This window comes from Hyla sarda, chromosome 3 (assembly GCF_029499605.1).
Source record: "Hyla sarda isolate aHylSar1 chromosome 3, aHylSar1.hap1, whole genome shotgun sequence".
NCBI lineage: Eukaryota > Metazoa > Chordata > Amphibia > Anura > Hylidae > Hyla > Hyla sarda.
Genome location: NC_079191.1, coordinates 445619646 through 445691734, shown reverse-complemented (window position 1 = coordinate 445691734; position 72089 = coordinate 445619646). Strand labels below are relative to the sequence as shown.

At 48.4% G+C, this 72089-nt stretch overlaps 1 pseudogene; it reads right to left on the bottom strand.

Moving 5' to 3' along the window:
• Nucleotides 1-25600: 25600 nt before the first annotated feature.
• On the bottom strand, nt 25601-69161 carry LOC130361093 (golgin subfamily A member 6-like protein 22; annotated as a pseudogene).
• Between the last annotated feature and the right edge of the window lie 2928 nt (nt 69162-72089).

The following is a 72089-nucleotide window of genomic DNA, read 5'->3' as shown; positions in this document are numbered from 1 at the left end:
GAAGCAGGGATGCCAGGGTGGTAATGTCCTTGTTATGGGAACATAATGACTACATTGGGGGCAATAGGGCTTCCACTGTGATGGGGGCACTGTGAGTACAAATATAGAATGTGTACAAAACTATATAAAATGAATCTGTACATTAATATACTAGTGGTCTAAGGAATTAAAGAAGTTAATATCCCTGGTGGTCTAGGGTATTTCAGGGGTAACATCCCTGGTTTTGTATTGTGTTTCAGGGAAAAATATTGGTTTTGTGTCACAATAAAAGAAATACTTTGCACTCTCGCAGTTCCCTGCAGGTTGTATTCATTGCATGGGAAAAAGTCAAAGGGAGTAAATACATATCAAAACAATGTTTGTACACTGCACAGTACTAGTTCTCCAGTCCTGTATATATATACACGGCACAATACCACTTCTCCTGTCCTATATACTGGGTGTAACCCTCAGGTGGATCGGGTGTGGTTCGTCTGTAGAGTCAGTGCTGCTGCTGGGAGGCGATCTGAGTGGGTCCTGGTTCCTGTTCCCTTCTGCCTGAAGGGGAGTAGGTTCAGGGCTGGACTGGGGCTAAAAACCAGCCCTGGAAAAATTGTCATACCAGCCCCACAGCATTGTGTCATTATGGCGGCCGCTGGCTGCAGGGAAGGGACAGGGAAGCCTGGCCTCTATAAGAGAACTATGCTGTGGGTGCAGCCTCAACATACAAGACAGTAATGTGGTATTAACGCTATGTAAAATCCACTTGGGGAAAACAGTAAAAAAATAAAAAAAAATAAAAGCAACCCTCTCTTTTTTGCACTTTTGCCACCGCCAGAGTCACGGAACTCAGTTTCCAGTGTCCAGCACTTCTGGGTTAGGTTACCTGATCTCACACAGCTGCTCATTCAATTACGGGCAGAAGAAATGTCCAGCCTCAGGCAATGATTGGATGGCTGGCCATGTGACGTCACCTAACCAAAAGTGCCAGATACCAGCAACAGAATTCCGCCATTTCAGTGGCAGTGTAAAAGCGAGGAATTTTAGAGAGGGTTTTTGTTTTTTTTACTGTCCCCCTCCCGTAGTAGATATTGCATAGGGTTAAAATACCGTGGGAAGCATAACACTGGTGCAGGCATTGTGACATTGAGACATGTCAATAGTCAAAGGGGCGGATCCTGGCGGCTGCTCCCTGCCCAGCCGGCTTGATTGACAGGTCTCTCTTGTCTCTAGCAGTGTATACGGAGACAGTGCTCAGCACTACAAAGTCCAACACTACACCTTTTCCCGACTTTGCAGGTTCCTGCACACAGATGGGTGGTCAATCCCAATAGTTTATAGCAGTGAGCATAACAGTCTCACAGTAGAACATTATTGGAAGCACTCACCAATCAACTGGGCAACATTTACTTTGCACAGGCTTTGATAAATCTCCCCTAGGCCTCCAAACTGTGGACTGTTAGCTGTTCCAACAACGCTCTGTGCATGCTGGGAGTTGTCATTCTGCTGGGAGTTTTGGTTTAGCAACAGTTGGAGATCCACAGTTTGGAGACCAGTGATACAGGGAGAGATGCGTCACCTGCCCTGCTGAGACCCCCCCCCCAGGACTAATCACCCGCTGTCTGGGCAACATAAAACTGATAACAGGTTCCCCTCAACTGTAGTTAAATATAAAAAATATAGTTATTTACAAATAATGAATAACAGCAGGTCCCCTCTTCCCAGAACCTACCCCCTTACCCCACATTACAGGTCCCCCCTCATTAAAGGTCCCCCCCTCATCACAGGTCCCCACGTCTCCAGCCCCCTACATCACAGGTCCCCCCATCTCCAGCCCCCTACATCACAGGTCCCCCCATCTCCAGCCCCCTACATCACAGGTCCCCCCATCTCCAGCCCCCTACATCACAGGTCCCCCCGTCTCCAGCCCCCTACATCAAAGACATAACCTCTTCAGCCCCCAACATCACAGGTATCCCGTTTCCAGCCCCTCATATCACAGATCTCCCCCTCTGCAGCCCCTAACATCACCGGTCTCCCCCTCTGCAGCCCCTAACATCACCGGTCTCCCCTCTGTAGACCCTAACATCACAGGTCTCCCCCTCTGTAGACCCTAACATCACAGATCTCCCCCTCTGCAGCCCCTAACATCACCGGTCTCCCCCTCTGCAGACCCTAACATCACAGGTCTCACCTCTGCAGGAGGAGGAGCCAGGAGCAGTGAGGAGCAGAGAGCAGAGAGTAGAGGGGAGTGGACTGTCTGTACAGCTCCCATTACAGACTCTGTACCCCAGACCTCCGGAGCTCCGCTCACTGTGTCAGCTGTCAGGAGCCTCAGGATCTGTGTGTGATGCTGCAGCTGCGGAGCTCACAGGTCCAGACACTGCTGACAGACTGACACAGTGACTTGTCGGGATTCAGGCAGCCTGCGCTCCAGCCACTGCCGGCCCACAGGGCAGCGGCCTACCGGGAATATTCCCAGTATCCCGCTAAGCCAGTCCGGCCCTGAGTAGGTTTCTTGGGATGCAGGAGGAGAGTGAGTTCCAGGCCTCTGGTTCCCGGAGTAGGCCGGCCTGTTCGGAGGGGGTGAGAAGACCTGGTGGGGGAAGCAGCAATGTATCTCCTCCTCCCCCTCTAGTTTCTGGCCTAAGCCGAGAGGTTTCAGGTGAAGATGTGAAGGACTGGGGCATGGGGGGGGGGGGGGGAGACTCATGGCGGTCATCAGGGAGATGGAGTCTCTGGTACATTTGGAGAGTTTTACATTTGGAGATGACCCTGTTCCGGATGAGGAGGAGAGGAGGAGAAAGAGGAGAGGTGAAAAGAAAAGGGGTGAGTCGGTGTCATTCTCTTATGTCCCCCTTTCCCCAGCTCCACCTTGTCAGGGCCCTGCGGTGGGTCCTGTGCAGGGGAAGAGCAGTGGGCAGAGTATGGCGGTTCCTACAGGAGAGTCATGTGACACTGTTTCAGCTTGTAGTAGCGGTAAGAGTGTCGGGGCGATTTCAGCTGTGAAGCCGGACATGTTTGGCGAGTTCATCAGCCCAGCGGGAGGCTGCTTTTCTTCGGCGTCGGGCCAGGGCAAGGCGGGCAGGGGGAAATCTTTGGTCCCGGTGCCGGAGAGTAGGAGAGAGGGCGGAGATAAGCGGTGCCATGGGGTGACTAGTGGCATAGCGGGCTCCGCAGTGGGGTCTGCGGCTGGTGTGTTGTCTGCTGACAGGGTGTCGCCTGCAGAGGCTTCCCGTGGGGGAAACTCATCTGCGATTGGGGCAGGCGGCACCTCAGCAGGGGTAATAAAACTGGCCAAGGCTTAACTGGCTATGGCAGCTGCTAAAGCCATTGAAAAAATGAAAGGGACTGTCCTCAAACCATGGGGGCAGAAGGTTCTCTGGACAAAATCCCAAAGACTGTTCCTGTATCTGGATGGCCTCCTGCCCCAAAGGACTTTCCTGTGGCCAGTGAAGCAGAAGGGGATCCTGACCAATCAGAGTCTGTTATTGTGGAGGAGCAAGACTGGTCAGGATCACCCGAGGACGCCGAGGTCACATCTGTATATACTGTAAATGCTGTAAATACGTGGTATCTGTCTGTGGGGTCTGGTCCGGGACTAAATGGAGGTGCGAATGGGGGAGAGGGAGTGAGGGAGGAGGGGAAGGATGATGAGAGGATGGATGGAGGGGATGTGAGCGTGAGAGGGGGAGAGTATGGATTCTATGGGGAGTGAAAGGGATGAGGGAGTGATTGGTCAATCAGAGGTAACCAACAGGAGTTAGGCTAGTGTTGCTGCTGGATCACGTAGGCCACATGAGAATTCTGCACCCTCTGATCCTGGGAATAGTGACCTTCAGAGAAGTTTTCTGGAGGACTTGCGGAGGGGGGATAAATATATCACTGTAGAGGGTAGAGAGGTAGAACTGTCCTTTTGGATAAAGAGGCACAGCCTCGGGCCTTACAAGAGCAAAGGAGAGGAGAGGAATCATGGTCACTCCCCACAGCCGGGTCTGGGGTCACCAGGAGGAATGTGGTCCATCTTAGGTGGAGGGGCAATGATACTTTGTCCAAACAGGACAAAGGTAGTAGAGCTCCTCCTCAAGATGGATTTCAGGGCAGGTGACATCTTTGCCCTGATAGATCCTCATGGTACCCCATTTTTCGATGTCAGTTTCATCCGGACCGAAGGGCTCGAGTTCTTTTGGTCTCGGTACAATATGGCAAAGATAGAACCCGAGTGGCGAGATTTTGCTGTCCAGGCAATCTCTCGCCAGAATAACATCAAGAAAGTGACGGTATTAACGTGTAACAAATCTCTTTCTTGCATAGATATCATGACCTGGATTGGGCGTTATAGAGAGATGGTCAGCATTCCCCAGAAGAACAGGGATGAATTCGGTATCTGGTCGGGGGCATGGACCTTCATGGTCAAGTTGAAGGTTTCAGGTAATTCTGTCACCCACATTCCCTCCTCGACTTTTCTGGGGAGGGACAGGATCCTGGTCTTCTGCCAGGGACAGCCGAAGGTCTGCCATAGGTGTGGTGACCCGACACACTTTAGCGCACAATGTAGGGTCCAGAAATGTGCTTTGTGTGGAGGGATAAGACATCTAGCCGCAACCTGTGGGGACATTTGTTGTCATCTGTGTAGTGACCTCGGTCACCCCTTCAGCCGCTGTCCAATGTGGTCAAATCTCCAGCTGGGGTTAGCCGAGATGCTGACTCCACTGGAGAGGGTACCAGCGGAGGCGGGAGACTACTGGTCCAAGGAAGAAAAGAATGACACCTTCTTGGCTGATGCGTTTGGAGGCACGCCAAAGAAAAAGGGAGGGGGCTCCTCAGGTGGCAGCTGAGGCAGCTTTACCTGACCCTGAGATAGTGGATTCTGCTGAGGACCTGAGGGATAGTGAGCTGGAGGAGGAGAAAAGGGCCATCACTGCTACTTCCTCTTCAGGAGAGAGTACGGATGAGGAGAGCAAAGAGTGGCTAAAGAATAAGAGAAAATCGTGTGCTAGAAAAAAGAGGGTGAAGAAGAGGAAGGAGGTTTCCCCTTCTTTGGAGTGGGATCATTCAGTCCCACTCACCCTTGTCCAGGTACCAGTGGAAGGATCTACCGGCTCCCCTCTGGTAGATAGCCCTAACCGGTACCAAGTCCTCAGGGATGACATCTCCTCCTCAGATGAGGAGTCCAGGGACAAGGTGCCGGTGTCCGGAATGAGGCCTTCGGGAAGCGTCAAGCCTTCTTCTCTGGAAACGGGGGGAGGGCTGTCCCAGGACCAAGTGAGGTGCAGGAGGTGACCTCTGGGAAAGAGGGAAACTCTGAAGAAATTATGGATATGTCTGTTTGTTTAAAAAGGGGGAATGTGGGGAAATCTGATGATGACACTCAGGGTAAGGGAGAAGGAGGGAAGAAGAGGGCTGTCTAGCTTGATCACACATGATGGTGGCACCCTCCCCGTTGATGCTGGCGAGTATTAATGTTACCAGCATAAAGTCAGATGCGACAAGATTTGCGGCCTTTGATTTTCTCGGCCGAATTGAGGTCGACATTTTATTTTTGCAGGAGACCAGGTTAACAGATCTAACCGCTATCCATAAGGCGAAGCGTGAGTGGCGCCATGGGCCCTCTCACTGGTCTCTTGCGGCCGAGCCGTATAGCAGGGTGGCGGTTCTTCTTAAAACCGCTCAGGTAGAATGCAGACGTGTAATCGAGCTAGAAATGGGGAGATGTCTGGTACTAGACGTCCTTATGAAGGGACAAGAGCTCCGCCTTATAAACATCTATGGTCCACAGACTATGTGGGACCAGAAAATTCTCTTTATGAGGATTAAGCCCCTACTTTTTCCTAGCCGGCAGGTCATCTTTGGAGGAGACTTTAATACTGTCACAAGGTCTCGTGATAGGGGAGGCTCCAGAGATCGGCTAGATTACGATAGCGTCGCCTTGAATAGAATAGCTAGTGAGTCTCGCTTGGTGGATGTCCACATACGGCACACCCCAGGTCACAGTGGGTTCACTTAATTTAGAGGTAGAGAGATTAGGTCTAGGATAGATTGTTTTTTTTTTTTTGAAGGAGGAGACTGTCTCTTCACCTTTACAGGTTGTGGAGGTAGAGTTCTCCGACCACTGTTTGATTGTGTTTTCTTTGAATGTTTCAGAGACCCCTAGGATGGGAAGGGGATTGTGGAAGCTGAATTTGTCTCTTCTGGAAGCAAAGGAGATAAGACGGTCCTTTGTGGGGTTCCTGCAGAGCCAGGTACCATTACTAGACTTATGCAGCACTAAGTCAGAGTGGTGGGAGATGTTCAAAAAACGGTCGTCGACATTCTTCCGCCAGACTGCGAACCTTAGGAGTCTGAATAGGGATCGTCTCTATCAGGAACTAAGGAGGAAACTCGAGGTTCTGGTCTTGACTGGAGGTGACCGAGAGGAAATCTCTAGAGTGAAATCTTTGCTAAAGAAGTGCCAGTATGATAGACACGCATCTTTGCTTTTCGAGAGGGATTTCGGGAAGTACCGCTCGCCTGACCCTTGCCGGAGCTGTAAGATGTCAGTGGATTGTAAGATCGTGACCGGCCTGGTCGATAGTACAGGATCTCTGAACAAGTCCAGATCGGGGATCCTGGAGGTCGTCAGAGCCTTTTACTTGCACCTCTTGGGGAAGAGGGATCTAGATCGAGGCAAGATGGCGGCTTTCCTGGCTGATGCCATTCCTCAGTCAGGAGTAGACCCCTCTCTTAGTGTTTTGACAGAGAAAATCAGGGAAGAGGACGTTAAGCTGGCGATTGAGAGGTTTGCCCTCAAAAAGTCGCCAGGGCCGGATGGCTTAACATCCGAGTTTTATAAGACCTTTAAGGACATCTTGGTTCCCCTCTTGACTGAAGTAATAAATGAGTGTCTATCCTCAGGCACTCTGCCGAAGTCAATGAGGAGGTTGGCTCTGATCATCCTGTCAAAGGGTAAAGACTCGTCCCGCATTGAGAATTGGCGTCCCATAGCGCTTCTCAATGTGGACAGAAAGTGCTCTTCAACAGGTTGGTGAAATTTGCACCCCAGCTCCTTTCGGGGTCCCAGCACTGCTCTGTTCCCGGTCGTAGCACTTTTAGTGCGGTGCTGGGTGTCCGCAAGGCCGTGGAGCAGGGTCGGGCTGGTCACTGGAAGGGGTTTCTGCTGTCCTTGTACCAGGCAAAGGCTTTTGATCTAGTTGATCATGAGAATCTCTAGTCCACTCTTTCGAAATATGGTCTGCCAGGGGGGTTTGTGGATTGGCTGAGAACATTGTATGCAGGGGCTGAGACTTGTCCATTGGTAAATGGTTGGGTGGCGGGTTGGGTATGGTCAACCCGGTGGCATTCCTAGTGAATACCTTTTTAAAGACCAATATATCAAACCTCTGGACAGAGAGGGCTCCTCCGTTGGTAGTCTCTTGCAGGAGATGGTTTCAGCATTTCTTCCAGGAATGGGAGAGAGGTGGTCAAGTGAAGGATCTTCGCACGCCACATGGGCATCTCCCGACTTATGCTGCACTGGTTCTGAAGGTCATCAGGAAGTGGGGGCTGGGGATGTGGGAGGTAAGAACTCTGCCGAGGAAAATCCTCGGTAACAGGGTCTTGCCGACTCATTTCCAGAAACCACTGGCCCTCAAGGATTGCCCAGGTCGGGATCAAGGGAATGGGTTGTCGCTTTTAAATTCTCCTAGGATCCCCTTAAAGTTTTGGGACTTGGCCTGGAGAGGCTTCCATGGTAAGCTATATGTAAGGGGCAATCTGAAGTACAGGAACTCCGATGAAAAGGGTTGTCCCTGGGAGGAGTGTGGGGGTGTGCTGGAAGACATGGACCACTTCCTGCTTCAGTGCCCTTTTAATATAGCGGTATATCAAAGGGTGGAAGCTTCCATCGGCTGGCTGCGGCTGGCTGCCCTTTCCTATGCTGGGTGGCTTCATGGGGCTTTCAAAGATCTAGGTGTCCAGGACCGGTGCACTTCATTTTTAGTCAGTGTAGTGGTCGGGTATCACAAGTGGCAAGCGAGGTGTTTAGTGTCAATGAGACAGAAAATCCTCCCCGTGGTCGAGATTTGTAGGAACACTCTTGGTGACCTGGGGAAGGTTCGCTCTTTGGAGTATGAAAAGTTGGGGGCATTTGCAGCCTCTTCCCTGTGGAGGGGGTTCTCCTTTAAGGTGCCCTAACCGAGTAATCTCCTCCCTGGTTATGGGCTGAAGCTGTCACCAGACATTTTTGTTTTGTTTAGATAAAGATGAAAAGATGTAGGCGGCTACAGACATCGAACCGGAGCCCTGAGGGGTTGGTATAGGGGTTGTATATATGTATAGGGGTTGTATATGTATAAGGACCTTATATTGTATATGGGTTGTATATATGTATAAGGGTATTATGAATAAGCTTATACAGTGGGGATCAAAAGTTTGGGCATCCCAGGTAAAAATTTGTATTAATGGGCATAAAGAAGCCAAGGAAAGATGGAAAAATCTCCAAAAGGCATCAAATTACAGATTAGACATTCTTATAATATGTCAACAAAAGTTCGATTTTATTTCCATCATTTACACTTTCAAAATAACAGAAAACAAAAAAATGGCATTTGCAAAAGTTTGGGCACCCTGCAGAGTTAAAGGGGTTGTGCGCTGCCCTGCCTTTCGGAGCTTTGCTCGTAGCGTCCGGAAGTTCATTACTCCGAATGCTGTGTGCGGGCTTCCGTGTTTGCGGCCGCCGGGAGTGACGTCACGCCTGGCCCCCTCGTGACATCATGCCCGCCCCCTCTACCAAAGTAGTAGTGTGTATATAGGTTGTGGTGTGTATATATAGGTATGTGGTGTATATAGGTATGTAGTGTGTGTTGACCTGGACAAGAAGGGATTTTGTTTGTGTTTGTGATATTATGATTTGTTATGTATGAGGTTTATTTGATTATCATTGTTATGGTTGTTATGTTGGTTTATGTTTTGTATTTCTTTTTATATAAAATAAGAGTTCCTCAGTATATGTTCTTATTCTGTATATATACACTGCACAGTACCACTTCTCCTGTCCTGTATACTGGGTGTAACCCTCAGGTGGATCGGGTGTGTCTCGTTAGAGTCAGTGCTGCTGCTGCTGGGAGCGATCCAGGTGGTTCCAGGCTCCTGCTCCCTTCTGCCCTGGGAGGGAGCGGGTTTCTGGGATGCAGAGGGAAAGCAAGTCCCAGGCCTCTGGTTCCCGGAGTAGGCCGGCCTGTTCGGAGGGGGTAAGGAGACCTGGTGGGGGAAGCAGCAATGTTTCTCCTGCCCCCCCCCCCCTCTGGACCCTGACCTAAGCTGCGAGGCTTCAGGAGGATATATGGAGGTGAAGGGCTGGGGCGTGCGGAGTCCCCGGGAGCCTGTCAGTGACTACAGCTCCAGGATTGCCTATTATACACAGGCCTACAAGCAGAAAGGCAAAGAACTGTTCATGCTGCGTGAGGAGCTGAGATGCGCCCGAGTGCGGGCAAACACCTCGTCCGGGAGCAAGCGGGCAGAGGCTAATAAGGACATTACAAAGCTTAAGTCCGAAATAAACATGTTGTAGAGAAAAAGGATGGACATTCAGACACACAGCGGCCCCTTCCTGGAGAAGCTGCTGAACCAGGAGAGGTGTGAGGGGCAGAAGGGGCCAAGCCAGAGTGACCCCCCTGCTGAGGAGGATAGTGACCCCACTAACATCCAGGATCCATCGCAGGGGTCTCAGAGTGGGATCTGTCCTGGACAAGGACCACCGGCCTCAACATCAGGATCCAGGAGGAGCTCGGAGGAGGAGAGCAGTGACCCCGGGGGGAGACTCATGGCCATCATCAGGCAGATGGAGTCTCCAGTACACATGGAGCGCTTCACATTTGGAGAAGACCCTGTACCAGATGAGGGAGAGAGGAGGAGGAGGAGAAGGAATGACCAGAAGGGGGGTGAGTCGGTATCATTTTCCTATGTCCCCCTTTCCCCAGCTCCACCTAGTCAGGGCCCTGCGGTGGGTTCTGTGCAAGGGAAGAGCAGTGGGCAGAGTATGGAGGTCCCTACGGGAAAGTCATGTGACACTGTTTCAGCTTGTAGTAGCGGTAAGAGTGTCGGGGCGATTTCGGCTGTGAAGCCGGACATGTCTGGTGAGGTCAGCAGCCCAGCGGGAGGCTGCTTTTCTTCGGCTCCGGGACAGGGCAAGGCGGGCAGTGGTAAAGCTTTGTTCCCGGTGCCGGAGATGAGGAGCGAGGGTGGAGATAAGCAGCGCCACCAGGCGCTTGGTGGTAAAGTAGGCTCCGCGGTGGAGTCTGCGGCTGGTGTGTTGTCTGCTGTCGGGGTGTCACCTGCAGAGGCTTCTCGAGGGGGAACCTCATCTGCGGTTGGGGCAGGTGGCACCTCGGCAGGGATAATAAAACCGGCCAAGGCTGGACTGGCAATGGCGGCTGCTAAAGCAGTGGAGAACATTAAAGGGACTGTCCTCAAACCCATGGGGACTGGAGGGTCTATGGACAAAATAGGAACTGTTCCTGCAGCTAGACTGCCTCCTGTCCCAAAGGACTTTCCTGTGACCAGTGAGGCAGAGGGGGTTCCTGACCAGTCAGAGTCTATTATTGGGGCGGGGCAAGACTGGTCAGGAGCACCCGATGAAGCTGAGGTCACATGTGTACATAATGTAAATACTGTAAATAATGTACATATGGGGGGTCTGTCTGTGGGGTCTGGTCCAGGACTGAGTGGAGGTGTGAATGGGGTAGAGGGAGTGAGGGAGGATGGGAATGATGATGAGAGGATGGATGGAGGGGATGTGAGTGCGAGAGGGGGGGTGAGTATGGCTTCTGTGGAGAGTGAGGTTGGTCCATCTGAACCCCCGGCAGCGGCGCCCGCTAGGAGTTATGCCGGTGTTGCTGCCGGGGCAAGTGGGCCTCATGGGAATCCTGCACCTTCTGGTCCTGGGCATAGTGACCTTCAGAGGCGCTTTCTAGAGGCCTTGTGGAGGGGGGATAAATCTATCACTGTAGAGGGTAGAGAGGTAGAACTGTCCTTTTGGAAAGAGAGGCACGGCCTCGGGGCCTTCCGAGAGCAAAGGAGAGGAGAGGAGTCATGGTCACTCCCCACAGCCGGGTCTGGGGTCCCCAGGAGGAATGTGGTCCGTCTTAGGTGGAGGGGCAGTGATACCTGTCCAAACAGGACAAAAGTAGTTGAGCTCCTCCTCAAGATGGATTTCAGGGCAGGTGACATCTTTGCCCTGATACATCCTCATGGTACCCCATTTTTCGATGTCAGCTTCGTCCGGGCTGAAGGGCTCAAGCTCTTTTGGTCTCGGTACGAGCTGGCAAAGATAGCACCCGAGTGGCGAGACTTTGCTGTCCAGGCAATTTCTCGCCAGAATAACATCAAGAAAGTGACGGTATTAACGTGTAACGAATCTCTTTCTTGCATAGACATCATGACCTGGATTGGGCGTTATGGAGAGGTGGTCAGTATTCCCCAGAAGAACAGGGATGAATTTGGTATCTGGTCAGGGGCCTGGACCTTCATGGTCAAGTTGAAGGTTTCGGGTAATTCTGTCACCCACATTCCCTTCTCCACTTTTCTGGGGAGGGACAGGATCCTGGTTTTCTACCAGGGACAGCCGAAGGTCTGCCATAGGTGCGGTGACCCGACACACTTCAGCGCACAATGTAAGGTCCAGAAGTGCGCGTTGTGTGGAGGGTTAGGACATCTCGCCGCAACCTGTGGGGACATTCGTTGTCACCTGTGTGGGGACCTCGGTCACCCCTTCAGCCGCTGTCCGGTCTCTTTTGCCAATGCGGTGGAATCTCCAGCTGGGGTTAGCAGAGATGCTGACTCCACTGGGGAGGGTACCGGCGGAGGCGGGGAGACTACGGGTCCAAGGAAGAAAAGAATGACACCTTCTAGGCTGAGGCGTTTGGAGGCACGCCAAAGGGAAAGGGAAGGGGCTTCTCAGGTGACAGCTGAGGTAGCTTTACCTGACCCTGAGATGGTGGATTCTGCTGAGGATCTGAGCGATGGTGGGCTGGAGGAGGAGGCCAGGAGACAGGATAGAGAGGAGGAGGAGGATAAGAGGGCCATCACTGCTACCTCCTCTCCAGGAGAGAGTATGGATGAGGAGAGCAAAGAGTGGCTAAAGAATAAGAGAAAATCGGGTGCCAGGAAAAAGAGGAGGAAGAGGAGCAAGGAGAAGGAGTCCCCTTCTTTGGAGTGGGATCATTCAGTCCCCCTCACCCTTGTCCAGGTACCAGCGGAAGGATCTACCGCCTCCCCTCTGGTAGATAGCCCTAACCGGTACCTCAGGGATAACATCTCTTCCTCTGATGAGGAGGCCGGGGACGAGGTGCCGGTGTCTGAAGTGAGGCCTTCTGGGAGCGTCAAGTCCTCCTCTCTGGTAACGGGGAGGGAGGCTGTCCCAGGACCAGGTGGGGTGCAGGAGGTGACCTTTGGAAAAGAGGGGAACTCTGTAAATTCTGTAAATATGGATATGTCTCTGTGCTTAAAAAGGGGTAAATTGGGTAATTCTGATGATGACACTAAGGAAAAGGGAGGGGGAGGGAAGAAGAGGGCTGTCTAGCTTGATCACACATGATGGCGGCACCCTCCCCATTGACGCTGGCGAGTATTAATGTCGCCAGCATAAAGTCAGATGCGGCAAGATTTGCGGCCTTTGATTTTCTCGGCCGAATTGAGGCCGACATTTTATTTTTGCAGGAGACCAGGTTGACAGATCTAACCGCTATCCATAAGGTGAAGCGTGAGTGGCGCCATGGGCCCTCTCACTGGTCTCTTGCGGCCCAGCCGTATAGCGGGGTGGCGGTTCTTTTTAAAACCGCTCAGGTAGAATGCAGACGTGTAATCGAGCTAGAAATGGGGAGATGTCTGGTATTAGACGTCCTCATGAAGGGACAAGAATTACGTCTTATAAACATCTACGGTCCACAGACTAGGTGGGACCGGAAAAGTCTCTTTATGAGGATTAAGCCTCTATTTTTTACTAGCCGGCAGGTCATCTTTGGAGGAGACTTTAATACTGTTACAAGGTCTCTTGATAGGGGAGGCTCCAGGGATCGGCTAGATTATGATAGCGTCGCCTTGAATAGAATAGCTAGTGAGTCTCGCCTGGTGGATGTCCACATCCGGCACACCCCAGGTCACAGCGGGTTCACTTACTTTAGAGGTAGAGAGATCAGGTCTAGGATAGATAGGTTTTTTTTGAAGGAGGATTCTGTCTCTTCACCTTTACAGGTTGTTGAGGTGGAGTTCTCCGACCACTGTTTGATTATGTTCTCTTTGAATGTTTCAGAGACCCCCAGGAAGGGAAGGGGATTGTGGAAGCTGAATTCGTCCCTCCTGGAAGTCAAGGAGATAAGACGGTCCTTTGAGGAGTTTCTGCAGAGCCAGGTACCATTACTGGACTTATGCAACACTAAGTCAGAGTGGTGGGAGATGTTCAAAAAACGGGCTGCGAGATTCTTCCGCCAGACCGCGAACCTTAGGAGTCTGAATAGGGATCGCCTCTATCAGGAACTAAGGAGGAAACTCGAGGTTCTTGTCTCGACTGGAGGTGACCGAGAGGAAATCTCCAGAGTGAAATCTTTGCTAAAGAAGTGCCAGTATGATAGACACGCATCTTTAGTTTTTGAAAGGGATTTCGGGAAGTACCGCTCGCCCGACCCTTTCCGGAGCTGTAAAATGTCAGTGGATTGTAAGATCGTGACCGGCCTGGTCGATAGTACAGGATCTCTGAACAAGTCCAGATCGGGGATCCTGGAGGTCGTCAGAGCCTTTTACTCGCACCTCTTGGGGAAGAGGGATCTAGATCGAGGCAAGATGGCGGCTTTCCTGGCTGATGCCATTCCTCAGTCAGGAGTAGACCCCTCTCTTAGTGTTTTGACAGAGAAGATCAGAGAAGAGGAAGTTAAGCTGGCGATTGAGAGGCTTGCCCTCAAAAAGTCGCCAGGTCCGGATGGCTTAACATCCGAGTTTTATAAGACCTTTAAGGACATCTTGGTTGCCCTCTTGACTGAGGTAATAAATGAGTGTCTATCCTCGGGCACTCTGCCGAGGTCAATGAGGAGGTCGGCTCTGATCATCCTGTCAAAGGGTAAAGACTCGTCCCACATTGAGAATTGGCGTCCCATAGCGCTTCTCAATGTGGACAGAAAGATTCTGACAAAAGTGCTCTTCAACAGGTTGGTGAAATTTGCGCCCCAGCTCCTTTCGGGGTCCCAGCACTGCTCTGTTCCCGGTCGTAGCACTTTTAGTGCGGTGCTGGGTGTCCGCGAGGCCATGGAGCAGGGTCGGGCTGGTCACTGGAAGGGGTTTCTGCTGTCCCTGGACCAGGCAAAGGCTTTTGATCGAGTTGATCACGAGTATCTCTGGTCCACTCTTTTGAAATACGGTTTGCCAGGGGGGTTTGTGGATTGGCTGAGAACATTGTACGCAGGGGCTGAGACTTTTCCATTGATAAACGGTTGGGTGGGCCGCCCTTTTGGGGTAGAGTCTGGTGTGCATCAAGGCTGTCCGTTAAGCCCTTTGCTTTATGTGTTTGCGATCGACCCCTTCCTTCGAAGGCTAGATCGCGAACCATTGGCGGGGGTGAGGATGGACCCGGCGGTGCCGGATTCGGCCTTAAGGGTAGTGGCATACGCTGATGACGTCTCCATTTTTGTCTCTTCGCAAGGGGAGGCGGAATGGGTGATGTCGGAGGTGGATTGCTACTCGGAGGCATCCGGGTCTAAGATCAACCGGGAAAAGTGCAAAAGTCTTTGGTTGGGAGGTGGAGACCCTGAGTTCTGTCTCCCGGACACCCTCCCTGTGCCCCAGGAATCTGCAAAAATTCTGGGCATCGAATTTGGTTCCGGGGATTACCCCACACGAAATTGGGAAAGCAGACTGGAAGATGTCTCCAAAAGAGTGGAACAGTGGAAAGGTTGGTCTTTGACCTTTAGGGAAATGGTCTTCTTGATCAGGTCCTACTTGCTCCCGTTGTTAATCTATCTGGGCAGTGTCAGCCTTTTGCCAGAACCCCTCTGGAGCCGGGTCTACAGTCTGTTCTTCCTAATGTTGTGGGGGAATAGACTGAACCTAATTAAGAGGGAGGTGACTTACCGCACGAGGAGACTAGGCGGGTTGGGTATGGTCAACCCGGTGGTATTCCTAGTGAATTCCTTTTTAAAGACCAATATATCAAACCTCAGGACAGAGAGGGCTCCTCCGTGGGTAGTCTCTTGCAGGAGATGGTTTCAGCCTTTCTTCCAGGAATGGGAGAGAGGCGGTCAAGTGAAGGATCTTCGCACGTCACACGGGCATCTCCCGACTTATGTTGCACTGATTCTGAAGGTCATCAGGAGGTGGGGGCTGGGGATGTGGGAGGTAAGAACTCTGCCGAGGAAAATCCTCGATAACAGGGTCTTGCTGAGCCATTTCCAGAAACCACTGGCCCTCAAGGATTGCCCAGGTCGGGATCAAGGGATTGGGTTGGCTCTTTTAAATTCACCTAGGATCCCCTTGAAGTATTGGGACTTGACCCGGCGAGGCTTCCATGGTAAGCTATATGTAAGGGGCAATCTGAAGTACAGGAACTCCGATGAAAAGGGTTGTCCCCGGGAGGAGTGTGGGGGTGTGCTGGAGGACATGGACCACTTCCTGCTTCAGTGCCCTTTTAATATAGAGGTATATCAAAGGGTGGGAGCTTCCATCGGCTGGCCGCGGCTGGCTGCCCTTTCCTATGCTGAGTGGGTTTATGCGGCCTTCAAAGATCTGGGTGTCCGGGACCGGTGCACTTCATTTATAGTCAGCGCAGTGGTCAGGTATCACACGTGGCAAGCGAGGTGTTTAGTGTCGACGAGACAGAAAATCCTCCCCGTGGACGAGGTTTGTAGGAACACGCTCGGTGACCTGGTGAAGGTTCGTTCTTTGGAGTATGGAAAGTTTGGTGCATTTAGTGCCTCTACCCTGTGGAGGGGGTTCTCCTTTAAGGTGCCCTAACCTAGTAATCTCCTCCCTGGTGATGGGCTGAAGCTGTCACCAGACATTTTTGTTTTGATAAAGACGAAAAGATGTAGGCGGCTACAGACATCGAACCGGAGCCCTGAGGGGTTGGTGTTATGGTGTAGGGATTGTATATTGTATAAAGGTTGTATATATGTGTAGGAGTTGTGTATATATGTATAGGGACTGTACATATATAATGAATAACGTTATATTATTTGATGTATATTTTTGTGTATAATTTTGTGTAGGTTATAGGAAAGGTGGTGGATGTTTAAAAGTAAATTCTTATGTATTGTTTTTTTTGTGTGTGTTTATTATTTAGTGTATGGATATGTGTAGGTGTATATGTGTGTATATATACTTATATATGTATATTATTGATTAGATTTTTGTGCATATATTATATAAAAAATAAAAAAAAAATTATTTTGTATAGGTACGTGTGGTGTATAAAGTTATATAGAATGTGGTGTATATAGTTATATAGGTATGTCATGTATATAGTTATATAGGTTGGCGGTGTGTGTGTATATAGGTATGGAGTGTGTGTTGTCCTGGACCAGAAGGGATTTTTGTTTGTGATATTATTTGTTATGCATTAGGTTTATCTTATGTTTGATTATCATTGTTATGGTTGTTATGTTTGGTTTATGTTTTGTATTTCTTTTATATAAAATAAAAGAGTCCCTCAGGTGGACACAATCAGTGGGTGTCTCGTTAGAGTGAGTGCTGCTGCTGCTGGGAGCGATCCAGGTGGTTCCAGGCTCCTGCTCCCTTCTGCCCTGGGAGGGAGCGGGTTTCTGGGATGCAGAGGGAAAGCAAGTCCCAGGCTTTTGGTTCCCAGAGTAGGCCGGCCTGTTCGGAGGGGGTAAGGAGACCTGGTGGGGGAAGCAGCAATGTTTCTCCTGGCCCCCCTCTGGACCCTGACCTAAGCCGAAAGGCTTCAGGAGGATATATGGAGGTGAAGGGCTGGGGCGTGCGGAGTCCCCGGGAGCCTGTCAGCGACTACAGCTCCAGGATTGCCTATTATACACAGGCCTACAAGCAAAAAGGCAAAGAACTGTTCAGGCTGCTTGAGGAGCTGAGATGCTTGAGCTTGAGCTGAGATGCTTGAGGAGCTGAGAGAAAAAGGATGGACATTCAGACACACAGCGGCCCCTTCCTGGAGAAGCTGCTGAACCAGGAGAGGTTTGAGGGGCAGAAGGGGCCAAGCCAGAGTAACCCCCCCTGCTGGGGAAGATAGTGACCCCATTAATATCCAGGATCCATCGCAGGGGTCTCAGAGTGGGATCTGTCCTGGACAAGGACCACCGGCCTCAACATCAGGATCCAGGAGGAGGAGAAGAGCAGTGACCCCGGGGGGAGACTCATGACCATCATCAGGCAGATGGAGTCTCCAGTGCACATGGAGCGCTTCACATTCGGAGAAGACCCTGTACCGGATGAGGGGGAGAGGAGGAGGCGGAGGAGGAGAAGGAATGACCAGAAGGGGGGTGAGTCGGTATCATTTTCCTATGTCCCCCTTTCCCTAGCTCCACCTAGTCAGGGCCCTGCGGTGGGTTCTGTGCAGGGGAAGAGCAGTGGGCAGAGTATGGAGGTCCCTACGGGAAAGTCATGTGACATTGTTTCAGCTTGTAGTAGCGGTAAGAGTGTCGAGGCGATTTCAGCTGTGAAGCCGGATATGTCTGGTAAGGTCAGCAGCCCAGCGGGAGGCTGCTTTTCTTCGGCACCGGGACAGGGCAAGGCGGGCAGTGGTAAAGCTTTTGTCCTGGTGCCGGAGATGAGGAGCGAGGGTGGAGATAAGCGGCACCACCAGGCGCTTGGTGGTAAAGTAGGCTCCGCAGTGGAGTCTGCGGCTCGAGTGGTGTCTGCTGTAGGGGTGTCACCTGCAGCGGCTTCTCGTGGGGGAACCTCATCTGCGGTTGGGGCATGTGGCATCTCGGCAGGGATAATAAAACCGGCCAAGGCTGGACTGGCAATGGCGGCTGCTAAAGCAGTGGAGAACATTAAAGGGACTGTCCTCAAACCCATGGGGACTGGAGGGTCTATGGACAAAATAGGAACTGTTCCTGCAGCTAGACGGCCTCCTGTCCCAAAGGACTTTCCTATGACCAGTGAGGCGGAGGGGGTTCCTGACCAGTCAGAGTCTATTATTGGGGCTGGGCAAGACTGGTCAGGAGCACCCGATGAAGCTGAGGTCACATGTGTACATAATGTAAATACTGTAAATAATGTACATATGGGGGGGTCTGTCTGTGGGGTCTGGTACAGGACTGAATGGAGGTGTGAATGGGGTAGAGGGAGTGAGGGAGGATGGATGGAGGGGATGTGAGTGCGAGAGGGGGGATAGAATGGTTTCTGTAGAGAGTGATGTTGTTCCACCTGAACCCCCAGCAGCGGTGCCCACTAGGAGTTATGCCAGCGTTGCTGCCGGGGCAAGTAGGCCTCATGGGAATCCTGCACCTTTTGGTCCTGGGCATAGTGACCTTCAGAGACGCTTTCTGGAGGCCTTGCGGAGGGGGGATAAATCTATCACTGTAGAGGGTAGAGAGGTAGAACTGTACTTTTGGATAGAGAGGCACCGCCTTGGGGCCTTCCGAGAGCAGAGGAGAGGAGAGGAGTCATGGTCACTCCCCACAGCTGGGTCTGGGGTCCCCAGGAGGAATGTGGTCCATCTTAGGTGGAGGGGCAGTGATACCTGTCCAAACAGGACAAAAGTAGTTGAGCTCCTCCTCAAGATGGAAATCATGGCAGGTGACATCTTTGCCCTGATACATCCTCATGGTACCCCATTTTTCGATGTCAGCTTTGTCCGGGCTGAAGGGCTCGAACTCTTTTGGTCTCGGTACGAGCTGGCAAAGATAGCACCCGAGTGGCGAGACTTTGCTGTCCAGGCAATTTCTCGCCAGAATAACATCAAGAAAGTGACGGTATTAACGTGTAACGAATCTCTTTCTTGCATAGACATCATGACCTGGATTGGGCGTTATGGAGAGGTGGTCAGCATTCCCCAAAAGAACAGGGATGAATTCGGTATCTGGTCAGGGGCCTGGACCTTCATGGTCAAGGTTTCAGGTAATTCTGTCCTGAAATGGTGGATTCTGCTGAGGATCTGAGCGATGGTGGGCAGGAGGAGGAGGATAAGAGGGCCATCACTGCTACCTCCTCTCCAGGAGAGAGTATGGATGAGGAGAGCAAAGAGTGGCTAAAGAATAAGAGAAAATCGGGTGCCAGAAAAAAGAGGAGGAAGAGGAGCAAGGAGAAGGAGTCCCCTTCTTTGGAGTGGGATCATTCAGTCCCCCTCACCCTTGTCCAGGTACCAGCGGAAGGATCTACTGCCTCCCCTCTGGTAGATAGCCCTAACCGGTACCAAGTCCTCAGGGATAACATCTCTTCCTCTGATGAGGAGGCCAGGGACGAGGTGCCCGTGTCTGAAGTGAGGCCTTCTGGGAGCGTCAAGTCCTCCTCTCTGGTAACGGGGAGGGAGGCTGTCCCAGGACCAGGTGGGGTGCAGGAGGTGACCTCTGGAAAAGAGGGAAACTCTGCAAATTCTGTAAATATGGATATGTCTCTGTGCTTAAAAAGGGGTAAATTGGGTAATTCTGATGATGACACTAAGGAAAAGGGAGGGGGAGGGAAGAAGAGGGCTGTCTAGCTTGATCACACATGATGGCGGCACCCTCCCCGTTGACGCTGGTGAGTATTAATGTCGCCAGCATAAAGTCAAATGTGGCAAGATTTGCGGCCTTTGATTTTCTCGGCTGAATTGAGGCCGACATATTATTTTTGCAGGAGACCAGGTTAACAGATCTAACCGCTATCCATAAGGCGAAGCGTGAGTGGCGCCATGGGCCCTCTCACTGGTCTCTTGCGGCCCAGCCTTAACCGCTCATGTAGAATGCAGACATGTATTCGAGCTAGAAATGGGGAGATGTCTGGTATTAGACGTCCTCATGAAGGGACAAGAATTACATCTTATAAACATCTACGGTCCACAGACTAGGTTGGACCGGAAAAGCCTCTTTATGAGGATTAAGCCCCTACTTTTTACTAGCCGGCAGGTCATCTTTGGAGGAGACTTTAATACTGTCACAAGGTCTGGTGATAGGGGAGGCTCCAGGGATCGGCTAGATTGCGATAGCGTCGCCTTGAATAGAATAGCTAGTGAGTCTCGCCTGGTGGATGCCCACATCCGGCACAATCCCAGGTCACAGCGGGTTCACTTACTTTAGAGGTAGAGAGATCAGGTCTAGGATAGATAGGGTTTTTTTTGAGGAGGAGTCTGTCTCTTCACCTTTGCAGGTTGTTGGGGTAGAGTTCTCCGATCACTGTTCGATTATGTTCTCTTTGAATGTTTCAGAGACCCCCAGGATGGGAAGGGTATTGTGGAAGCTGAATTTGTCTCTCCTGGAAGTCAAGGAGATAAGATGGTCCTTTGAGGAGTTTCTTCAGAGCCAGGTACCATTACTGGACTTATGCAGCACTAAGTCAGAGTGGTGGGAGATGTTCAAAAAACGGGCGGCAAGATTCTTCCGCCAGACTGCGAACCTTAGGAGTCTGAATAGGGATCGTCTCTATCAGGCACTAAGGAGGAAACTCGAGGTTCTTGTCTCGACTGGAGGTGACCGAGAGGAAATCTCCAGAGTGAAATCTTTGCTAAAGAAATGCCAGTATGATAGACACGCATCTTTGGTTTTTGAAAGGGATTTCGGGAAGTACCGCTCGCCCGACCCTTGCCAGAGCTGTAAGATGTCAGTGGATTGTAAGATCGTGACCGGCCTGGTCGATAGTACAGGATCTCTGAACAAGTCCAGATCGGGGATTCTGGAGGTCGTCAGAGCCTTTTACTCGCACCTCTTGGGGAAGAGGGATCTAGATTGAGGCAAGATGGTGGCTTTCCTGGCTGATGCCATTCCCCAGTAAGGAGTAGACCCCTATCTTAGTGTTTTGACAGAGAAGATCAGAGAAGAGGAAGTTAAGCTGGCGATTGAGAGGCTTGCCCTCAAAAAGTCGCCCGGACCGGATAGCTTAACATCCGAGTTTTATAAGACCTTTAAGGACATCTTGGTTCCCCTCTTGACTGAGGTAATAAATGAGTGTCTATCCTCGGGCACTCTGCCGAGGTCAATGAGGAGATCGGCTCTGATCATCCTGTCAAAGGGTAAAGACTCGTCCCACATTGAGAATTGTCGTCCCATAGCGCTTCTCAATGTGGACAGAAAGATTCTGGCAAACGTGTTATTCAACAGGTTGGTGAAATTTGCACCCCAGCTCCTTTCGGGGTCCCAGCACTGCTCTGTTCCCGGTCGTAGCACCTTTAGTGCGGTGCTGGGTGTCCGCGAGGCCGTGGAGCAGGGTCGGGCTGGTCACTGGAAGGGGTTTCTGCTGTCCTTGGACCAAGCAAAGGCTTTTGATCTAGTTGATCACGAGTATCTCTGGTCCACTCTTTTGAAATACGGTCTGCCGGGGGGGTTTGTGGATTTGCTGAGAACATTGTACGCAGGGGCTGAGACTTTTCCATTGGTAAACGGTTGGGTTGGCCGCCCTTTTGGGGTGGAGTCTGGTGTGCGTCAAGGCTGTCCGTTAAGCCCTTTGCTTTATGTGTTCGCGATCGACCCCTTCCTTCGAAGGCTAGATCGCGGACCATTGGCGGGGGTGAGGATGGATCCGACGGTGCCGGATTGTGCCTTAAGGGTAGTGGCATACGCTGATGACGTCTCCATTTTTGTCTCTTCGCAAGGGGAGGCGGAATGGGTGATGTCGGAGGTGGATTGCTACTCGGAGGCATCCAGGTCTAAGATCAACCGGGAAAAGTGCAAAAGTCTTTGGTTGGGAGGTGGAGACCCTGAGTTCTGTCTCCCGGACACCCTCCCTGTTCCCCAGTAATCTCCAAAAATTCTGGGCATCGAATTTGGTCCCGGGGATTACCCCACACGAAATTGGGAAAGCAGACTGGAAGATGTCTCCAAAAGAGTGGAACAGTGGAAAGGTTGGTCTTTGACCTTTAGGGAAAGGGTCTTCTTGATCATGTCTTTCTTGCTCCCGTTGTTAATCTATTTGGGCAATGTTAGCCTTTTGCCAGAACCTCTCTGGGCCCATGTCTACAGTCTGTTCTTCCTAATGTTGTGGGGGAATAGACTGAACCTAGTTAAGAGGGAGGTGACTTACCGCACGAGGAGACTAGGCGGGTTGGGTATGGTCAACCCGGTGGTATTCCTAGTGAATACCTTTTTAAAGACCAATATATCAAACCTCTGGACAGAGAGGACTCCTCCGTGGGTAGTCTCTTGCAGGAGATGGTTTCAGCCTTTCTTCCAGGAATGGGAGAGAGGCGGTCAAGTGAAGGATCTTCGCACGTCACACGGGCATCTCCCGACTTATGTTGCACTGGTTCTGAAGGTCATTAGGAGGTGGGGGCTGGGGATGTGGGAGGTAAGAACTCTGACGAGGAAAATCCTCGATAACAGGGTCTTGCTGAGCCTTTTCCAGAAACCACTGGCCCTCAAGGATTGCCCAGGTCGGGATCAAGGGATTGGGTTGTTTATTTTAAATTCACCTATGATCCCCTCGAAGTATTGGGACTTGACCTGGCGAGGCTTCCATGGTAAGCTATATGTAAGGGGCAATCTGAAGTACAGGAACTCAGATGAAAAGGGTTGTCCCCGGGAGGAGTGTGGGGGTGTGCTGGAGGACATGGACCACTTCCTGCTTCAGTGCCCTTTTAATGTAGAGGTATATCAAAGGGTGGGAGCTTCCATCGGCTGGCCGCGGCTGGCTGCCCTTTCCTATGCTGAGTCGGTTTATTGGGCCTTCAAAGATCTGGGTGTACGGAACTGGTGCACTTCATTTATAGTCAGCGCAGTGGTCAGGTATCACACGTGGCAAGCGAGGTGTTTAGTGTCGACGAGACAGAAAATCCTCCCCGTGGACGAGGTTTGTAGGAACACGCTCGGTGACCTGGCGAAGGTTCGTTCTTTGGAGTATGAAAAGTTTGGTGCATTTAGTGCCTCCACCCTGTGGAGGGGGTTCTCCTTTAAGGTGCCCTAACCTAGTAATCTCCTCCCTGGTGATGGGCTGAAGCTGTCACCAGAGATTTTTGTTTTTATAAAGACAAAAAGATGTAAGCGGCTACAGACATCGAACCGGAGCCCTGAGGGGTTGGTGTTATGGTGTAGGGATTGTATATTGTATAAAGGTTGTATATATGTGTAGGAGTTGTGTATATATGTATAGGGACTGTACATATATAATGAATAACGTTATATTATTTGATGTATATTTTTGTGTATAATTTTGTGTAGGTTATAGGAAAGGTGGGGGATATTTATAAGTAAATTCCAATTTTTTTGTGTGTGTATTTATTATTTAGTGTATGTGTATATATATATATATATATATATATATATATATATATATATATATATATGAATGTATATTATTAATTAGTGGTTTTGTGTATATATATGTATATTGTATATTATATATAAAAAAAATATAAAAAAAATTGTATAGGTACGTGTGGTGTATAAAGTTATATAGAATGTGGTGTATATAGTTATATAGGATGTGGTGTATATAGTTATATAGGATGTGGTGTATATAGTTATATAGGTATGTCATGTATATAGTTATATAGGTTGGCGGTGTGTGTGTATATAGGTATGGAGTGTGTGTTGTCCTGGACCAGAAGGGATTTTTGTTTGTGTTTTTGATATTATTTATGTATTAGGTTTATCTTATGTTTCATTATCATTGTTATGGTTATGTTTGGTGTATGTTTTGTATTTCTTTTTATATAAAATAAAAGAGTTCCTCAGTATCTGCTCTTAATCTGCATATATACACTGTACAGTACCACTTCTCTTGCTGGGTATAACTTCTCATAAGTTTTCATTATGCACTTGATGCTGTTTGGTTGCAGGTTTCGGTGTCGCCGCCATCCATTATGCCTGGCATTAGTAATGTAACCACCAGATTCCGTGCATCCACCACTTGTTAATGTGTCTCTTCCCACGTTCTTTCCGCGCCGTCTCTCCCGTCAGCCGCCCCCCCCTCCTTGGGACATTACGCGGTGGCAGGAGATATACATTTAAGTGTTGACAAGGGGAGACGCTCTGGCAGATGCTTCACGTTGTCATGGAAACCATCGTCAATTACATCCTAATTAATGGAGCTGTGGATTTCATTTTCATGATCTTCCACAATTACCACTCAAACCCCTCATTGAGAATGGAGCGTGCCATGTTCTCTGTGGGGGGAGAGGGGTGAGAAGTAGATGAGACGCTCACAGCTGCCATTATCCCACCGAGAACTTCCATTATAAGAAACTCTTCACGGGAAGCGCCGGCCCTTTAATTGGAAACATTTCACAATGTATCCAAATGTAACAACCAAAGGAGTCAGCTCAACAAATCCAAAAGTATCACAATAATGCATCCAAATGTATCAGGTGAAGGCGTCACCGCAACTTAACCAAATATGACAACCCAAGAATCCACCAAAATGTATCCAGATGTGACCACCAATGATAATGTATCCAAATATAAAAACTAAAGGAGTCACCATAATGTATCCAAATATAACAACCAAAGGAGTCACCATAATGTATCCAAATATTACAACAAAGGAGTCACCATATTGTATCCAATTATAAGAACAAATGAGTCACCATAATGTATCCAAATATAACAACCAAAGGAGTCACCATAATGTATCCAAATATTACAACAAAGGAGTCACCATAATGTATCCAAATGTAACAACCAAAGGAGTCACCATAATGTATCCAAATATGACAACAAAGGAGTCACCATAATGTATCCAAATATGACAACAAAGGAGTCACCATAATGTATCCAAATATTACAACAAAGGAGTCACCATAATGTATCCAAATATAAAAACTAAATGAGTCACCATAATGTATCCAAATATAACAAAGGAATCACCATAATGTATCCAAATGTAATAGCAAGGAAATAAGACATCATGGGGGAGATTTATCAAAGGATTTAGACTGTTTTTTCTTGTCTAAATTTGTCGCACAGAAAGTCGCAGTCTAAATATGTGCGACTTTTCTGCGACTTTTGCTCTAGAGGATTTTTAGAACATGATGCATTCTTGTCTATTTTAGACTGAAATGCATTGAAAAATGCATTGGTGCTGAATTTATCAAAAGCGACTTTTCAGCGATAAGTCGCATAGGCTGAAGTACGCCGAAATGTCAGACCATGTTGGAGCAGGTTTAAATATAGACTAAAGCATAGATCCCGAAGTCTGTGCACAGAATTTATCAAGAGCTGTGCGCCATTTGATAAATTAGGTGCACAATAGACCGGACTAACCCTCTGTAGTTTGGTCTATATTGATGCGGGACATAGACAACTTTGATAAATATCCCCCAATATCTGTAGCTTTTTTGAGCCGGGAACAAGGAATTCCCTCCTTCTTCTCTCCTCTCCTTCTCTCTTCTTTTCTTCTCTTTTCTCCTTTGCTCTTTTCTTCTCATTCTCTTCTCTTCTGTACTTCTCCTCTCCTTCTCTTCTTTTCCTCTTCTCCTTCTCTCATCCTCTTTCCTTCTTCCCCTTCTCTTCTCCTCCCATCTTCTTCTTCTCTTTTCTTTCTCTTCTCCTCCCATCTTCTTCTCCTCTCCTCTCCTTTCCTCTTCTCCTTCTCTTCTCCTCCCATCTTCTCCTCTCCTCTCCTCTTCTCCTCCCATCTTCTTCTCCTCTCCTCTCCTCTTCTCCTCCCATCTTCTTCTCCTCTCCTCTCCTCTTCTCCTCCCATCTTCTTCTCCTCTCCTCTTCTCCTCTCCTCTTCTCCTTCTCTTCTCCTCCCATCTTCTTCTCCTCTCCTCTTCTCCTCCCATCTTCTTCTCCTCTCCTCTCCTCTTCTCCTCCCATCTTCTCCTCTCATCTTCTTTTCCTCTCCTCTCCTCTCCTCTTCTTCTATTCTCCTCCCATCTTCTTATTCTCCTCTCCTCTTCTCCTCCCATGTTTTTCTCTTCTCCTCTTCTCCTTCCATTTTCTTCTCCTCTCCTCTTCTCCTCCCATCTTCTTCTCCTCTCCTCTTCTCCTTCTCTTCTCCTCCCATCTTCTTCTCCTCTCCTCTCCTCTTCCCCTCCCATCTTCTTCTCCTCTCCTCTTCTCCTCCCATCTTCTTCTCCTCTCATCTTCTTTTCCTCTCCTCTCCTCTTCTTCTATTCTCCTCCCATCTTCTTATTCTCCTCTCCTCTTCTCCTCCCATCTTTTTCTATTCTCCTCTTCTCTTTCTCTTCTCTTCCCATCTTCTTCTCCTCTCTTCTCCTCCCATCTTCTCCTCTCCTCTTCTCCTTCTCTTCTCCTCCAATCTTCTTCTTCTCCTCTCCTCTTCTCCTCCCATCTTCTTCTTCTCCTCTTCTCCTCCTCTTCTCCTCCCATCTTCTTCTTCTCCTCTCCTCTTCTCCTCCCATCTTTTTCTCTTCTCCTCCTCTTCTCTTTCTCTTCTCATCCCATCTTCTTCTCCTTCAATCTTCTTCTTCTCTCTTCTCCTCCCATCTTCTCCTCTCCTCTTCTCCTTCTCTTCTCCTCCCATCTTATTCTCCTTCTCTTCTCCTCCCATCTTCTTCTCCTCTCCTCTCCTCTTCTCCTTCTCTTCTCCTCCCATCTTATTCTCCTTCTCTTCTCCTCCGATCTTCTTCTCCATCTCTTCTTCTCTTCTCCTCCCATCTTCTTCTTCTTCTCTTTTCCTCCCATCTTCTTCTTCTTCTATTCTTCTCTTCTCCTCCCATCATCTTCTTATCTTCTCCTCCCATCTTCTTCTCCTTCTCTTCTCCTCCCATCTTCTTCTCCTTCTCTTCTCCTCCCATCTTCTTCTCCTTCTCTTCTCCTCTTCTCCTCCCATCTTCTTCTCCTTCTCTTCTCCTCTTCTCCTCCCATCTTCTTCTCCTCTCCTCTTCTCCTCCCATCTTCTTCTCCTCTCCTCTCCTCTTCCCCTCCCATCTTCTTCTCCTCTCCTCTCCTCTTACCCTCCCATCTTCTTCTCCTCCCCTCTCCTCTTCTCCTTCTCTTCTCCTCCCATCTTCTTCTCCTTCTCTTCTCCTCTTCTCCTCCCATCTTCTTCTCCTCTCCTCTTCTCCTCCCATCTTCTTCTCCTCTCCTCTCCTCTTCCCCTCCCATCTTCTTCTCCTCTCCTCTCCTCTTAACCTCCCATCTTCTTCTCCTCCCCTCTCCTCTTCTCCTTCTCTTCTCCTCCCATCTTCTTCTCCTCTCCTCTCCTCATCCCATCTTCTTCTCTTCTCCTTCTCTTCTCCTCTCCTCTTCTCCTTCCATCTTCTTCTTCACCTCTTCTCTTTCTATCATTCTCTTCTCTCCTTCTCTCTTTCCTGCGGGATTCCCTTCAGACTCTGGGTTCAGGGTGATTTCAGGCTATAGAGCTTCTCCCATAATGCCCTTTCATCCCCGTCCACAGGACGCTCTCTGGGGCCCCTCCGATCACTAAACCAAATAGTTCTGCTCCCTATGGAGCTGACAGTACAGGGGGCATGAAGAGGCATCTCAGGGGCCCCAGATCAGGGCATCCAGTGATGACGGCAGCATCATAACACTTTCTAGTACTTTGCATTTCCACTCCTTTTCAAGATCTCTGCTTGCTGTTAGTGAATGGAAAAACTCTAAAGACTTCATCTGACCTAATACTTCTAACAGGAGAAGGTTTGTTACAATTGCATCTAGATAATTCTCTATAAGTTACTGAACATCAGCAGAACAGATCGGTCTCCTGTCCTGATCGTTTGCTACATTGTATCAGCGCAGAAAAAATTTATCATTCTGAATCCAGAAACTCAAACACTGTCTACGTTACATACAATTGTAACGAACCCTCAGCTGGGAGTTGTAGTTATTCAGAGCAGGTTTTTAGCCACTAGATGTCAATAATGAATATTGGCTACAAAGTCTTTTGTGGCATAAAACTTTTATCATTTTTATGTTTAAAAACTACAACTCCCAGCATTCCCTGACTAACCTATTGCAACACTACAATGTCGCTAACCCTTTATGTTTTTATTAATGTTGCTAAACTACAACCCCCAGCATGCCCTGGAAAAATTATTGCAACTCCATATTCTTGCTACTCCCAGAATGCCCTTACTTAAGTGCTGCAACAACACGATATTGGAAAACTTTTTTATTTATACACATTCTTGCTAAAACTACAACTCCCAGCATGCTCTGGCTCAAAGGAATATTGTGGCCAAAATTAACTTATCCCCTATCCACAGGATAGAGAATAAGTAGCTGATCGCAGGGGGTCCGAGCGCTGAACGGGGACCCCTAGACACCGCACATTCCATTCATTTCAATGGAGCTTGCGCCGTAAACCACACACTCCTCACACAGAGCTGCGTCCTGATCAGGAGATCGCGGGGGGCCACAGAGGTCGGGCCTCCCTGCGATCAGCTATTTATTTAAGTTAAAGGGGTTATCCAGGAAAAAACTTTTTTTTATATATATATCAACTGGCTCCAGAAAGTTAAACAGATTTTTAAATTACTTCTATTAAAAAATCTTAATCCTTTCAGTACTTATGAGCTTCTGAAGTTAAGGTTGTTCTTTTCTGTCTAAGTGCTCTCTGATGACACCTGTCTCGGGAACCGCCCAGTCTAGAAGCAAATCTCCATAGCAAACCTCTTCTAAACTGGGTGTTTCCCGAGACACGTGTCATCAGAGAGCACTTAGACAGAAAAGAACAACCTTAACTTCAGAAGCTCATAAGTTCTGAAAGTATTAAGATTTTTTAATAGAAAAATGTACAAATCTGCTTAACTTTCTGGAGCCAGTTGATATATATATATATATATATATATATATATATATATATATATATATAAACGTTTTTTCCTGGAATACCCCTTTAATTTAAGTAAATTTTGGCCAAAGTAGTCCTTTAACTGTTGCAACACAACAACGTTTCAAAACTTTTTATGATTTTTACAGATATTGTAAAACTACAACTCCCAGCATGCCCTAACTAAACTGGTGCAACGCCACAGTAACGAAAAACTTATATGATTTTTTTTTATGTTGCGAAACTACAACTCCCAGCAGGTCCTGTCTGAACTATTGCAACACTACCATTTTGCTAAACTTTTATGTTTTTGCTACTGCTGCAAAACTACGACTACCAGCATTTCCTGAATAACCAGTTGCAACACCACAATGTTGCAAAATGTTTAAGATTCTTGCTGCATTGCAAAACTACAACTCCCAACATGCCCTGACTAAACTGTGGCGACACCAGAGTGATGAAAAACTAGGATTTTAACAAATTTCTTTTGACGATTTATGCATGTGCTGCACAACTACAACTCCCAGCATGCCCTGACTAAACCATTGCAAGACTACAATGTCACTAACCTTTTATGTTTTTACTACAACCCCCAGCATGCCCTGACAATACTATTGCAACTCCATATTCTAGCTGAATGTTTACATTTTTACTAATGTTGCAAAACTACAACCCCCAGCATGCCCTGACTAACTGCTGCAATACCACAATTTTATAAAACCTTTACAATATTTTCAAATATTGCAAAACTACAACTCCCAGCATGCCCTGACTTAACTGCTGCAATACCACAATTTTATAAAACCTTTACAATATTTTCAAATATTGCAAAACTACAACTCCCAGCATGCCCTGACAGCCTTTGGCTGTCAGGGCATGCTGAGAGTAGTAGTTTTGCAACATTAGTAATTATCATAAAAGTTTAGCAAAATTGAGGTTTTGCAGCAGTTTAGTCAGGGCATGCTGGGGGTTGTAGTTTTGCAGCATAGGCATAAATAATCATTATATAAAAAATAAAAAAAAGCTTTGCAACATTCTTGTGCTGTGACTTAAGTCAGGGCATGCTGGTGTGGTAATGGGGTGTGATGAGGGCAGATGTTGTTACCCTAAGGGCAGATGGCATTAACCCCTTGTATTCGTGACGCCAGGGTGTGGTTTAGCCTAAAACCACCTGAAGGTATACCTCTGGAGTGTAGACAATTGCTAAAGTCTATACAGTTCAGCCAGGGCCCAAGGTGGTGACCAGTGAAGCAGAGACGTTAAAGGGGTACTCCACTGGAAAACATATATATATTATATATATATATATATATATATATATATATATATATATATATATTTTTTTTTTTTTTTTTTTTTTTTTAATCTACTGGTGCCAGAAAGTTAAACAGATTTGTAAATCACTTCTATTAAAAAATCTTAATCCTTCCACTACTTAGCTGCTGTATGATCCACAGAAAGTTCTCTTCTTTTTTAATTTCCTTTCTGTCTGACCACAGTGCTCTCTGCTGACACATCTGTCCATTTACGGAACTGTCCAGAGCAGGAGAGGTTTACTATGGGTATTTGCTTCCACTCTAAACAGTTCCTAAAATGGATAGAGGTGTCAGCAGAGAGCACTGTGGTCAGACAGAAAGGAAATTAAAAAAGATGAGAACTTTCTGTGGATCATACAGCAGCTAAGTACTGGAAGGATTAAGATTTGTTTAATAGAAGTGATTTACAAATCTGTTTAACTTTCTGGCACCAGTTGATTTTAAAAAAAAATGTTTTCCAGTTGAGTACCCCTTTAAGTTCTTGCTGGGACTTGTAGTAGGACTGGACAATTGAATGCAGACCACGCTGACTTGACAGATGACAAAGACTGACTTGACTCATAAAGCTGGGACTTTATCTTACTTGACTTGATGGCGGCTGCAGGACTGGACTTTGAGGTCTCCAACACTGGACACACAGACTAGACAAGACTGCACTGGACCTCAGCCGGAGAGAGAGAAGCTCCACCCATGGCTTATATGGGGGAGACTAGCAGGGAGCCCATAGGTCACTCTTGGGGTCACTCTTGGGGTCACCTGGTACCTCCTTTTAACAATCACATGACATAACTCTTAAAGATACAACACATTTTATAATACAATACACTGCAGGTCATGTGTACAGGGGGAAACAAGTGCACGGGGCGCTGGGGACACTGAAGGAGGCTGCCTGACAGGACAGCAAGGGTACAGGGTAACATCTCCCGTACTGGGCCACCTCATTGGGGGTTGTAGTTGCACAGCGCAAAAAGCTTTGCAATGTTTGCAAAAATCTTAAAATTTTCCCATCATTGTTGTATCAGATTAGTCAGGACGTGCTGGGAGTTGTAGTTTTACAATAGATGAAGAGCCATAAATGTCACCCCAGCCTGGGCGGAGTTTGATCACATGACTCTTGTGTATAGAGGGTCACATGCAGCCTCCAGCTGCCGCCCTATAGAAACCATACTGTAAGACGCCACATCCCAGCTCTAGTGGGGAGGGAGATCTCCAGAACGCGAACGGTTAACAAAAGTTCTTGGCAAAGATTAGTGTAAAGAACGATAAAAGCCGAGAGCAGAAATGCGCAGCCTGCGCGGTGGCTTCGAGGGAAGCGGAGACATGAAAGAGCCGTGATATTAGTTGTTTAAAACAATTAAAGGCACCGAAATTGCCGCACAGCGTGGAATAGATAATCACCAATTAAGAAGCCGGCAAGATCCGCGCAATAGCATTGTTACAAAGTTTCAGCAGGAAAGTAAACGTTAATTATCAGCGCTGAAAAGAAGAAAACTGCTGGCCGCACGCTTTCCCTTGTAATTGATGGGGCTAATATGGAGGGATCCACGCCGATCTCTCCCCGGGCAGATGGGGCGGCGTTTCCTACCATGGCGACAGCTTAGCGCAGGATATTTATAAGCATCGCTGAGCGGCAGAAACTATTGAGTTATTCTAACTGCGGGAACCGGTTCGAGGCCGAGAAGACGGCGGATTAAAGACTTTACGGATTTGTGCTTTGTACTTAGTTTTGACTTTTTAGAATATTGTTTGTATTTGTTCCCGTTTCCTGTTGCAGCAGTCAGTGGGTGCGGCGGCGGAGACGACACCCGAAGATATAGCAAGTGCCCAATTAATGCCAAATAAAGTGCAAACACAACATGGCTGCTGCGGATGGATGATGCCTGAGGGGAGTGGTCACAGACTTAGAAGTGTATAGGGGAAGGAGCCGTCTCCCACAGCAGCACAGAGTATTATAGGAGAGGAGCACTCATCATTACATTCATATAATGGAGAGTATAGGATCCCACATCAGCACAGAGTATTATAGGAGAGGAGCACTCATCATTACAGTCATATCATGGAGAGTACAGGATCCCACATCAGCACAGAGTATTATAGGAAAGGAGCACTCATCATTACAGTCATATAATGGAGAGTACAGAATCCCACAGCAGCACAGAGTATTATAGGAGAGGAGCACTCATCATTACAGTCATATAATGGAGGGTACAGGATCCCACAGCAGAACAGAGTATTATAGGAAAGGAGCACTCATCATTACAGTCATATAATGGAGAGTACAGGATCCCACAGCAGCACAGAGGATTATAGGAGAGGAGCACTCATCATTACATTCATATAATGGAGAGTACAGGATCCCACAGCAGCACAGAGTATTATAGGAGAGGAACACTCATCATTACAGTCAAATAATGGAGAGTACAGGATCCCACAGCAGTACAGAGTATTATAGGAGAAGAGCACTAATCATTACAGTCATATAATGGAGAGTACAGGATCCCACAGCAGCACAGAGTATTATAGGAGAGGAGCACTCATCATTACAGTCATATAATGGAGAGTACAGGATCCCACAGCAGCACAGAGTATTATAGGAGAGGAGCACTCATCATTACAGTCATATAATGGAGGGTACAGGATCCCACATCAGCAAAGAGTATTATAGGAGAAGAGCACTCATCATTACAGTCATATAATGGAAAGTAGAGGATCCCACAGCAGCACAGAGTATTATAAGAGAGGAGCACTCATCATTACAGTCATATAATGGAGAGTATTGGATCCCACAGCAGCACAGAGTATTATAGGAGAGGAGCACTCATCATTACAGTAATATAATGGAATGAACAGGATTCCACAGCAGCACAGAGTATTATAGGAGAGGAGCACTCATCATTACAGTCAAATAAAAGAAGGTACAGGATCCCACAGCAGCACAGAGTATTATAGGAAAGGAGCACTCATCATTAAAGTCATAGAATGGAATGTAGAGGATCCCACAGCAGCACAGAGAATTATAGGAGAGGAGCACTCATCATTACAGTCATATAATGGAATGAACAGGATTCCACAGCAACACAGAGAATTATAGGAGAGGAGCACTCATCATTACAGTCATATAATGGAGAGTACAGGATCCTACAGCAGCACAGAGTATTATAGGAGAGGAGCACTCATCATTACAGTCATATAATGGAATGTAGAGGATCCCACAGCAGCACAGAGGATTATAGGAGAGGAGCACTCATCATTACAGTCATATAATGAAAGGTACAGGATCCCACAGCAGCACAGAGTATTATAGGAGCGGAGCACTCATCATTACAGTCATATAATGGAGAGGACAGGACCCCACAGCAACACAGAGTATTATAGGAGAGGAGCACTCATCATTACAGTCATATAATGGAGGGTACAGGATCCCACATCAGCGCATAGTATTATAGGAGAGGAGCACTCATCATTACAGTCATATAATGGAGAGTACAGGATCCCACATCAGCGCATAGTATTATAGGAGAGGAGCACTCATCATTACAGTCATATAATGGAGGGTACAGGATCCCACAGCAGTGCAGAGTATTATAGGAGAGGAGCACTCATCATTAAAGTCATATAATGGAGAGTACAGGATCCCACAGCAGAACAGAGTATTATAGTAGAGGAGCACTCATCATTACAGTCAAATAAAAGAAGGTACAGGATCCCACAGCAGCACAGAGTATTATTGGAGAGGAGCACTCATCATTAAAGTCATATAATGGAGAGTACAGGATCCCACAGCAGCACAGAGTATTATAGGAGAGGAGCACTCATCATTACAGTCATATAATGAAAGGTACAGGATCCCACAGCAGCAAAGAGTATTATAGGAGAGGAGCACTCATCATTACAGTCATATAATGGAATGAACAGGATCCCACAGCAGCACAGAGTATTTATTATAGGAGAGCAGCACTAATCATTACAGTCATATAATGGAGAGTACAGGATCCTACAGCAGCACAGAGTATTATAGGAGAGGAGCACTCATCATTACAGTCATATAATGGAATGTAGAGGATCCCACAGCAGCACAGAGGATTATAGGAGAGGAGCACTCATCATTAAAGTCATATAATGGAATGTACAGGATCCCACAGCAGCACAGAGTATTATAGGAGCGGAGCACTCATCATTACAGTCATATAATGGAGAGGACAGGACCCCACAGCAGCACAGAGTATTATAGGAGAGGAGCACTCATTATTACAGTCATATAATGGAGGGTACAGGATCCCATAGCAATGCAGAGTATTATAGGAGAGGAGCAGCCATCATTACAGTCATATAATGGAGAGTACAGGATCCCACAGCAGCACAGAGGATTATAGGAGAGGAGCACTCATCATTAAAGTCATATAATGGAATGTACAGGATCCCACAGCAACACAGAGTATTATAGGAGAGGAGCACTCATTATTACAGTCATATAATGGAGGGTACAGGATCCCACAGCAGCACAGAGTATTATAGGAGAGGAGCACTCATCATTACAGTCATATAATGGAGAGTACAGGATCCCACAGCAGCACAGAGTGTTATAGGAGAGGAGCACTCATCATTACTGTCATATAATGGAGAGTACAGGATCCCACAGCAGCACAGAGTATTATAGGAGAGGAGCAGCCATCATTACAGTCATATAGTGGAAGGTACAGGATCCCACAGCAGCACAGAGTATTATACGAGAGGAGCACTCATCATTACAGTCATATAATGGAGGGTACAGGATCCCACAGCAATGCAGAGTATTATAGGAGAGGAGCAGCCATCATTACAGTCATATAGTGGAAGGTACAGGATCCCACAGCAGCACAGAGTATTATACGAGAGGAGCACTCATCATTACAGTCATATAATGGAGAGTACAGGATCCCACAGCAGCACAGAGTATTATAGGAGAGGAGCACTCATCATTACAGTCATATAATGGAGAGTACAGGATCCCACAGCAGCACAGAGTATTATAGGAGAAGAGAACTCATCATTACAGTCATATAATGGAGGGTACAGGATCCCACAGCAGCACAGAGTATTATAGGAGAGGAGCACTCATCATTACAGTCATGTAATGGAGAGTACAGGATCCCACAGCAGCACAGAGCATTATACGAGAGGAGCACTCATCATTACAGTCATATAATGGAGAGTACAGGATCCCACAGCAGCACAGAGTGTTATAGGAGAGGAGCACTCATCATTACAGTCATATAATGGAGGGTACAGGATCCCACAGCAGCACAGAGTATTATATGAGGGGAGCACTAATCATTACAGTCATATAATGGAGAGTACAGGATCCCACAGCAGCACAGAGTATTATAGGAGAGGAGCACTCATCATTACAGTCATATAATAGAAGGAACAGGATCCCACAGCAGCACAGAGTATTATATGAGGGGAGCACTCATCATTACTGTCATATAATGGAATGTAGAGGATCCCACAGCAGCACAGAGGATTATAGGAGAGGAGCACTCATCATTACAGTCATATAATAGAAGGAACAGGATCCCACAGCAGCACAGAGTATTATAGGAGAGGAGCACTAATCATTACAGTCATATAATGAAAGGTACAGGATCCCACAGCAGCACAGAGTATTATAGGAGAGGAGCAGCCATCATTACAGTCATATAATGGAGAGTACAGGATCCCACAGCAGCACAGAGTATTATAGGAGAGGAGCACTCATCATTACAGTCATATAATAGAAGGAACAGGATCCCACAGCAGCACAGAGTATTATAGGAGAGGAGCACTAATCATTACAGTCATATAATGAAAGGTACAGGATCCCACAGCAGCACAGAGTATTATAGGAGAGGAGCAGCCATCATTACAGTCATATAATGGAGAGTACAGGGTCCCACAGCAGCACAGAGTATTATAGGAGAGGAGCACTCATCATTACAGTCATATAATGGAGAGTACAGGATCCCACAGCAGCACAGAGTGTTATAGGAGAGGAGCACTCATCATTACAGTCATATAATGGAGAGTACAGGATCCCACAGCAGCACAGAGTATTATAGGAGAGGAGCACTCATCATTACAGTCATATAATGGAGAGTACAGGATCCCACAGCAGCACAGAGTGTTATAGGAGAGGAGCACTCATCATTACTGTCATATAATGGAGGGTACAGGATCCCACAGCAGCGCAGAGTATTATAGGAGAGGAGCACTCATCATTACAGTCATATAATGGAGGGTACAGGATCCCACAGCAGCACAGAGTATTATTGGAGAGGAGCACTCATCATTACAGTCATATAATGGAGGGTACAGGATCCCACAGCAGCACAGAGTGTTTCAGGAGCAGGTTTTGTGTGGGGCAGTGATGTATAATGTCAGTCAGGACAATGAAATCTGAGTCTTCACTTCTGGAGACATAAAGATCTGAGGAGAAATTTACAGGAACAGCGGACGAGAGGTTTCCCTGATATGTGACATCAGCTGCTGAAAACATCATTATCCTTCTCATCATCCTCATCCTCATCATCCTCCTCATCATCCTGATAATCCTTCTCATCATCCTTCTCATTCTCCTCCTCCTCCTCCTCCTCATAATCCTTCTCATCATCCTCCTCATTCTCCTCCTCCTCCTCCTCCTCATAATCCTTCTCATCATCCTTCTCATTCTCCTCCTCCTCCTCCTCATAATCCTTCTCATCATCCTCCTCATTCTCCTCCTCCTCAACCTCCTCATCATCATCCTCATCCTCCTCCTCAACCTCCTCATCCTTCTCGTCATCCTCATCCTCCTCCTCCTCATCATCATAATCCTTCTTATCATCCTCCTCATCCTCATCATCCTCCTCCTCATCCTGATCATCCTCCTCATCCTCCTCATCCTCATCATCCTCCTCCTCATCCTGATCATCCTCCTCATCCTCCTCATCCTCATTATCCTCCTCCTCATCCTGATCATCCTCCTCCTGATCCTGATCATCCTCCTCATTATCTTCCTCATCCTCACTATATCCCCCTATAGAGCCCCCCCCCCCCCCAGTATAGCTCTGTTCTGCTTCATGAATAGGATGCTAGGTCTGCAGTGAAGACTGACACAAGTCATAGCTGACAACGACTGATGGGGGGGGGGGGGGGGGTGACAGCAGCTATGACCCGTGTGATGTCACATGTTGTGGACACGGAGGGTCCAGTGCCGCCATCTCCCCCCCCCCCCCTTCAGTATGTGATCATAGACAGCGCAGAGTGGTATAAACCACCGGCTTAATCTACCCGGCTGAGATTACGTAACAATGTTTAAGTGTCTCCGCTCTGCTGTGAAATCCGCCTTCACCGAGGACACAATCCATTATTGATGCTAATTCCCCGTAAAATAGGACGTTCCCATTAAGACACGATTTCACTTAATCTGACGCCATCGTGTGTGTGTCCAAAAACAATTATCTCCCCCCTCCTGGTATCTCCTGGAAACCCTCAATTATGTTCCTGCCGCACCGCCAGCGTCCAGGACCGCCACAACCAATCTCACGATTACCCTCAATTATATGGAAATGTGGGGACGGGGTGAAGACTACGCCAGAACGTGAGACCGGAACAGTCCGCAGCTGTATCCACAGACTAAAGAACGGAACGTGAGACCGGACCGGCCCCACAGCTGTATCCACAGACTAAAGACTGGAACGTGAGACTGGAACAGTCCGCAGCTGTATCCACAGACTAAAGAGCGGAACGTGAGACCGGATCGGCCCCACAGCTGTATCCACAGACTAAAGAACGGAACGTGAGACCGGACCGGCCCCACAGCTGTATCCACAGACTAAAGAACGGAACGTGAGACCGGAACGGCCCCGCAGCTGTATCCGCAGACTAAAGAACGAACATGAAACCGGACCGGCCCCACAGCTGTATCCGCAGACTAAAGGACGGAACGTGAGACCGGAACGGCCCCGCAGCTGTATCCACAGACTGCAGAACAGAACGTGAGACCGGACCAGCCCCACAGCTGTATCCACAGACTAAAGAACGGAACGTGAGACCGGACCGCCCCCCGCAGCTGTATCCGCAGACTAAAGAACGGAACGTGAGACCCAACCGGCCCCACAGCTGTATCCACAGACTAAAGGATGGAACGTAAGACCGGATCGGCCCCACAGTTGTATCCACAGACTAAAGAACGGAACGTGAGACCGGACCGGCCCCTCAGCTGTATCTGCAGACTAAAGAATGGAACATGAGACCGGACCGGCCCCGCAGTTATATCCACAGACTAAAGAACGAATGTGAGACTGGACCGGCCCCGCAGCTGTATCCGCAGACTAAAGAATGGAACATGAGACCGGATTGGCCCCACAGTTGTATCCGCAGACTAAAGAATGGAACATGAGACCGGATCGGCCCCGCAGTTATATCCACAGACTAAAGAACAGAACGTGAGACTGAACCGGCCCCGCAGCTGTACCCACATACTAAAGAGCTGTATCCGCAGACTAAATACCGGAAAGTGAGACCGGAAAGTGAGACCGGACCGGCCCCGCAGCTGTATCCACAGACTAAAGGACGGAACGCAAGACCAGACCGGCCCTGCAGTTGTATCCGCAGACTAAAGAACGCAACGTGAGACCGGACCAGCCCTGCAGTTGTATCTGCAGACTAAAGGACGGAACGTAAGACCGGATCGGCCCCACAGTTGTATCCACAGACTAAAGAATGGAACGTGAGACCGAACCGGCCCGCAGCTGTATCCGCAGACTAAAGAACGGAACATGAGACCGGAGCGGCCCCGCAATTATATCCACAGACTAAAGAACAGAATGTGAGACCGGAGCGGCCCCACAACTGTATCTGCAGACTAAATAACAGAATGTGAGACTGGACCGGCCCTGCAGTTGTTTCAACAGACTAAAGAACGAACGTGAGACTGGACCGGCCCCGCAGCTGTATCCGCAGACTAAAGAACGGAAAGTGAGACCGGACCGGCCCCGCAGCTGTATCCGCAGACTGAAGGACGGAACGTGAGACTGGACCGGCCCCGCAGCTGTATCCCAAGACTAAAGAACGGAACGTGAGACCGGACCGGCCCCGCAGCTGTATCCACAGACTAAAGAACGGAACGTGAGACTGAACCGGCCCCGCAGCTGTACCCACATACTAAAGAGCTGTATCCGCAGACTAAATACCGGAAAGTGAGACCGGAAAGTGAGACCGGACCAGCCCCGCAGCTGTATCCACAGACTAAAGGACGGAACGCAAGACCAGACCGGCCCTGCAGTTGTATCCGCAGACTAAAGAACGCAACGTGAGACCGGATCGGCCCCACAGTTGTATCCACAGACTAAAGAACGGAACGTGAGACCGGACCGGCCCGCAGCTGTATCCGCAGACTAAAGGACGGAACGTAAGACCGGATCGGCCCCACAGTTGTATCCACAGACTAAAGAACGGAACGTGAGACCGAACCGGCCCGCAGCTGTATCCGCAGACTAAAGAACGGAACGTGAGACCGGAGCGGCCCCGCAATTACATCCACAGACTAAAGAACAGAATGTGAGACCGGAGCGGCCCCACAGCTGTATCTGCAGACTAAATAACAGAATGTGAGACTGGACCGGCCCTGCAGTTGTTTCAACAGACTAAAGAACGAACGTGAGACTGGACCGGCCCCGCAGCTGTATCCGCAGACTAAAGAACGGAAAGTGAGACCGGACCGGCCCCGCAGCTGTATCCGCAGACTGAAGGACGGAACGTGAGACTGGACCGGCCCCGCAGCTGTATCCCCAGACTAAAGAACGGAACGTGAGACCGGACCGGCCCCGCAGCTGTATCCACAGACTAAAGAACGGAACGTGAGACTGAACCGGCCCCGCAGCTGTACCTACATACTAAAGAGCTGTATCCGCAGACTAAATACCGGAAAGTGAGACCGGAAAGTGAGACCGGACCGGCCCCGCAGCTGTATCCACAGACTAAAGGACGGAACGCAAGACCAGACCGGCCCTGCAGTTGTATCCGCAGACTAAAGAACGCAACGTGAGACCGGACCAGCCCTGCAGTTGTATCTGCAGACTAAAGGACGGAACGTAAGACCGGATCGGCCCCACAGTTGTATCCACAGACTAAAGAACGGAACGTGAGACCGGACCGGCCCGCAGCTGTATCCGCAGACTAAAGGACGGAACGTAAGACCGGATCGGCCCCACAGTTGTATCCACATACTAAAGAACGGAACGTGAGACCGAACCGGCCCGCAGCTGTATCCGCAGACTAAAGAACGGAACGTGAGACCGGAGCGGCCCCGCAATTATATCCACAGACTAAAGAAAAGAATGTGAGACCGGACCGGCCCTGCAGTTGTTTCAACAGACTAAAGAACGAACGTGAGACTGGACCGGCCCCGCAGCTGTATCCGCAGACTAAAGAACGGAACGTGAGACCGGACCGGCCCCGCAGCTGTATCCGCAGACTGAAGGACGGAACGTGAGACTGGACCGGCCCCGCAGCTGTATCCGCAGACTGAAGGACGGAACGTGAGACCGGACCGGCCCCGCAGCTGTATCCGCAGACTAAAGAACGGAACGTGAGACTGGACCGGCCCCGCAGCTGTATCCGCAGACTGAAGGACGGAACGTGAGACCAGACCGGCCCCGCAGCTGTATCCGCAGACAATCCTTTAAGCTGGAACGTGCCCCAGAAGTGCTGATAATCCACACGATGGGCCGGACCATCAGGAAGTCCCTCTTGATCACTCTGCTGCCCCTATGAAATCATCATTATATAGAGCATCAGACTGTGAACCTCCAGCTGCGGCAAAACTACAACTCCCAGCATGCTCGGTGCAATATTTGGAGGGCCACTGTTTTCGGTGCATTTTTTACACTGTGATTTTTCACAAAAATGCAACATTACTGAAACACATAAACGCAGCCGGATACTTCTCATTGTTGGGTATTTGTTACAATGTATCCAGTCCTTACAACCTTCTGTGAGCTGAACAGCCTGGACTTCAGACTAGTGAACCTGCACTGATACATTGTGACAAAAACGACACGAGAAAGAATTCTATAGATGATGTTCTAGGTATTGTGTAGGCCGAATACTGAGGCTCACAGAGTATTGTGTAGGCTGAATACTGAGGCTCACAGAGTATTGTGTAGGTTGAATACTGAGGCTCACAGAGTATTGTGTAGGCTGGACACTAAATAAAGCTCAGAGTATTGTGTAGGCTGAATACTGAGGCTTACAGAGTATTGTGTAGGCTGGATACTGAGGCTCACAGAGTATTGTGTAGGCTGGATACTGGGGCTCACAGAGTATTGTGTATACGGCATACTGGGGCACACAGTATTGTGTAGGCTGGATACTGGGGCTCACAGAGTATTGTGTAGGCTGAATACTGAGGCTCACAGAGTATTGTGTAGGCTGTCCGCTAAATAAAGCTCACAGAGTATTGTGTAGGCTGGCCACTAAATAAAGCTCACAGAGTATTGTGTAGGCTGGATACTGAGGCTCACAGAGTATTGTGTAGGCTGGATACTGAGGCTCACAGAGTATTGTGTAGGCTGGCCACTAAATAAAGCTCACAGAGTATTGTATAGGCTGCTGGATGCTGGGACTCACAGAGTATTGTGTAGGTTGGACACTGGGCTCACAGAGTATTGTGTAGGCTGTATACTGGGGCTCACAGAGTATTGTGTAGGCTGGACACTGGGCTCACAGAGTATTGTGTAGGCTGAATACTGGGGCTCACAGAGTATTGTGTAGGCTGATCACTGGGGCTCACAGAGTATTGTGTATACTGCATACTGGGGCACACAGAGTATTGTGTAGGCTGGATACTGGGCTCACAGAGTATTGTGTAGGCTGGACACTGGGGCTCATAGAGTATTGTGTAGGCTGGATACTGGGGCTCACAGAGTATTGTGTAGGCTGGACACTGGGGCTCATAGAGTATTGTGTAGGCTGGATACTGGGGCTCACAGAGTATTGTGTAGGCTGTATAGGGTGACATTCACCTCTTTCCCCCTAATAGGAAACCTTCCCAGATCTGCTCTACAGTTCCAGCTTTAGGACATTGTGACGACCCGTCTTGGGGATTAGCTCTGGGATCGTCCTGGACCACGCCACAGGATGCGTTTCTTCTCAATAAACCAGCAAACAAGCGTTTATAATGCAAATCTGGCACCTTGCCAGTTTTATTAGACAGGTTGCAGGGAAAGAAATAAACAAAAAGCAGGAACAAAACAAAATCCTAGACCGTCTGGTCACTGACTAAACAGATCAGCTTGTCCTGACTAACAACCGCTGAGCTTCCCTCAGCCGGTTAAACATATGTCCCCTGCAACCTTCTACTCACAATTCATGTCACTCTCTTTGAGCCACTCATAGCTCGGGCTGTGTACTCCTCAGCAGGCTCTGTCTCCCCCCTACAGCCCACTTGCTGTCTCCTAGGAAGAGCAGAGATTAGACTGAGTCTCCATCTCATATACACACACCTCACTTCCCTCCTGCCTCATTACTTAAGAAGCAGGTGAGAGCTTATGCAGGGTGAGCCAAGGAAATACACCCTTTCCTTGCCACACTGCCACATATCCCCTCCCCTCTGCTCAGACCACCGGGAAGGAGCACATATGTTGGAAAGGCAGAAACCATCTGCCTTTCCTTTCTCTTGGACAGCTTTTGTCCCACAGTCTCTGAAGTCCTTGACTTTTTTCTTCCGGACTTTTACCAGCCACCAATTGCAAGTCTCTCGGTCAAACCTCTCCAGTACCAGGTTCTTCACCCTGGTGTGGGCAGGGTTCTTGAAATTAAGGAGTGAGAGGACCGATGCTTCTAACCTTTGTCTTCTTCTGGCTTGCCGGACCTTTGCCTCTGCTTCAGAGAATCTTTCGGCCTCAGTGGCTTCACCAACCACTGTCTTGTTCTCTGTACCGTTAGAGGACCTCCGACACGGGTCCATCTCAGTTTCAACTTTAGAGGACTTCCCACCTGGTTTCACCTCAGTCTTGACTTCAGTGGATTTCTCACATGTTTTCACCTCATCCCTTCCAGCTTTCTCTTCAGGGGCACCAGCTTCCTCAGGTTTGGCTTCAGAGTCTTTGGCTCCTTCAGATTCTTGTGTAGAATCAGCTTCTACTACTGTTTGGCTCTACTCTGCAGCTTCTTCAGGCTTACTCTTCTCTTCACCTGTAGCTTCAGTTGTGCCATTCTCTTTACTCACAGCTTTTGAGGTTAAATTTGGTTTAGCTTCTGCTTCAGAGGATTTCTCTGCCTCAGCATTACCTTCAGAATTTTTGGTCTGCTCAGGTTCAGAGGATTTCCCACCTCTCTTCTCCTTAGTCTCCACTTCAGAGGATTTCCCACCAGGTTTCAGCTCAGTTCTTGCTTCAGGGGACTTCTTACAGGACTTCACCTCAATCTTAGCTTTAGAGGACTTTTTGGCATTCAGAGAAAGCATAACTGTATCCTGTAACTTCTGCCCCAGAAGCCTTTCTTGAGCCAATTCCACCATATCTTGGTCTCTACTCTCTTTTAGGTCTTCTTGGTCCTCTTCCTTTTTCTCACATTTTCGCAGCTTACACTGGAGCTTAGCGGACTTCATCCTCTCACTGTCAAGTAACTCTGTCAAGTCCCTGACAGTATCTTCCGAAGACAGCAATTGTTTCCTCAATTGTTCATTGTCCGCCAGCACAGCCACCTGCTCGTAGAGTTGCGCTCCCAGCAAAACCAAGGCAGCTACGTTGGACCTTCTGCGCGTTTCGTTCTGCGCTTCCAGGCTCTTTTAAGATCTTCATGTCATCTTTCAGCTTTATATATCTCAGCTGCTCACTCTTGAGTTGTGCGGAGATCATCTTCTCACTGTCCAGCAACTGTTTCTTGGTCTTCTCTAACTCATTGATAGATTTTCCACTCTCACCAATCTGTTCAGATAAATCTGAGATCTCCTGTTGAAAGTTCTTGTTTTCATGTTTCAGAGTCTCAACTTGTTCCAGGGCCTCTTCATACTGCTCACGGAGCAAGTCATTGTCATGACGAGCAGATTGAGGAGCATGTGCAAGGGCATTCTTCACCTTGACTTCCTCCTCAAGTTGTCTCTTAGCTTTAGAGACACTCTCCAGATTGCTGGCAAGAGCCTCAACTTCCATCTTCATTTCATTCTTCTCTTTTTCTATGTTTTCCATGGCTACCAGCCTAGCCTTGTGATCACTCTGCAGAGCCTGATATGCGCCATGTAGAAGACTCACTTCTTCCTGGACTGACATCTGCTTGGCCAGACTCTGCACTTCACTCTCCTTGCTGGTCACAAGACCCTGGGAGCGGGACAGTTCATCCTGCAGAGCCACAAACTCACTTCTGTGGTGCTCCATGACTTTCTCCAGCTGAAGCCTCGCTTCTTGCTCTTTCTTAAAGTCAGCAAGTGATTGGTCCTTCTCCTCTGTCAAGCGATTTACCTCTTTTTCTTTCTCCATCAATTTCACAGAATCCATCTGCAGGGATTCTTCCAGATTCTGGATCTGCTCCAGTTTTTTCCCAAGGCCAGCTCGTCTCTTCCGAGACCTTTTACTGACAGCGGTCTCCTCACTCTCGCTGTTAGATCTTGAGACATCCTCTGGTTCTCTGTCAGACACTCGACCCAGCTCTTCTCCATCTCTAGATGAAGTCTCCACCTTTTTCGGGGTTGCGGCCACTTGTGCCTCATTATTATCATCCACAACAGATACCACTGACACCTGGCACTCTTCCTCTCCCACCACATTGGCAACTCTGGAGACTCTTGCTAAACACTCCTGTCGGACTGGCAATCCCTTGGCGGTAAGTTTGTTGCACCTAGCAATAACTTCAATGGCTCTGGGCACCAGCGAATCCAGGTGATTCCCAAAACAGTTCCTCTGAACTGTCTTTCGGCTCCTTGGCAGACTTTTCTTTTGTCTTGTCACATTCTCCTTCACTTAGGACTCTGTCTGGGACCGTAAGCGCAGCCCCCAGCTCTACTTGTACTCTCTTCCGGAGTTTTGATTTCTTCACAGCCATCTCCGTAGCTTCTATTCCAGTCACCACTTTAACTTGACTCGTGGACTGTTCTTCAGCTCCCCTAGTGGTCTGGCAGACTCCCACCTGACATATACCTAGGGTCTGCTGACACTCCCACCTGACATATACCTAGGGTCTGCTGACACCCCCACCTGACATATACCTAAGGTCTACTGACATTCCCACCTGACATATACCTAGGATCTGCCGACACTCCCACCTGAGATATACCTAGGGTCTGCCGACACTCCCACAAGAGATATACCTAGGGTCTGCTGACACTCCCACGTGAGATCGACCTAGGGTCTGCTGACACTCCCACCTGACAAATACCTAGGGTCTGCTGACACTCCCACCTGACATATACCTAGGGTCTGCTGACACTCCCACCTGACATATACCTAGGGTCTGCTGACACTCCCACCTGACATATACCTAGGGTCTGCTGACACTCCCACCTGAGATCTACCTAGGGTCTGCTGACACTCCCACCTGAGATCTATCTAGGGTCTGCTGACACTCCCACCTGACATATACCTAGGGTCTGCTGACACCCCCACCTGACATATACCTAGGATCTGCCGACACTTCCACCTGAGATCTACCTAGGGTCTGCTGACACTCCCACCTGAGATCTACCTAGGGTCTGCCGACACTCCCACCTGAGCTCTACCTAGGGTCTGCCAACACTCCCACCTGACATATACCTAGGGTCTGCCGACACTCCCACCTGACATATACCTAGGGTCTGCCGACACTCCCACCTGACATATACCTAGGGCCTGCCGACACTCCCACCTGACATATACCTAGGGTCTGCCGACACTCCCACCTGACATATACCTAGGGTCTGCCGACACTCCCACCTGACATATACCTAGGGTTTGCCGACACTCCCACCTGACATATACCTAGGGTCTGCCGACACTCCCAACTGACATATACCTAGGGTCTGCCGACACTCCCACCTGACATATACCTAGGGTCTGCCGACACTCCCACCTGACATATACCTAGGGTCTGCCGACACTCCCACCTGACATATACCTAGGGTCTGCCGACACTCCCACCTGACATATACCTAGGGTCTGCCGACACTCCCACCTGACATATACCTAGGGTCTGCCGACACTCCCACCTGACATATACCTAGGGTCTGCCGACACTCCCACCTGAGATCTACCTAGGGTCTGCCGACACTCCCACCTGACATCTACCTAGGGTCTGCTGACACTCCCACCTGACATATACCTAGGGTCTGCTGACACTCCCACCTGACATATACCTAGGGTCTGCTGACACTCCCACCTGACATATACCTAGGGTCTGCTGACACTCCCACCTGACATATACCTAGGGTCTGCTGACTCTCCCACCTGACATATACCTAGGGTCTGCTGACACTCCCACCTGACATATACCTAGGGTCTGCTGACACTCCCACCTGACATATACCTAGGGTCTGCTGACACTCCCACCTGAGATCTACCTAGGGTCTGCTGACACTCCCACCTGACATATACCTAGGGTCTGCTGACACCCCCACCTGACATATACCTAGGGTCTGCTGACACTCCCACCTGACATATACCTAGGGTCTGCTGACACTCCCACCTGAGATATACCTAGGGTCTGCTGACACTCCCACCTGACATATACCTAGGGTCTGCTGACACCCCCACCTGACATATACCTAGGGTCTGCTGACACTTCCACCTGAGATCTACCTAGGGTCTGCCAAAACTCCCACCTGAGATCTACCTAGGGTCTGCCGACACTCCCACCTGACATATACCTAGGGTCTGCTGACACTCCCACCTGAGATCTACCTAGGGTCTGCTGACACTCCCATCTGACATATACCTAGGGTCTGCTGACACTCCCACCTGAGATCTACCTAGGGTCTGCTGACACTCCCACCTGAGATCTACCTAGGGTCTGCTGACACTCCCACCTGACATATACCTAGGGTCTGCTGACACCCCCACCTGACATATACCTAGGATCTGCCGACACTTCCACCTGAGATCTACCTAGGGTCTGCTGACACTCCCACCTGAGATCTACCTAGGGTCTGCCGACACTCCCACCTGAGCTAAACCTAGGGTCTGCCAACACTCCCACCTGACATATACCTAGGGTCTGCCGACACTCCCACCTGACATATACCTAGGGTCTGCCGACACTCCCACCTGACATATACATAGGGCCTGCCGACACTCCCACCTGACATATACCTAGGGTCTGCCGACACTCCCACCTGACATATACCTAGGGTCTGCCGACACTCCCACCTGACATATACCTAGGGTCTGCCGACACTCCCACCTGACATATACCTAGGGTCTGCCGACACTCCCAACTGACATATACCTAGGGTCTGCCGACACTCCCACCTGACATATACCTAGGGTCTGCCGACACTCCCACCTGACATATACCTAGGGTCTGCCGACACTCCCACCTGACATATACCTAGGGTCTGCCGACACTCCCACCTGACACATACCTAGGGTCTGCCGACACTCCCACCTGACATATACCTAGGGTCTGCCGACACTCCCACCTGACATCTACCTAGGGTCTGCCGACACTCCCACCTGAGATCTACCTAGGGTCTGCCGACACTCCCACCTGACATCTACCTAGGGTCTGCTGACACTCCCACCTGACATATACCTAGGGTCTGCTGACACTCCCACCTGACATATACCTAGGGTCTACTGACACTCCCACCTGACATATACCTAGGGTCTGCTGACACTCCCACCTGACATATACTTAGGGTCTGCTGACACTCCCACCTGATATATACCTAGGGTCTGCTGACAATCCCACCTGACATATACCTAGGGTCTGCTGACACTCCCACCTGACATATACCTAGGGTCTGCTGACACTCCCACCTGACATATACCTAGGGTCTGCTGACACTCCCACCTGACATATACCTAGGGTCTGCGGATACTCCCACCTGACATATACCTAGGGTCTGCTGACACTCCCACCTGATATATACCTAGGGTCTGCTGACACTCCCACCTGACATATACCTAGGGTCTGCTGACACCCCCACCTGACATATACCTAGGGTCTGCTGACACTCCCACCTGACATATACCTAGGGTCTGCTGACACTCCCACCTGACATATACCTAGGGTCTGCTGACACTCCCACCTGACATATACCTAGGGTCTGCTGACACTCCCACCTGACATATACCTAGGGTCTGCTGACACTCCCACCTGAGATCTACCTAGGGTCTGCTGACACTCCCACCTGACATATACCTAGGGTCTGCTGACACCCCCACCTGACATATACCTAGGGTCTGCTGACACTCCCACCTGACATATACCTAGGGTCTGCTGACACTCCCACCTGAGATATACCTAGGGTCTGCTGACACTCCCACCTGACATATACCTAGGGTCTGCTGACACCTCCACCTGACATATACCTAGGGTCTGCTGACACTCCCACCTGACATATACCTAGGGTCTGCTGACACTCCCACCTGACATATACCTAGGGTCTGCTGACACTCCCACCTGACATATACCTAGGGTCTGCTGACACTCCCACCTGAGATCTACCTAGGGTCTGCTGACACTCCTACCTGACATATACCTAGGGTCTGCTGACACCCCCACCTGACATATACCTAGGGTCTGCTGACACTCCCACCTGAGATCTACCTAGGATCTGCCGACACTCCCACCTGAGCTCTACCTAGGGTCTGCCGACACTCCCACCTGACATATATCTAGGGTCTGCTGACACTCCCACCTGAGATCTACCTAGGGTCTGCTGAATCTCCCACCTGACATATACCTAGGGTCTGCTGACACTCCCACCTGACATATACCTAGGGTCTGCTGACACTCCCACCTGACATATTCCTAGTGTCTGCTGACACTCCCACCTGACATATACCTAGGGACTGCTGACACTCCCACCAGGCATATACCTAGGGTCTGCTGACACTCCCACCTGACATAAACCTAGGGTCTGCTGACACTCCCACCTGACATATACCTAGGGTCTGCTGACACTCTCACCTGAGATCTACCTAGGGTCTGCTGACACTCCCACCTGACATATACCTAGGGTCTGCTGACACCCCCACCTGACATATACCTACGGTCTGCTGACACTTCCACCTGAGAACTACCTAGGGTCTGCTGACACTCCCACCTGACATATACCTACGGTCTGCCGACACTCCCACCTGAGCTCTACCTAGGGTCTGCCGACACTCCCAACTGACATATACCTAGGGTCTGCCGACACTCCCACCTGACATATACCTAGGGTCTGCCGACACTCCCACCTGACATATACCTAGGGTCTGCCGACACTCCCACGTGACATATACCTAGGGTCTGCCGACACTCCCACCTGACATCTACCTAATGTCTGCCGACATTCCCACCTGAGATATACCTAGGGTCTGCTGACACTCCTACCTGACATATACCTAGGGTCTTCCGACACTCCCAACTGACATATACCTAGGGTCTGCTGACACTCCCACCTGACATCTACCTAGGGTCTGCCGATATCCCACCTGACATCTACCTAGGGTCTGCCGACACTCCCACCTGACAACTACCTAGGGTCTGCCGATATCCCACCTGACATCTTCCTAGGGTCTGCCGACACTCCCTCCTGACATCTACCTAGGGTCTGCCGACACTCCCACCTGACATCTACCTAGGGTCTGCCGACACTCCCACCTGACAACTACCTAGGGTCTGCCGATATCCCACCTGACATCTTCCTAGGGTCTGCCGACACTCCCTCCTGACATCTACCTAGGGTCTGCTGACACTCCCACCTGACATATACCTAGGGTCTGCCGACACTCCCACCTGACATATACCTAGGGCCTGCCGACACTCCCACCTGACATATACCTAGGGTCTGCCGACACACCCACCTGACATATACCTAGGGTCTGCCGACACTCCCAACTGACATATACCTAGGGTCTGCCGACACTCCCTCCTGACATATACCTAGGGTCTGCCGACACTCCCACCTGACATCTACCTAGGGTCTGCTGACACTCCCACCTGACTTATACCTAGGGTCTGCTGACACTCCCACCTGACATATACCTAGGGTCTGCTGACACTCCCACCTGACATATACCTAGGGTCTGCTGACACTCCCACCTGACTTATACCTAGGGTCTGCTGACACTCCCACCTGACATATACCTAGGGTCTGCTGACACTCCCACCTGACATATACCTAGGGTCTGCTGACACTCCCACCTGACATATACCTAGGGTCTGCTGACACTCCCACCTGACATATACCTTCGGTCTGCTGACACTCCCACCTGAGATCTACCTAGGGTCTGCTGACACTCCCACCTGACATATACCTAGGGTCTGCTGACACCCCCACTTGACATATACCTAGGGTCTGCTGACACTCCCACCTGACATATACCTAGGGTCTGCTGACACTCCCACCTGAGATATACCTAGGGTCTGCTGACACTCCCACCTGACATATACCTAGGGTCTGCTGACACCTGCACCTGACATATACCTAGGGTCTGCTGACACTCCCACCTGACATTTACCTAGGGTCTGCTGACACTCCCACCTGACATATACCTAGGGTCTGCTGACACTCCCACCTGAGATCTACCTAGGGTCTGCTGACACTCCCACCTGAGATCTACTTAGGGTCTGCTGACACTCCCACCTGACATATACCTAGGGTCTGCTGACACCCCCACCTGACATATACCTAGGATCTGCTGACACTTCCACCTGAGATCTACCTAGGGTCTGCCGACACTCCCACCTGAGATCTACCTAGGGTCTGCCAACACTCCCACCTGAGCTCTACCTAGGGTCTGCCGACACTCCCACCTGACATATACCTAGGGTCTGCCGACACTCCCACCTGACATATACCTAGGGTCTGCCGACACTCCCACCTGACATATACCTAGGGTCTGCCGACACACCCACCTGACATATACCTAGGGTCTGCCGACACTCCCAACTGACATATACCTAGGGTCTGCCGACACTCCCACCTGACATATACCTAGGGTCTGCCGACACTCCCACCTGACATATACCTAGGGTCTGCCGACACTCCCACCTGACATATACCTAGGGTCTGCTGACACTCCCACCTGACATATACCTAGGGTCTGCTGACACTCCCACCTGACATATACCTAGGGTCTGCTGACACTCCCACCTGAGATCTACCTAGGGTCTGCTGACACTCCCACCTGACATATACCTAGGGTCTGCTGACACCCCCACCTGCCATTTACCTAGGGTCTGCTGACACTCCCACCTGACATATACCTAGGGTCTGCTGACACTCCCACCTGAGATATACCTAGGGTCTGCTGACACTCCCACCTGACATATACCTAGGGTCTGCTGACACCCCCACCTGACATATACCTAGGGTCTGCTGACACTCCCACCTGACAAATACCTAGGGTCTGCTGACACTCCCACCTGACATATACCTAGGGTCTGCTGACACTCCCACCTGACATATACCTAGGGTCTGCTGACACTCCCGCCTGACATATACCTAGGGTCTGCCGACACTCCCACCTGACATATACCTAGGGTCTGCTGACACTCCCGCCTGACATATACCTAGGGTCTGCCGACACTCCCGCCTGACATATACCTAGGGTCTGCCGACACTCCCACCTGACATATACCTAGGGTCTGCCGACACTCCCACATGACATATACCTAGGGTCTGCTGACACTCCCACCTGACATATACCTAGGGTCTGCCGACACTCCCACCTGACATATACCTAGGGTCTGCCGACACTCCCACATGACATATACCTAGGGTCTGCTGACACTCCCACCTGACATATACCTAGGGTCTGCTGACACTCCCACCTGACATATACCTAGGGTCTGCCGACACTCCCACCTGACATATACCTAGGGTCTGCTGACACTCCCACCTGACATAAACCTAGGGTCTGCTGACACTCCCACCTGACATATACCTAGGGTCTGCCGACACTCCCACCTGACATATACCTAGGGTCTGCTGACACTCCCACCTGACATATACCTAGGGTCTGCTGACACTCCCACCTGACATATACCTAGGGTCTGCTGACACTCCCACCTGACATATACCTAGGGTCTGCTGACACCCCCCGCCCTCATCCTCTGCTGAGTTACTGTCCCCTGCTATGTGGTGCAAACCAAGTGTTGTGAGCCTATCAGGTGTTCCTGCTCTAGTCACCTGACTATTCTCCCACAACTGCTGAAAAAACAGAAAATCCTTCCCCAGTACTACTTCATCCTCTAAGGTGGCCTCTATATATACCTTGTGACTTATGGTACCATAGGGAGTTGAAATACAGACATTAACTGTTTTATAACCCCAAATACCGGCCTGTATAGACACTATAGCGGGGTCCGGCCTGTATAGACACTATAGCGGGGTCCGGCTTGTATAGACACTATAGCGGGGTCCGGCCTGTATAGACATTATAGTGGGGTCCGGCCTGTATAGACACTATAGCGGGGTCCGGCTTGTATAGACACTATAGCGGGGTCCGGCTTGTATAGACATTACAGCAGGGTCCGGCCTGTATAGAAACTATAGCGGGGTCTGGCTTGTATAGACACTATAGCGGGGTCCGGCTTGTATAGACACTATAGCGGGGTCTGGCTTGTATAGACACTATAGCGGGGTCCCACCTGTATAGACACTATAGCGGGGTCTGGCTTGTATAGACACTATAGCGGGGTCCGGCTTGTATAGACACTATAGCGGGGTCTGGCTTGTATAGACACTATAGCGGGGTCCCACCTGTATAGACACTATAGTGGGGTCCGGCTTGTATAGACACTATAGCGGGGTCCGGCTTGTATAGACACTATAGCGGGGTCCGGCTTGTATAGACACTATAGCGGGGTCCACCTTGTATAGACACTATAGCGGGGTCCGGCTTGTATAGACATTATAGCGGGGTCCGGCTTGTATAGACACTATAGTGGGGTCCGGCTTGTATAGACATTACAGCAGGGTCCGGCTTGTATAGAAACTATAGCGGGGTCTGGCTTGTATAGACACTATAGCGGGGTCCGGCTTGTATAGACACTATAGCGGGGTCTGGCTTGTATAGACACTATAGCGGGGTCCCACCTGTATAGACACTATAGTGGGGTCCGGCTTGTATAGACACTATAGCGGGGTCCGGCTTGTATAGACACTATAGCGGGGTCCGGCTTGTATAGACACTATAGCGGGGTCCGCCTTGTATAGACACTATAGCGGGGTCCGGCCTGTATAGACACTATAGCGGGGTCCGGCTTGTATAGACATTACAGCAGGGTCCGGCTTGTATAGACATTATAGTGGGGTCCGGCCTGTATAGACATTATAGTGGGGTCCGGCCTGTATAGACACTATAGCGGGAATCCGGCTTGTATAGACACTATAGCGGGGTCCGGCTTGTATAGACATTACAGCAGGTTCCGGCCTGTATAGACATTATAGCGGGGTCCGGCTTGTATAGACACTATAGCGGGGTCCGGCTTATATAGACACTATAGCGGGGTCCGGCCTGTATAGACACTATAGCGGGGTCTGGCTTGTATAGACATTATAGCGGGGTCCGGCTTGTATAGACATTATAGTGGGGTCCGGCCTGTATAGACACTATAGCGGGGTCCGGCCTGTATAGACACTATAGCGGGGTCTGGCTTGTATAGACATTATAGCGGGGTCCGGCCTTTATAGACACTATAGTGGGGTATGGCTTGTATAGACACTATAGCGGGGTCCGGCTTGTATAGACACTATAGCGGGGTCAGGCCTGTATAGACATTATAGCGGGGTCCGGCTTGTATAGACACTATAGCAGGGTCCGGCTTGTATAGACACTATAGTGGGGTCCGGCCTGTATAGACATTATAGCGGGGTCCGGCTTGTATAGATACTATAGCGGGGTCCGGCCTGTATAGACACTATAGTGGGGTCCGGCCTGTATAGACACTATAGCGGGGTCCGGCCTGTATAGACACTATAGCGGGGTCCGGCTTGTATAGACACTATAGTGGGGTCCGGCCTGTATAGACACTATAGCGGGGTCCGGCCTGTATAGACACTATAGCGGGGTCCGGCTTGTATAGACACTATAGTGGGGTCCGGCCTGTATAGACACTATAGCGGGGTCCGGCTTGTATAGACACTACAGCGGGGTCCGGCTTTCTGCCGCTGGTCTTTACCAGACTTATTACACATTCTGGATCTAACAGAACCGTCATCTTTTTACCTTCTTTTTCCAGCTCACACAGCTTTTCTTTTGTCCTGCGAATGGGAATAGAACTCTTTACATCAGAACACATTAACATAAGAGTTTCAAGAAAAACATTATCAGCCTGCGTGGGTTCCCAATATACAGCCCCATTCACACAGTCCAGTAGGGTTCCCAATATACAGCCCCATTCACACAGTCCAGTAGGGTTCCCAATATACAGCCCCATTCACACAGTCCAGTAGGGTTCCCAATATACAGCCCCATTCACACAGTCCAGTAGGATTCCCAATATACAGCCCCATTCACACAGTCCAGTAGGGTTCCCAATATACAGCCCCATTCACACAGTCCAGTAGGGTTCCCAATATACAGCACCATTCACACAGTCCAGTAGGGTTCCCAATATACAGCCCCATTCAGACAGTCCAGTAGGGTTCCCAATATACAGCCCCATTCACACAGTCCAGTAGGGTTCCCAATATGCAGCCCCATTCACACAGTCCAGTAGGGTTCCCAATATACAGCACCATTCACACAGTCCAGTAGGGTTCCCAATATACAGCACCATTCACACAGTCCAGAAGGGTTCCCAATATACAGCCCCATTCAGACAGTCCAGTAGGGTTCCCAATATACAGCCCCATTCACACAGTCCAGTAGGGTTCCCAATATGCAGCCCCATTCACACAGTCCAGTAGGGTTCCCAATATACAGCCCCATTCACACAGTCCAGTAGGGTTCACAATATACAGCACCATTCACACAGTCCAGTAGGGTTCCCAATATACAGCACCATTCACACAGTCCAGTAGGGTTCCAAATATACAGCCCCATTCACACAGTCCAGTAGGGTTCCCAATATACAGCCCCATTCACACAGTCCAGTAGGGTTCCCAATAAACAGCCCCATTCACACAGTCCAGTAGGGTTCACAATATACAGCCCCATTCACACAGTCCAGTAGGGTTCCCAATATACAGCACCATTCACATAGTCCAGTAGGGTTCCCAATATACAGCACCATTCACACAGTCCAGTAGAAACCCCCCAGTCCTCACTACTTCCGGACCCTTTGTGTGTGAACTCTCAGGTGCACTCTCAGCATCCCACAGCTGCCAGAAATACGGAAAGTCTCTACCCAGAATCATTTCTACTGTAAGTTCGGCACATACCTCAATCATATGGCTCAATGTCCCAAAACATGTATCAAAGTCAATTGAAATAGTCTTACTAAACTCTGGTCAGGACTTCACGAATGAAATAACGTCCGGTATAATTCTGCAAACAGTCTGGCAGCAATCCAGTTCCACAAGTATTGGGATTCCACCCACCAGTAACTCACGGGTCCTCTTTTCCGTCTTGGTGACCACAGCTTGTGGCCCACGTTGGTTGCTCCCAGCAACAGCCTTTAAAGGTTGTCCCATTTTCTTGAAAAAAAAATAAAAATTCTCGATCCGTTGCCCCTAGCAACGCTCCTCCACAGACCTCAAACTGTGCTTGAACTCCTCTGCTGGGCTCCTCCGACTTGCAATCTTGCAGGGGGTTGCTCCTAGCAACAGCTCCTCTCCAACTCACCCGTTGGTTGCCCTTGGCAACGGGTTGCCCTTAGCAACGGCGTGCCCGCATCCTCCACCAAAATGTAAAGATCCGTCTTGGGGATTCGCTCTGGGATCGTCCTGGACCACGCCACAGGATGCGCTTCTTCTCAATAAACCAGCAAACAAACGCTTATAATGCAATTCTGGCACCTTGCCAGTTTTATTAGACAGGTTGCAGGGAAAGAAATAAACAAAAAGAAGGAACAAAACAAAATCCTAGACCGTCTGGTCACTGACTAAACAGATCAGCTTGTCCTGACTAACAACCGCTGAGATTCCCTCAGCCGGTTAAACATATGTCCTCTGCAACCTTCTACTCACAATTCATGTCCCTCTCTTTGAGCTCCTCATAGCTCGGGCTGTGTACTCCTCAGCAGGCTATGTCTCTCCCCTACAGCCCACATGCTGTCTCCTAGGAAGAGCCCAGATTAGACTGAGTCTCCATCTCATATACACTTCCCTTCCCTCCTGCCTCATTACTTAAAGGGGTACTCCGGTGAAAACCTTTTTTCTTTTAAATCAACTGGTGGCAGAAAGTTAAACATATTTGTAAATTACTTATATTAAAAAATCTTAATCCTTCCTGTATTTATTAGCTACAGAGGAAATTATTTTCTTTTTGGAATGCTCTCTGATGACATCACGAGCACAGTTCTCTCTGCTGACGTTATTATAATAATAATAATAAGTCTTTATTTATTGTTGTCCTTAGTGGGATCATGCTGCCCTTAGTATACATCTGCTATGCACGGTTGCTAAAATGGACAGAGATGTCAGCAGAGAGCACTGTGCTCGTGATGTCATCAGTGTTCCAAAAAGAAAGGAATTTCCTCTGTAGCATTCAGCAGCTAATAAGTACTGGAAGGATTAAGATTTTTTACTAGAAGTAATTTACAAATATGTATAACTTTCTGGCACCAGTTGATTTAAAAGAAAAAAGGTTTTCACCGGAGTACCCCTTTAAGAAGCAGGTGAGAGCTTCTGCAGGGTGAGCCAAGGAAATACACCCTTTCTTTGCCACACTGCCACAACATGTTCACACGGCAGAAAACCTCTGTTTGGACGTTCTGCTAACTGCAGGCGTCGTCTTGATATGCCGGCGCTACGGCTATGTATTCTGAACAGAGTCCGCAGAAAGAATGGCCGTGTTCTTTCTTTCTGCGGACAGCGGAATCGGAATTTACACGCCAGAAACATTTGGCCTGGAAATTCCTCTGTGTGAACGCGGCCTTACTGTTCTGCCTGCTCCTCAGCTCGGCTGTGTTGTCCTCTCTTGCTGTAATGCTGCAGGTCCCTGTCATTTACAAAAGACTTTTGACATGTCCAAAGTTTTGATAGGTCAGGGTCTGTTATCCAGGCATGCTGGGAGTTGTAGTTTTCCAACAGCTGGAGGAACCCTGGTTGGGACACGGTTCATCAAGTGATGTTGTCCCTGTAACCTGGGACTTCTCTCTGCACCTGTACTGACCCCTGTGCGTTCCGGACACAGAGGGTCCAGATCTCATGTAGCAGATACATTGTAGCAAACCCTCAGCTCATAGATCTGCACAGATGAACAATTAATGGATATCCCAGTCAGCAGAGATCAGGACGCACTCATGTATTTCTATGTCCCCATAATCCAGAGGGGTCTCTGTGTGATCCCCCAAACTCACAATGACAAATGGAGGGCCCCGGAGTGTTCGGAGGGGCCCCGAAGTGTTTAGAGGGCCCTAGAGTGTTCAGAGGGGCCCCCGGAGTGTTCGGAGGGCCCCAGCACCCACACACTCGGTTCATTTCGGTTCACATGAAGATTTCTTTTACTCTCATAAAGATCCTAATAAAGTGAACTGCATTAAGGGAGCAAATAATCGCGCAGCATTTTACAGCCACAAAATACCGGAGGGTTGTGTAGTCATTAATAAAACATCGAACGGCATTATATTTCCATCAACTAATTCATAGCGGCAAATGTGCAAAAGACCAGAGGAGCTTCAAGAAGCGAAGGAGACCCCCGCCACATGGAGCGTTACATAGGACTGCAGGTCACATCTACTCCATTATCTGTACTCAGAGAGTTATCACTGTGTTATCTGTGGTGTTACATAGGACTGCAGGTCATATCTATACATTATCTGTACTCAGAGAGTTATCACTGTGTTATCTGTGGTGTTACATAGGACTGCAGGTCACATCTATACATTATCTGTACTCAGAGAGTTATCACTGTGTTATCTGTGGTGTTACATAGGACTGCAGGTCACATCTATACATTATCTGTACTCAGAGAGTTATCACTGTTATCTGTGGTGTTACATAGGACTGCAGGTCACATCTACTACATTATCTGTACTCAGAGAGTTATCACTGTGTTATCTGTGGTGTTACATAGGACTGCAGGTCACATCTATACATTATCTGTACTCAGAGAGTTATCACTGTTATCTGTGGTGTTACATAGGACTGCAGGTCACATCTATACATTATCTGTACTCAGAGAGTTATCACTGTGTTATATGTGGTGTTACATAGGACTGCAGGTCACATCTATACATTATCTGTACTCAGAGAGTTATCACTGTTATCTGTGGTGTTACATAGGACTGCAGGTCACATCTATACATTATCTGTACTCAGAGAGTTATCACTGTTATCTGTGGTGTTACATAGGACTGCAGGTCACATCTATACATTATCTGTACTCAGAGAGTTATCACTGTTATCTGTGGTGTTACATAGGACTGCAGGTCACATCTATACATTATCTGTACTCAGAGAGTTATCACTGTTATCTGTGGTGTTACATAGGACTGCAGGTCACATCTATACATTATCTGTACTCAGAGAGTTATCACTGTGTTATCTGTGGTGTTACATAGGACTGCAGGTCACATCTATACATTATCTGTACTCAGAGTTATCACTGTGTTATCTGTGGTGTTACATAGGACTGCAGGTCACATCTATACATTTTCTGTACTCAGAGAGTTATCACTGTGTTATCTGTGGTGTTACATAGGACTGCAGGTCACATCTATACATTATCTGTACTCAGAGAGTTATCACTGTGTTATCTGTGGTGTTACATAGGACTGCAGGTCACATCTATACATTATCTGTACTCAGAGAGTTATCACTGCTATCTGTGCTGTTACATAGGACTGCAGGTCACATCTACTCCATTATCTGTACTCAGAGAGTTATCACTGTGTTATCTGTGGTGTTACATAGGACTGCAGGTCACATCTATACATTATCTGTACTCAGAGAGTTATCACTGTGTTATCTGTGGTGTTACATAGGACTGCAGGTCACATCTATACATTATCTGTACTCAGAGTTATCACTGTGTTATCTGTGGTGTTACATAGGACTGCAGGTCACATCTATACATTTTCTGTACTCAGAGAGTTATCACTGTGTTATCTGTGGTGTTACATAGGACTGCAGGTCACATCTATACATTATCTGTACTCAGAGAGTTATCACTGTTATCTGTGGTGTTACATAGGACTGCAGGTGACATCTATACATTATCTGTACTCAGAGTTATCCCTGTGTTATCTGTGGTGTTACATAGGACTGCAGGTCACATCTACACATTATCTGTACTCAGAGAGTTATCACTGTGTTATCTGTGGTGTTACATAGGACTGCAGGTCACATCTATACATTATCTGTACTCAGAGAGTTATCACTGTGTTATCTGTGGTGTTACATAGGACTGCAGGTCACATCTATACATTATCTGTACTCAGAGTTATCCCTGTGTTATCTGTGGTGTTACATAGGACTGCAGGTCACATCTACACATTATCTGTACTCAGAGAGTTATCACTGTGTTATCTGTGGTGTTACATAGGACTGCAGGTCACATCTATACATTATCTGTACTCAGAGAGTTATCACTGTGTTATCTGTGGTGTTACATAGGACTGCAGGTCACATCTATACATGATCTGTACTCAGAGAGTTATCACGGTGTTATCTGTGGTGTTACATAGGACTGCAGGTCACATCTATACATTATCTGTACTCAGAGAGTTATCACTGTTATCTGTGGTGTTACATAGGACTGCAGGTCACATCTATACATTATCTGTACTCAGAGAGTTATCACTGTGTTATCTGTGGTGTTACATAGGACTGCAGGTCACATCTATACATTATCTGTACTCAGAGAGTTATCACTGTGTTATCTGTGGTGTTACATAGGACTGCAGGCCACATCTATACATTATCTGTACTCAGAGAGTTATCACTGTTATCTGTGGTGTTACATAGGACTGCAGGTCACATCTATACATTATCTGTACTCAGAGAGTTATCACTGTGTTATCTGTGGTGTTACATAGGACTGCAGGTCACATCTATACATTATCTGTACTCAGAGAGTTATCACTGTTATCTGTGGTGTTACATAGGACTGCAGGTCACATCTATACATTATCTGTACTCAGAGAGTTATCACTGTGTTATCTGTGGTGTTACATAGGACTGCAGGTCACATCTATACATTATCTGTACTCAGAGAGTTATCAATGCTATCTGTGGTGTTACATAGGACTGCAGGTCACATCTATACATTATCTGTACTCAGAGAGTTATCACTGTGTTATCTGTGGTGTTACATAGGACTGCAGGTCACATCTATACATTATCTGTACTCAGAGAGTTATCACTGTTATCTGTGGTGTTACATAGGACTGCAGGTCACATCTGTACATTATCTGTGCTCAGAGAGTTATCACTGTTATCTGTGGTGTTACATAGGACTGCAGGTCACATCTATACATTATCTGTACTCAGAGAGTTATCACTGTTATCTGTGGTGTTACATAGGACTGCAGGTCACATCTGTACATTATCTGTGCTCAGAGAGTTATCACTGTTATCTGTGGTGTTACATAGGACTGCAGGTCACATCTGTACATTATCTGTGCTCAGAGAGTTATCACTGTTATCTGTGGTGTTACATAGGACTGCAGGTCACATCTATACATTATCTGTACTCAGAGAGTTATCACTGTGTTATCTGTGGTGTTACATAGGACTGCAGGTCACATCTATACATTATCTGTACTCAGAGACTTATCACTGTTATCTGTGGTGTTACATAGGACTGCAGGTCACATCTATACATTATCTGTACTCAGAGAGTTATCACTGTTATCTGTGGTGTTACATAGGACTGCAGGTCACATCTATACATTATCTGTACTCAGAGAGTTATCACTGTGTTATCTGTGGTGTTACATAGGACTGCAGGTCACATCTATACATTATATGTACTCAGAGAGTTATCACTGTGTTATCTGTGGTGTTACATAGGACTGCAGGTCACATCTACTACATTATCTGTACTCAGAGAGTTATCACTGTTATCTGTGGTGTTACATAGGACTGCAGGTCACATCTATACATTATCTGTACTCAGAGAGTTATCACTGTGTTATCTGTGGTGTTACATAGGACTGCAGGTCACATCTATACATTATCTGTACTCAGAGAGTTATCACTGTGTTATCTGTGGTGTTACATAGGACTGCAGGTCACATCTATACATTATCTGTACTCAGAGAGTTATCACTGTTATCTGTGGTGTTACATAGGACTGCAGGTCACATCTATACATTATCTGTACTCAGAGAGTTATCACTGTGTTATCTGTGGTGTTACATAGGACTGCAGGTCACATCTATACATTATCTGTACTCAGAGAGTTATTACTGTGTTATATGTGGTGTTACATAGGACTGCAGGTCACATCTATACATTATCTGTACTCAGAGAGTTATCACTGTTATATGGTGCTGGTCACTGGGGTCAGAGGTCACACACTTTATGTATTAGAAAATCAGGAGTTAATAGGACATTGTCTTCTCTCCTGGAAATTACATTGTGAAGATCAATGATGATATAAACAGCGAATAGGAAAAGAGACAACAAAGTCCTCATCTCCGCAGATCGATACATTCTCAGTTACATCCAGATCCTAATGTGTGGAACATAACAGTATAATGTAACAGTATAATAATATAATAATATACAGGAGATGTTTACTGATATATAACATAAAGAGTATAATGTAATAATATACAGGAGATGTTTACTGATATATAACATAAAGAGTATAATGTAATAATATACAGGGGATGTTTACTGATATATAACATAAAGAGTATAATAATATAATAATATACAGGGGATGTTTACTGATATATAACATAAAGAGTATAATAATATAATAATATACAGGGGATGTTTACTGATATATAACATAAAGAGTATAATAATATAATATACAGGAGATGTTTACTGATATATAACATAAAGAGTATAATAATATAATAATATACAGGGGATGTTTACTGATATATAACATAAAGAGTATAATAATATAATAATATTCAGGGGATGTTTACTGATATATAACATAAAGAGTATAATAATATAATATACAGGAGATGTTTACTGATATATAACATAAAGAGTATAATAATATAATAATATACAGGGGATGTTTACTGATATATAACATAAAGAGTATAATAATATAATAATATTCAGGGGATGTTTACTGATATATAACATAAAGAGTATAATAATATAATAATATACAGGAGATGTGTTACGCCGAGCGCTCCGGGTCCCTGCTCCTCCCCGGAGCGCTCACAGCGTTCTCCTATTCGCAGCGCCCCGGTCAGACCTGCCGACCGGGTGCGCTGCGATAATGTTCCCAGCCGGGATGCGATTCGCGATGCGGGACGTGCCTTACCAGACCTGTTCCCCGTCTGTGCTGTCCCGGCGCGCGGCCCGGCTCCTTAGGGCACGGGCGCGCCGGGTCTCTGCGATTTAAGGGGCCACTGCGCCACTGATTGGCGCAGCAGGCCTAATCAGTATTCTCACCTGTGCACTCCCTACTTATACCTCACTTCCCCTGCACTCCCTCGCCGGATCTTGTTGCCATTGTGCCAGTGAAAGCGTTTCCTTGTGTGTTCCTAGCCTGTGTTCCAGACCTCCTGCCGTTGCCCCTGACTACGATTCTTGCTGCCTGCCCCGACCTTCTGCTACGTCCGACCTCGCTCCTGTCTACTCCCTTGTACCGCGCCTATCTTCAGCAGTCAGAGAGGTTGAGCCGTTGCCGGTGGATACGACCTGGTTGCTACCGCCGCTGCAAGACCATCCCGCTTTGCGGCGGGCTCTGGTGAATACCAGTAGCAACTTAGAACCGGTCCACCAGCACGGTCCACGCCAATCCCTCTCTGACACAGAGGATCCACCTCCAGCCAGCCGAATCATGACAGTAGATCCGGTCATGGATCCAGCTGAGGTCCCGCTGCCAGTTGTCGCCGACCTCACCACGGTGGTCGCCCAGCAGTCACAACAGAGCGCAACAAGGCCACCAGCTGTCTCAACTGACCGTGATGCTACAGCAGCTACTACCACAGCTTCAGCAATCATCTCCTCCGCCAGCTCCTGCACCTCCTCCGCAGCGAGTGGCCGCATCCGGCCTCTGTTTATCATTGCCGGATAAATTTGATGGGGACTCTAAATTTTGCCGTGGTTTTCTCTCGCAATGTTCCCTGCATTTGGAGATGATGTCGGACCAATTTCCAACTGAAAGGTCAAAGGCTGCTTTCGTGGTCAGTCTTCTGTCTGGGAAAGCTCTGTCATGGGCCACACCGCTCTGGGACCGCAATGACCCCGTCACTGCCTCTGTACACTCCTTCTTCACGGAGATCCGAAGTGTCTTTGAGGAACCTGCCCGAGCCTCTTCTGCCGAGACTGCCTTGCTGAACCTGGTCCAGGGTAATTCTTCTGTTGGCGAGTACGCCATCCAATTCCGTACTCTCGCCTCCGAATTGTCCTGGAATAACGAGGCTCTCTGCGCGACCTTTAAAAAAGGCCTATCCAGTAACATCAAAGATGTGCTGGCCGCACGAGAAATTCCTGCTAACCTGCATGAACTTATTCATCTTGCCACCCGCATTGACATGCGTTTTTCCGAAAGGCTTCAGGAGCTCCGCCAGGATATGGACTTTGTTCGCACGAGGCGGTTTCTCTCCCCGGCTCCTCTCTCCTCTGGTCCACTGCAATCCGTTCCTGTGCCTTCCGCCGTGGAGGTTATGCAAGTTAACCGGTCTCGCTTGACATCTCAAGAGAGGACACGACGCCGCATGGAGAATCTTTGCCTGTACTGTGCCGGTACCGAACATTTCTTGAAGGATTGTCCTATCCGACCTCCACGTCAGGAAAGACGCACTCCGATTCCGCACAAAGGTGAGACAGTCCTTGATGTGAACTCTGCTTCTCCACGTCTTACTGTGCCTGTGCGGATATCTTCCTCTACCTTCTCCTTCTCTGCTATGGCCTTCTTGGATTCCGGATCTGCAGGAAATTTTATTTTGGCCTCTTTCATCAACAGGTTCAACATCCCGGTGACCAGTCTCGCCAGACCCTTCTACATCAACTCTGTTAATAATGAAAGATTGGACTGTACTGTGCATTACCGCACGGAACCCCTCTTAATGTGCATCGGACCCCATCACGAAAAAAATAGAATTTTTGGTCCTCTCTAACTGAACTTCGGAAATTCTTCTTGGACTACCATGGCTTCAACGCCATTCCCCCACCCTTGATTGGACCACCGGGGAAATCAAGAACTGGGGTACTTCTTGCCACAAGGACTGTCTTAAGCCTGTTCCCTGTACTGTCAGTCAAGACTCTGTGGTTCCCCCGTTATCTGGTCTCCCCAAGGCCTATCTGGATTATGCTGATGTTTTTTGCAAAAAACAAGCAGAGACTTTACCTCCTCACGGGCCTTATGACTGTCCTATTGACCTCCTCCCTGGTACTACTCCACCCCGGGGCAGAATCTATCCTCTGTCTGCTCCGGAAACTCAAGCCATGTCGGAGTACATCCAAGAGAATTTAAAAAAGGGGTTTATCCGCAAGTCTTCCTCTCCTGCCGGAGCTGGATTTTTTTTTCGTTTCCAAAAAAGACGGATCCCTACGCCCTTGCATTGATTACCGTGGACTTAATAAAATCACTGTAAAAAACCGCTACCCCCTACCTCTTATCTCGGAACTCTTTGATCGCCTACAAGGCGCCCACATCTTTACCAAGCTGGAGTTAAGAGGTGCTTATAATCTCATCCGCATCAGGGAGGGGGACGAATGGAAGACCGCATTTAACACCAGAGATGGACACTTTGAATAACTGGTTATGCCCTTTGGCCTCTGCAACGCCCCTGCTGTCTTCCAAGACTTTGTAAATGACATTTTTCGTGATCTTCTATATACCTGTGTTTTGGTTTACCTAGACGATATTCAGATTTTTTCTGCTAACCTAGAAGAACACCGCCAGCATGTCCGCATGGTTCTTCAGAGACTTCGGGACAATCAACTTTATGCCAAAATGGAAAAATGTCTCTTTGAATGTCAGTCTCTTCCTTTCCTAGGATACTTAGTCTCTGGCCAGGGTCTACAAATGGACCCAGATAAACTATCTGCCGTATTGGATTGGCCACGCCCCTCCGGACTCCGTGCTATCCAACGTTTTTGGGGGTTCGCCAATTATTACAGACAATTTATCCCACACTTCTCTACTATTGTGGCTCCTATCGTGGCCCTAACCAAGAAAAACGCCGATCCCAAGTCCTGGTCTCCTCAAGCGGAAGACGCATTCAAACATCTCAAGACTGCCTTTTCTTCTGCTCCCGTACTCTCCAGACCTGACCCATCTAAACCCTTCTCATTGGAGGTAGACGCCTCCTCGGTGGGAGCTGGAGCAGTACTCCTACAAAAAAATTCTTCCGGGCATGCTGTTACTTGTGGGGGTTTTTCTAGGACCTTCTCTCCGGCGGAGAAAAACTACTCCATTGGTGATCGAGAATTACTGGCCATAAAATTGTCGCTTGAAGAATGGAGGCACCTGCTGGAGGGATCCAAATATCCAGTTATTATATACACTGATCACTAGAATCTCTCTTATCTCCAGTCTGCCCAACGGCTGAACCCTCGCCAGGCTAGGTGGTCGTTGTTCTTTGCCCATTTTAACTTTGAAATTAATTTTCGCCCTGCTGACAAGAACATTAGGGCTGATGCCCTCTCTCGTTCATCGGATGCCTCTGAAATGGAAGCTTCCCCACAACACATTATTCCTCCGGACTGTCTGATCTCCTCTTCTCCAGCTTCTATCAGACAAACTCCTCCAGGGAATACCTTCGTCTCTCCACGCCAGCGCCTCAGGATTCTCAAGTGGGGACACTCCTCACACCTCGCAGGCCATGATGGCATCAAAAAATCCATCCAGCTCATCTCTCGATTTTATTGGTGGCCTACCCTGGAAGCGGATGTTGTTGATTTTGTGCGGGCCTGTACTGTCTGTGCGCGGGACAAGACCCCTCGCCAGAAGCCTGCTGGTCTCCTCCATCCTCTGCCTGTTCCTGAACGACCTTGGTCTCAGATTGGTATGGACTTTATTACTGACTTACCTTTATCCCAAGGCAACACAGTTATTTGGGTGGTCGTTGATCAATTCTCCAAGATGGCACATTTTATCCCTCTTCCAGGTCTTCCTTCTGCGCCTCAGTTGGCGAAACAATTTTTTGTACACATTTTTCGCCTTCACGGTTTGCCCACGCATATCGTCTCGGATAGAGGCGTTCAATTTGTGTCTAAATTCTGGATGGCCCTCTGTAATCAGCTCAAAATCAAATTAAACTTCTCATCTTCCTATCACCCCCAATCCAATGGACAAGTAGAAAGAATTAATCAGGTCCTGGGTGACTATTTGTGACATTTTGTTTCCTCCCGCCAGGATGACTGGGCTGATCTTCTACCATGGGCCGAATTTTCGTACAATTTCAGAATCTCCGAATCCTCTGCTAAATCCCCATTCTTCGTGGTGTACGGCCGTCACCCTCTTCCCCCCCTCCCCACTCCCATGCCCTCTGGTTTGCCCGCTGTTGATGAAGTGACTCGGGACCTCTCCACCATTTGGATAGAGACTCAAAATTCTCTTTTACAGGTTTCATCCCGGATGGAAAAATATGCCGATAAGAAAAGAAGAATTCCCCCCATTTTTTCTCCCGGTGACAAGGTATGGCTCTCCGCCAAGTATGTCCGCTTTCGTGTCCCCAGTTATAAACTGGGACCACGTTATCTTGGTCCTTTCAAAGTCAAGTGCCAGATCAACCCTGTCTCTTACAAACTCCTTCTTCCTCCTTCTCTTCATATTCCCAATGCCTTCCATGTCTCTCTCCTTAAACCACTCATCCTTAACCGCTTCTCTCCCAAAGTTGTTTCTCCCACTCCAGTTTCCGGGTCCTCTGACGTTTTTTCGGTGAAGGAGATTCTAGCATCCAAGACGGTCAGAGGTAAAAAATTATTTTTGGTTGACTGGGAGAATTGCGGCCCAGAGGAGAGATCATGGGAACCTGAGGACAACATCCTGGACAAGAGTCTTATCCTCAGGTTCCAAGAAGAGGGGGAGACCCAAGGGGGGGGGGAGGGGGTACTGTTACGCCGAGCGCTCCGGGTCCCCGCTCCTCCCCGGAGCGCTCACAGCGTTCTCTTATTCACAGCGCCCCAGTCAGACCTGCTGACCGGGTGCGCTGCGATATTACTCCCAGCCGGGCTGCGATTCCCGATGCGGGACGCGCCCGCTCGCGATGCGCATCTCGATTCCCTTACTAGACCCGTTCCCCGTCTGTGCTGTCCCTGCGCGCGCGGCCCCGCTCCCTAGGGTGCGCGCGTGCCGGGTCTCTGCGATTTAAAGGGCCACTGCACCACTGATTGGCGCAGCAGGCCTAATCAGTATCCTCACCTGTGCACTCCCTACTTATTCTTCACTTCCCCTGCACTCCCTCGCCGGATCTTGTTGCCATTGTGCCAGTGAAAGCGTTTCCTTGTGTGTTCCTAGCCTGTGTTCCAGACCTCCTGCCGTTGCCCCTGACTACGATCCTTGCTGCCTGCCCTGACCTTCTGCTACGTCCGACCTTGCTCCTGTCTACTCCCTTGTACCGCGCTTATCTCAGCAGTCAGAGAGGTTGAGCCGTTGCCGGTGGATACGACCTGGTTGCTACCGCCGCTGCAAGACCATCCCGCTTTGCGGCGGGCTCTGGTGAATACTTAGAACCGGTCCACCAACACGGTCCACGCCAATCCCTCTCTGGCACAGAGGATCCACCTCCAGCCAGCCGAATCGTGACAAGATGTTTACTGATATATAACATAAAGAGTATAATATAATAATATACAGGGGATGTTTACTGATATATAACATAAAGAGTATAATAATATAATAATATACAGGAGATGTTTACTGATATATAACATAAAGAGTATAATAATATAATAATATACAGGGGATGTTTACTGATATATAACATAAAGAGTATAATAATATAATAATATACAGGGGATGTTTACTGATATATAACATAAAGAGTATAATGTAATAATATACAGGAGATGTTTACTGATATATAACATAAAGAGTATAATAATCAAGCAGAGTCTGATCAGGTTTTGTAGCCATGACAACGGAGGCCATTGTCAGACCTCTGGTTGCATTGGCTACAATCGGCGCCCCTTATAGATGATGCTGTCAAACTGACCACAGTATTTTAGCACCCACTTTGAAGTACCAGGATTGCGCTGGCAGAGCGGGTCTTGGCAAGCATAGATTTGTGGTGTTTTGGAGGCATTTGCGACATTCGCACTTAATTAAGTCTGTAGCATCCTCTCAGGAGATGACTTTTAAATGGACCTCCCCATATAGTGACATCTTATCAGTGGTGACGAAACTCATCCCCGCCATTCGTCCATCATGTCTTCCTTATGCTACAATGTCGCACAAAAAGTCGCAAACCCCTCCAAAATACCGCAGATCTACAGCGGCCCAGACCTGGCTTACAGAATTGCCTTTGGAGGGCACTTTTAAAAGGGGAGGAGTCATAAAATGGTCTTCTAAAGTGATTTATTGGTTTTTGCTTACGTGCGCCAAAAAAAGACTTCAAAACTCCCTTTCCAAACACAACAATGATAAATTCCCCTTGGAGATTAAGCAGGACTGTCTTTGTAACATTCTCTCGGAATATGATCTTATTATGGACCTCCCCTTTAAGTGACATCTCCATGGTGATACTCTCACTCATTCCAGGTCTTGTTCCAGGTTTCTGTCCTTCTCATGATTCTTCTCCTTTCTCTTATCTTCTTTCCTAAATGGTTGGAGAATCAGCAGAACACAGTAATGTACAACTGTCTCTGAAGATGACCCTGGTACGGTCATGTGACTACATTGGGGATGTCATTCACCTCCACCCACCACATTATGGTTTCATACCCTCTTGAAGTCTCTTATTGAAGTTCTTTAGTCCACCTCGCACTACTTCCTCCTTACACTTCTCCATCCTCCATACACTTCTTCTCCTTTCTCCTTACATTTATTCCTCCTAACACTTCTTCTGCCTCCTTAAACTTCTCCTTCCTCCATACACTTCTCCTTCTTCCTTACACTTCTCCTTGTTCCTTACACTTCTCCTCCCTTCTCCTTCCTCCTTACACTTCTCCTTCCTCCTTACACTTCTCCTTCTTCCTTACACTTCTCCTTGTTCCTTACACTTCTCCTCCCTTCTCCTTCCTCCTTACACTTCTCCTTCCTCCTTACACTTCTCCTTGTTCCTTACACTTCTCCTCCCTCCTCCTTCCTCCTTACACTTCTCCTCCCTCCTCCTTACACTTCTCCTTCCTCCTTACACTTCTCCTTCCTCCTTACACCTCTCCTTCCTTCTTTCACTCCTCCTCCTTCCTCCTTACACTTCTCCTCCCTCCTCCTTACACTTTTCCTTCCTCCTTACACTTCTCCTTCCTCCTTACACCTCTCCTTCTTCCTTCTTTCACTCCTCCTCCCTCCTCCTTACACTTCTCCTTCCTCCTTACATTTCATCCTCCTAACACTTATTCTTCTTCCTCCTTAAACTTCTCCTTTCTCCTTACACTTCTTCTTTTTTACACTTCTCCTTCCTCCTTACACTTCTTCTTCCTCCTTACACTTCTCCTTCTTTTTTTACACTTCTCCTTCCTCCTTACACTTCTCCTTCCTCCTTACACTTCTCCTCCTTCCTCCTTACACTTCTTCTTCCTCCTTACACTCCTCCTCCTTCCTCCTTACACTTCTCCTTTTTTACACTTCTCCTTCCTCCTTACACTTCTCCTTCCTCCTTACACTTCTCCTCCTTCCTCCTTACACTTCTTCTTCCTCCTTACACTCCTCCTCCTTCCTCCTTACACTTCTCCTCCTTTTTTACACTTCTCCTTCCTCCTTACACTTCTCCTTCCTCCTTACACTTCTTCTTCCTCCTTACACTTCTCCTCCTTCCTCCTTACACTTCTTCTTCCTCCTTACACTCCTCCTCCTTCCTCCTTACACTTCTCCTTGTTTTTTACACTTCTCCTTCCTCCTTATACTTCTTTTTCCTCCTTACACTCCTCCTCCTTCCACTTCTTCTTCCTCCTTACACTTCTCCTTCCTCCTTACACTTCTCCTCCTTCCTCCTTACACTTCTCCTCCTTCCTCCTTACACTTCTCCTCCTTCCTCCTTACACTTCTTCTTCCTCCTTACACTTCTCCTCCTTCCTCCTTACACTTCTTCTTCCTCCTTACACTCCTCCTCCTTCCACTTCTTCTTCTTCCTTACACTTCTCCTTCCTCCTTACACTTCTCCTTCTTCCTCCTTACACTTCTCCTCCTTCCTCCTTACACTTCTCCTCCTTCCTCCTTACACTTCTCCTTCCTCCTTACACTTCTCCTTCCTCCTAACACTTCTTCTTCCTCCTTACACTCCTCCTCCTTCCTCCTTACACTTCTCCTTCTTTTTTACACTTCTCCTTCCTCCTTACACTTCTCCTTCCTCCTTACACTTCTTCTTCTTCTTCCTCTTTACACTCCTACTCCTTCCTCCTAACACTTCTCCTCCTTTCTCCTTCCTCCTTACACTTCTCCTTCCTCTATACACTTCTCGTTCTTCCTTACACTTCTCCTTCTTCCTCCTTACACTTCTTATTCCTCCTTCCACTCCTCCTTCTTCCTCCTTACACTTCTCCTCCTTCCACTTCTCCTTTCTCCATACACTTCTCCTTCCTCCTTAAACTTCTCCTTTTTTTACACTTCTCCATCCTCCATACACTTCTTCTCCTTTCTCCTTACATTTATTCCTCCTAACATTTCTTCTTCTTCTGCCTCCTTCCTTCTTACACTTCTCCTTCCTCCATACACGTCTCCTTCTTCCTTCCACTTCTCCTTTCTCCTCACACTTCTCCTTCCTCTTAACACTCCTCCTCCTTCCTCCTTCCACTCCTCCTCCCTTCTCCTTACACCTCTCCTTCTTCCTCCTTACACTCCTCCTCCTTCCACTTCTTCTTCCTCCTTACACTTCTCCTTCCTCCTTACACTTCTCCTCTTTCCTCCTTACACTTCTTCTTCCTCCTTACACTCCTCCTCCTTCCACTTCTTCTTCTTCCTTACACTTCTCCTTCCTCCTTACACTTCTCCTTCTTCCTCCTTACACTTCTCCTCCTTCCTCCTTACACTTCTCCTCCTTCCTCCTTACACTTCTCCTTCCTCCTTACACTTCTCCTTCCTCCTAACACTTCTTCTTCCTCCTTACACTCCTCCTCCTTCCTCCTTACACTTCTCCTTCTTTTTTACACTTCTCCTTCCTCCTTACACTTCTCCTTCCTCCTTACACTTCTTCTTCTTCTTCCTCTTTACACTCCTACTCCTTCCTCCTAACACTTCTCCTCCTTTCTCCTTCCTCCTTACACTTCTCCTTCCTCTATACACTTCTCGTTCTTCCTTACACTTCTCCTTCTTCCTCCTTACACTTCTTATTCCTCCTTCCACTCCTCCTTCTTCCTCCTTACACTTCTCCTCCTTCCACTTCTCCTTTCTCCATACACTTCTCCTTCCTCCTTAAACTTCTCCTTTTTTTACACTTCTCCATCCTCCATACACTTCTTCTCCTTTCTCCTTACATTTATTCCTCCTAACATTTCTTCTTCTTCTG